Below are 72,089 nucleotides of genomic sequence, written 5' to 3'. Positions count from 1 at the left end.
GTCTGAGCCAAGCAGAGGTTTTGTACAGGAAGGATACCCTTTCCGTATAAAATACTATGCTTAAACAAGTAAAAAAAATCCCCTTCTTTGTATATGTGCTGCACAGTGCAATACACATGCAAAGTTGGGAAAGCATGGAGAAAGGAAAGCATTTCTCCTTTTAATGCATGTTTTTCAGCAGCATTACTTTTTGGTGCTTAACCTTTTCTGCCGATGTTTAAGAATAGGGTTTAGCATCAAAAAGCATGGGTGGTAGCTCGTAAATGCCCATGTAACACCCATGCAACATCCCTTTGACGTAGGGTAATGCATAGCAGTATTTTGCACTGCTATGCATTGCTTTTCATTGAAACCAACGCACATACCAATTTGCGTTGGTTTGTGAATCCTAGAAATGATTTAGTGTTGGTTTAGTGCTACAAAAGTAACGCTAAACCTTTGAGAATATGGGCCTACATTTGCAGAGACAAACAGTTTTACTGCGTGCAAACAATAATGTGCGGAAATGTAATCAACTAATGTATTGATGTGTTTTTATTATATTCAAATATTTGACAAGAAGTGGAAAGCAAACAAGTTGTGGGCGGAACTCACGGAGGTACAAAAACTCTGCGAGAGGGCCATGATACGGTGCTGGGGAGAAGTGTGGGGAGGCAGGAAAGGGGGTGGTCTGAAGTGTCTAGGATAATGCATATATGGTACTTTACAGTGCTTACCTATGTTTTATATGTAATTTTGTTGATAATGGAAAGATATGTTAAACATTTTTAAAAACTGTGAGATTACGCAGAGTTCTGCGAGCAGGTGGCATTCGTCATGTACTGCTTGTGCTAATTTTAAACACTGGGAACTTGTTCTACGCTGTAAATTCACCACGCAGCGCGCCAGAGGGCGTGGCTTCTTTCTGCATCCCGACCCACTGAATGGAATTATACCAAATTTGCCAGAAAGCCTGACATTGGTTCAGAAACATCTCTTTTTGTAATGTGGTGCAAATCCGTTCAGTAGTTTTGAAGTTATTAAAGGATAAAGAAATATAGATATCTAGGGACACAAATCCTCAGCAGTTCCAACAGATCTCTTGGTCATATCTGATTGGCTGCCAACACTTTAACCAGGAAGTGTTGGTAGCCATATTGGAACTGAGGACTGAGCCTGAGTCCCACACGAAACACAAAAAACAACAAAAGAGAGCAGGGTAGCAATACCGGTGGTCAAGGGCCCAATAGATAAAAAAATTGCCACAAATACACAGTGAATCCGCAAATCTGTGGTCGCCCGTGTTGGTTTTTTCTAAAGCCCCCCAGGTGGGCCAGGCCCGAAGGGATATTTTTCATCATATTATGGGGAAGGGGGCGCAGGTGACCCCAACCCCTGGCTGTAAGAATTAAGGGGGTACGGGGCAGCTTGGCCATCCTTCCCAGGCCATTTTCTGCCATGGGGACTCCATTCCCCAGGGACAAGCCTAAACAAATTCAAGAAGGCGTCATGCGGCCGCCCCCCACCTAGGCCCATTTCAGCCCCAGGCTCGCCACCTCCCAGCCAAATCAATTCAGTGGGAGGGGGCTGCACGACCCCTCTCCCTTTGATTTCTGATCTCTGTGGCCCCCCTTCTAGAGCCATCTATTGCCCTGGGGACCCCATCCCCCATACTAGAAGGAGGGCACACAACCCCATCCAAGGCTAATTTCAGCCCCGGGAGCCACCGTGCCCCAGCACCCAGCCATATCAATTAAGGGGGAGGGGACCCATGTGGCTCCGGGGAGCCATCTTCCAGTGACCAGCCTAATAAAATACAAGGAGGGGGGCACGTGGCCCCATCCCAGGATGTTTTCGGCCGTGGGACCCTACCCTTCGGAGCCCAGCAGTGCAAAAATATGGGAGGAGACCGCATGCCCCCCGAGCCATTAATGGCCCTGATGACCCCATCCACCAGAGCCAGCTCAGCTATATCCTAGAGGGCCCACCCCCAGGACATAGCAGTTTCCCTGCATGCACTGGTGCAGGCATGGAAACCCTGTTTGTTCTCGCTTAGCGAGAGCAATTTTAAAGTTCCCGCCAGTGGAGAGCAAACAGTACATTGGCTCCCAGCGGGCGGGAGAATGAGAAATTCTTCTTACCGCTGGTAGCGGTCTTTTCATCTGTTCCCCTGCCTGCTGTGAAACGCTCAGAGAAACTGATAAAATAATTGGTCCTGCCCACATTTTTTGCTGCTCCTGAGGGCGGGAACATTGCCGGCTCCCGCTGGAGCCGAGGAGCTGGCTGGGCTGTGGAGCCATTGGGGCTCCTGCCTACACCCGCCCACCAAAAACACAGTGGGTGCCCTTAGTGGGCTCCAGGGCACTCACCATTTAATGGCTGTGACCTAGGGAATGGGTCCCCTGGCCAATTTTGGCCAAGGAAGGGGGATGCATAGCCCCTCCCCCTGCAGACAATGGCCGGGCCCCTGGAGATGAGGTCCCTGGGGCCAAAATACGGCCCAGGGAGGGAGGCCATATACTCTCCTCCCTAAAATGAGGTGGGCCCTGAGGATGGCATCCCCGGGGCCAGGGGGGTGGGTTGCCACCTACCCACGTTGACTGCCTTTGGGGTCCCACCCCTGCCGCCCACCCTGCTGCAGCTTCACAAATGACCATAGCCGTTATAGTTAGAGTTATCTCAAGTAACTATAACTTGTGCCCTAAGTTAACTATAACTTGCTCTCTCGCCAAGCACTGCTAATTACACCACTGATAACATGACTCATGATATCTTCTATGACATCATTGCTAATATCGGTCCAGCACTTGATGTCAAATTATTGATGAGAAAACTGTGCATGGTGGGGCCTGGCCGTGCAAACAGATTAATGATCCTGGGGACCCCACTGCCCAGGGCCGGTTCCAACTGTGTCCTGTGGTGCCCACCCATGGGACATAGTGGCCTAGGTGCCCACACTGGTGCGGGCAGGGAAACCTGTCTTTGCTCTCACAAGCAATTTTAAAGCTCCCACCAAGCTACAGCAAACACTAAGTCTGCTCCCAGAGCACGGCAGCATCAAAAACACTCCAGCCTGCTGGGAGCAGACTTTTCATCTGTTACCCTGCACCCACTGAAGTGAACAGGGAAACAGATGAAAAAATTGCTCCTGCCCACAGGAAAGTGCATTTTTAAATGCTCCCTGCAGGCGGGAGCAATGCTGGCTCCCGCTGGTGGCAGGGCTGCAGGGGCAATGGGGCTGCCCCGCATACTGCAACAATGACTGTGTAGGGTTGGCTGTATGTGCGGGCTTGGCCACATGGCCTGCCCGCCAGCCAGACCCTGAGGACAACCCCCCGCTGCGCACGGCCGAAGGCTGTGCATGGCAGCAGTTGAATTAATGTATGGTAATTCAATATTACTTTACTTTACAAAAAAACATGGAAATTCACTTGAAAAAAACAAAAATTGCAAGGACTTTCTAGTTAGGAAATAGAATTGAAAAAACCTTGGAAATTGACTGAGAAAACAAAGGTAACAGGGTGGTATTATTAGGTTGACCATGTCATGAGTGATGTAATATGTGAGGTCATAAGCAGTGCATTGCAGGGGGCGCACTTTATGGTTAGCTCAGGCAACTATAACTGCTGAATTTCTGTGGTTTCTTGTATGTAAACTCTGAACCTAACTATAACTTACCTGTAGCCTTTGGTTTTTTCAGTGCATTTCTAAGGTTTTTAAATACTATTTCCCAACTATAATGTCTCTGTAGCCTTTGATTGTTTAGTGAATTTCACTTTTTTATATATTTCAATTGTGCTATAATTTGATGCATAAGTTCAGTTTACTAACATACATTTTCACAACTTTATAAATACATTTTATTTACACATTCATTCTTATATATTTTAAAATGAAAAATTAAACAATTAAGGTAAGGTAACCTATGTAGTCTTTCTATAAGTGCAATGAACCAAGTCCTTTTAAAGAAATTCATTTTATGGATCTGCGGATCCGTTCTCAACAAAAATCATGCATTCAATACTAAAATAACAACACATTTAATACAAACATATGCTATTGCAATTTCTATAAGTGGACCAATACCTGTTTGTGGGTGTGTTGTGGGTATGTGAGTGACTATGTGGGTGTGTGAGGGTGTGTGTCACTAGTTGTATGAGTGTGTACATGGGTATGTGAGTGTCTTTGTGGGTATGTGAGTGCCTGTGTGGGTCTGTGAGTGAGTGGTTGTGTGGATGTGTGTGAGCTGTGTGGGTTTATGATTGGGTGTGTGAGTGGCTGTGGGTCTGTGAGTAGGTGTGTGAATGGTTATGGAAGGTATGCAAGTGCATTTGTGAATAGTTGTATGGGTGGGTACATCAGTGGCTGTGTGGATCTGTGAGTAGGTGTATGAGTGGTTTTGTGGGTCTGTGACTGGGTCTGTGAAAGGCTGTATGGGTGTGTGAGTGATTATGTGGGTGTTTAAGTAGGTGTGTGTGTGGATTGGTGTGTGTGTCTATATGTGACTGTGAGTGGGTGTGTGAGTCTTTTGGTTGAGTGTGTAAGTGGGTGTGAGGGTGAGTGTGTGTAGTTGAGTGTCTTTGTGGGTCTGTGAGATGCTGTGTGAGTAACTGAGGGTCTGTGAGTGATTGTGTGAGTGGTTGCGTGGGTATGTAAGCGGGTGTGTGAGTGGTTGTGTGAGTGTGTGTTTGGTTGTGTGGGTAAGCAAGCTGGACAGACTAAAATGAAGACTATAACTAACATGGAACCTGTCCTGTATGTGTTTAAGAACCTACAACTAGAGAGAAGCCTAAAAGCATTTTGAATTAAATAGATACAATAATACGATGATGGAGGGGAACAGTCATAAGATTTATGACATTCCTGGAATAATTTCTGAGCTAACAGCCACTAAATTATCACTGAATGTGTTTTGGGATGATCTTGCTTATCAGACATATTATACATTTACAGAATAAAAGTCCATGCCAGAAATGAGCATTTGATGAGATATCAATTCATCGCTTGTTACATGTTCAGTAACACATGTCTTCAAACTGAAATGAAAAATGGGTCTCTGCGCTGGAACACATGATCCTTAATACATCCAACACTTGATAAGAAAGATAAAAAACATTCATTATAATGTGCAACATAATATGCAAGGAATATAAACAAGGGTTTTATACGCAGTGAAATATAAAAGGGAACTAGACACATTTTTTTCATTTTCTGTTTTTTGCTGCTGGACGCAAAAAGAGAATGAAAAATATATAGAAGGCAAAAAGTGTAACCAGTCCTGTTAAAAACTCTTTCTATTGAAAAAAAAAGTACAGTTACTTTCCTGCATAAGGATGCAATCCGGTCAGCTTCGTTTCTTTCCTGTGATAGTGTGGATGTGAGCTCTCCTCTGAATTCGAAGGTTGACCATTGTTTAGTCTTTGGTGATGGTTTCAACAGGGCCCAATGCTGGTGTGAAAGGAAAGAGGGTGTGGCGTAACGGTCAGAGCTGTGGACTTTGGAGCTGGGGAACCAGGTTCGAGTCTTGGTGTTGGCTGAACATCCTGTGATTCTGGGCAAATCACTTATCTCCCTGTGCCTACCAAAAATGAATGTGTCCTTGTGTAACGTAACTGGTGCTCAATACCTTCAGGTCAAGTTCATGCAATATAAAATTGAAAAGAAAAAAATAAGAAATCATGTAGCGGCAGCACTATATTGCAGCCAGCCAGCTAAACCCCTTCGCAGAGGTTTCCATTTGTGGAAAAAGGGTCAAGAGAGTTAACATGATTTCAATAATTTATTCGTATTTACAGACATCTCTGGAGAGAAACTTATGAAGTGTCGCCATAATTCATTGTGTGCAGGAGCGCACCCTGCGTGTTCAAGGCTGCTGGGCGGAGGAGTCCTCTGGCCAACAAGGTATGAAAGCCGTCCTCGTCCACACAACCTGTGCTGTACCCTGCAGTCTAAGGGCGCCACCAGAAAAGATCATACGTGGGCGACAGGATCCAACAAGCATTGGCACAGCCAATAGGTCTCGCCTTTGGGACCTTATAAGTGATTAGCCATGCAACAGTTGCATAACTAAATACTTATAAGGTCCCAAAAGCGAGACGTATTGGCCATGCCAAGCGGCTGTACAGCCGCGAAAGTGAAAGTAATCGCGGTAAAGCGCGAAGGGCGCGCGCCCGCGCACATGCACTGTAGCTCTAGGCTGTCCTGGTAGCACTTTTTGGAGCCCTCTCAATAAGTCTCGCCAGACCAGCGCATGCATTGGCTCAGGGGAGACCTAAAAAGGGCCTCAGCAACGCACATGTTGTTACGGGAGATGGAGCACCCCAATGGCAAACTATGATTTTACGTGTGGCTCTCAAAATCCCTGTCCCGGACGGCTGCCTGCTCTGCAACCCCAGTCCTAGCAGTGGGTGGGTGTCCTCCCTTGCTCATGTGAGGGCAGTGCGGTTGCGAAGGCCCCACTGAAGGAAATAAACGTGGCTGACTCCGGGTCCTGCCCAGATGGCATGCGTTCACAGAAGGGGTTGCAGCACAGGAAAGAAACCCGGTGCTTGAGGAAATGTGGGTGGTGCACACTGTTTTGGGGTCAGTTTGTTGCCCATGGACATCTCTCGGTGTAATTATCCTGGCTGCAGATATGCTGCTGAGTTTACAATTCCGATTTGAATGTTTATGACCCCTCTGTCTCAGGCCTGGTTCTAGCAGGTGGGCCAGGAGGGCACGGTCCACCCAAACATGACCATTGGCCCTCCCAGTCAAAAGCAGAAGAGGCCACCAGTAAGCACCCATTAAGTGCTTCCTCCATGCCGACAACCAGACTTGATTTTTTCTCACTTGCTTACTTTAATTATCAGTCAGGGGTCATCAAGGAAACCCAAGAATACATTTTAAAGAGCATTGTTTTAATAGAAGTTGTTTTAATTATGTGCTGGGAGGGGGGAAAATAACTACTTTAGATGATTTTCCCTATTTTTGTACTGGCTGAGACCTTAAAATACTGTTCATACATGTAAAAAAAACAACCCTGTGGCAACCCTAGCTCATGTCTGAGGCAAGCTGCAGTGGGAAGTGTGTGTTGGGGAGAAGGGACAGGAGTTTACCTTCCAATGATGCAGCAGGTGCAGTGGCACCGGGCCATGAACGGCCTTTTGCACCCCAATTATGACTGTTTCTGTGTGAGGGCTCCGAGAGTGTCGTGTAGTTTAGTCTGTGTAGGGTGCGTACAGTAATATACTGTAGAATGGGACATGCATTATATTATCAAGGAAAGTGGCAGTTAATGCCTCATTGGATGAGCAGCCATAATGCGGAATTACAATGCCTACCAGAAAATATGCATCTGCCTATTCTCTGCCAGATGCTGTGGTAAAGAAAATAACACTTTTATGGCAAGTAAAAATTGGCCTGGGCTGGATTTATTCTTACCAGTGTGGCAGGGTTACAAACGTGTACTTTTTATTTCTGATATTCTTGTTACAGTACATTGCATATTCCCAGGTTGTAGTTGGGGCTACTGGAATCATGCATTTTTGTAGCTATTTTGTTTTCCGCATAGTTATGGATTTGACACATTTGCCACATTATCAATTATCTGATGCATAATCTGCAGATTTAAAAAGAAATTCTAGCTCAAATGGATCAAAAGTTTTTACAAAATATTGCAACACATGTTGCCGCAGTGTTGAAAGCCCTTCACAAAGGATGACTGGTCACTTTCTGTTGCTTATTGGGTGGTATATTGTACTACTGAGGTGTAACCTATGCCTGGATAGTGATAACAAGCGTGAAGAAAAAGACAAAGTAATGAAGTATTACTATCACAAAACGTGCCTCATTACGCTGCATTATTTGGCTTTCCTTGCTGCATAATTTGGTCCTACCCTGCTGCATAATATCAGTGGTCCTGTTTATAGGGATCTTACTCTTCGCCTGTGCTACCAATGGTACTGATCAAAATTCAGTTCAATAAAGCGATACCAAGAGTTATGCAATGTGACATGATATACACATGGTGCCATTACGGCTCATTATCCAAACTGACCTCAGAACTAAATAATTAATTGCACAGGTATATTTTAAAATTCATATCACTAAAGTTTTGCCACAAAGTATGATTTTCAGATAAATGGATAGTCTCTGTGTACATCGCAGTGTATACTTTATGCATCTATTTTGAAACCAATTATGTACCAATTGTAAGACTGAATTTAAATCCTATTTGATCACATTTCCTAATCAGTGTTTGCTTACTTTTGACATTTCCCTAGGTTTGATAAGGTTCACTGTTACAGTGAGAGGTTGCACAGCTGATGATTCATACACCGAAGCTGCCAAGCGTGGGGTCCTCAGAACTTCAGGGCCCAAAGCTGCCTCACATACACATTCAGAACATAAGCGCTGTCGGCTCGCCTCAAGGAGCTACACTGGGCAGATGTTGCCATCATTTGGGAACTTGTGCATGAATATGTTGAGGCTTTCCCAGCACTTCATGAAATGTATGTTTCTGCAGCTGTAAGAGGGACTGCAACAGCAGCCGCTGAGAACACCTTTTCCAGCCACAGGGGGATGGGGGCTGTGGTGGGTGCTAGTGTCAAGCATCGCGGCTGCATTTGTGACAGGGGGCCGATATTGCAGCACTGCTGCAAAACCGCCCCTGTAAGAAAAGCAGTCCCCACGGGTCAAAAACCGGCCCCCACCCTTACGGTCCACCAGGAAAATGCCCAGTGCCAGCTACGGCCAGTTCGGCCCTGTTCCCGTTGCATAATCAGTGCAAATAGAATTTGACCATTTTAGCACATGAGATGGAGCTCCCAGCAAACCTATGCATGGATGAGTTTGTAAGGGAGTTTTTAATTAACAACAAGGCCTGTATTACAGACAGGGAGTACTCTCCCTGCTTGTGTTGCTGCACACTTTTAAACAGCGGCGCTGCGTGGAAACAGGGACAGTGCACCCTGCTACAATGAATACACTGCCCTCAAGACAGGGGCGTAACACAGGCCCCCGCAGCCCCCGCGGTGCGGGGGGCCCCCACGCTCCAGGGGCCCCCTCACTCTTAGCGAGGGAGACCAGTCTTCTAAATTAAATAGTGCTCCTGCGCGCACGGCCTCCCCAAGTCCCCATAAATTAAACTGTGCACACACGCCACGGTGACGGCGGACGGCCTCTAGGCCTGCGAGTCTTCCCTCTCTTTCTGTCTCGCTCCTCAGCTAGTGAAAACCGAGACTTCAAGAAACGGGTTGTTACATTCCGTCTATGCTATTTGCTTGTTTTGTCATCTTGTGCAGTTCCCTGTTGGAGCATGGAACACATGCCTGCGTGGTATGACTTGTGAGACAGAAGGAACAGAGTCAGCGGTATCCCTCTAGGACAGCACCGGATTATCAATTAACCCATTGAATTAATTGGTGACAGATTCAAATTCACCCTGTGTGTGCGCTCTTGAGTAGTACCCGCTGACACAATACCTCCCCAGATACTGGGGCAAAATGAGACATAAACAGCAAAAGGCGCACCACTTCCACAAATGTAAATAATATCAAATTAGTCCATGTACATGATATGTTTTCTTTTTCAAAAGTTCTTCTTTATTATTCATTTGTTAAAGTGACATTTAAGAACAGCCAAAGCAGCTGACGCGTTTCGTCCAACTTGGGACTTCTTCAGGGCTGCAAAATGTATATATAAAACAATATATAAATACCACGAATAACCACATCCAATATATACAAATCCAACAAACATAATCTTTGACACAAGACAAATTCAAAAGCGTGTTACAAAAAAGAAAAAAACGTTACTTTTAACAATACACAGAAGACATAAACAAGCTAAAAACAGGATTGTAGGTGAATTAACCGTTATTGTAAATTCATGTTCGTCATTTTTCAGATAAGAACAACCTATCAACATATTAACATGTTTCTGGTTAAGTAACAGTTTAAGATTGTACATTTTATGGAGTACAATTGGTTTCTTAACCCAAGTCTCATTCCTCAGCCAAATTTGCATTGACCGTAATTGATTTGGTCAGAAAGAATTATGAGTTTGTTCTCAACTGACTCAATAAAGTTTTAAAAGGAAAGCAACAAGCGAAAGAAGAGACCCAAGGGTGTACCCACCGTAAGAAACAGTAAATCTGTATATGTTTGTTTTCTTGAAATTTCTAGAACATCATTCAACGTCACTAGAAGAAGTCAAAGTGAGAGGGCATTACTCAGAGGAATTTCCTAATGATTGTAAATATCAATTTAACATAAATACGTCATATGTTGTGACAACCTAAGTCCTGACCGGAAGAAGTTTAACAAGGAGATAAGCGTAAGAAGAGGCGTATAAAATGGTTTCATAGTACGCATTACCAAGCGTGTTAGTCCTAAGCAAGTATTCCATATATACCCCTAAGAAGACGTTTTTTATATATAAAAAGGAAAAAGAAAGGGGAAACTCCCCCTGGGGGTATGTGTACTTACATTCATAAAATAGAGAATATGTCGATTAGGATACAGGTCTATGTCAGACAAATGGCAATCGCTGGTCCCGTCTTTTTTAATATAGCACCGGGTCAGAAGTTTATCCAATGATAAGGATAAGAGTCAAAGTCTTTAAAATGCCTAAAAGTAAGAACACAACAGTCTAATAATCCAAAAGGAATCAAAGTGTGTTAAGTTATTTAGACACACTCACTCATTCATTTATATGTTGGTAAACTCATATTTATAAACTAAAAGGAATGACCTAATAAATCAAATGAGGTATCTGATCAGCCTAGTTACAACCAAACTAACAGTATAAAATGGAATGGTTCCAATGTCACCATCCATAATGTTTTAAGATTAAAGGTTATGTTTATAAGTAGGTCCCAGTGCTAACATAGAGAATCTGGTTGATGTCGTTCTGACATAAAGACATGTTACTAGAATACCACCAGCCCTTAAGTGTTTGCTCAATAGAGATTTAAATTTGTTAAAGTAAAAGAGGCAAGTTAGGTCATCTCAAAACCAAGGAATGAGGCACAATCCAAAGTTCTTACAGAACCTACCCGATTCCGCATGTTCAAAATCCTGGACGGGACCCAATCCGTTAGCGGTCTGTAACAAGCAGGACTCACGCTCGCGTGTTTAAATAGTGTTTGACCCTATGTGAACTCAAAACACCTGAGTCCCGTGCCTCGTTTCCGGGGATTCACATCACAGCACAGTCGGTAAGAAACTGAGAGTAAACTCAGTTGCCATCTTAGAAGGGTAAAACGTATCGGTTAATCTCATGCGAAATAAAGCATACGATTGGATATTTTATAACTTGTAAGCACCAGCGATCAGCGATCGAAGAGCAATGTATGCACCGTATAACTAAGCAGGTGACAGTCCATTAGTGTTGTTTTGGCACAAACAAGTCACAACTCCGTGATAAATCAGAAGGCAAGCGACCCCGCGGCCATATTGGAATAGGCATACTTGAAAGTATCAGCTTTATGGGTAAACAAATTTGCAACCTATTATCTTAAATCCGATATGTGTGATAATTTAAAAAAGCAAGGATAAAAAACCAAACGGAATTAAATCAGTAACATGGAATTTCGGCTTTTTCATGGCACGGGCCTCGTATTTCAGCGAACGTCAAGGCCGGCTGCCATGTTGGGAAAGTAAAGTACGCCGTATTAGCTCAATGGAGCTGATCGTGTGTCTCAGAAAAACGGGAAAGGAGTGTACATAGGGATAAAAAGCCCAACAGATTTTAGATCGATAACATTTTAAGCTTATACAGGGCACGGGCATCTCATAACAGCAAGAATCAAAAATGGCGGCCATATTGGAAAAGTAGAGTACATCGTATTTGCTCAAAAGAGCAAATCATATGTCTCAGATCAGAAAAACCGATGTGCATACGGGATGTATTCCAAAGTATCAACTCATGTATGGAGTGTCGTGAGGGGTCGCTTTGGAGTATAAGCATCTAACAAATCGTGTGAAAGAACCGATGTTATACATTTTGTTTATGAGGATCAAACAGGGTAATAACTCTCATTAGTGATAAGTTACTATGTTACCGATCACCCAATAGGATTCAACGAGTCCAGTAACATAGCCTGACGCACCAAGAGGAGACAACATGGTTAATGTAATTGACATTAACGAGAAATTAATAAACAATAGCTGTAGAGAATAACAGGTTGCTCTGTTACAAATTCATACACAGGGAACAAAAGGTCCAACAAAGTTGTAAATAAATGACAAAACATTAGCTTTACCAAAGTAGTAGTAGGTAGTGCTGGTAAATGGATACAGGAGGCGTAGCAATTATCAGGGTGCTACGCTACAAATTCATACACAAGGACCCATGGATCCAACAAGATTGTACATAATAACAAAAACATTGGCATTACCAAGGTAGCAGTCAAGGAAAAATGAGGTTAGTAAGCAGTGATGGTGAAATAATACAGAAGATTCATATGATAACATACATGGTAACATACAATAAACCCGAATCAGTCTTTCATAAAGTCTATTCTAGAGAAAGTAATGCATTTCGGATTCAGTGTTATGCCCCATTTCCACACATCGAAGCCTACATATCTAACCTGCCTCATTTCGTCTTAATTCCAGCTCTCTATTTCCTCCTCTAGGAGATGGTGGTATATGGTCTATCCCAAAGAACCACAATTCATTGGGCTTGTGCCCTTTGTCCTGAATGTGTGTGGTAAGGGGATACTTGGAGTCACCCTTCACTGCCGCTCTCAGGTGTTCCTGTATCCTGACTTTAAGTTCCCTTTTAGTACTGCCTACATAGATGATGTCACACGGACAGCCCAATATGTATGTTACAAAATTTGATTTACACGTAATGGTATGTTTGATCTTGTGTGTTTTGTCAGTATTGTATCGGAACGTTCGTGTCCTATTTTTTCCCATTTTACACACATTGCATTTCATGCATGTGAAGAAACCCCCTTGACCCTCTGTCAGCCAATTTGGAGTTTTGGGGGACGTTACAAAACTAGGGCATAATAGATTCCTCAAATTGTGACCTCGTCTGTAGGTGACCCTGGGTGTCCTAGGAATTTCGTCCTTTAAGCCCGGTATTTCACAGAGCAATCGCCAGTGTTTTCTAAGGATATTATAAATCCGACCACTGTCTCTATTGTAGGTGGTAACAAGGGCAGTGGCGGATTGTTTCTTGTATCCTATTCGTGATGTATTTTTCTCCAGGGTGCTTTCTCTTTTTACCTTCAGGGCCCTCTTTTCGATCTTATTCATAAGTGGCACAGGGTAACCTCTATTAATGAATCTCTTTTTGGTTTCCGTCACATTTTGGATAAATCCCTCCTGAGTGCTACAAATCCTCCTCATTCTTATCATTTCCCCAAAGGGGATGTTGTTAACAACGTGTCGGGGGTGAGCACTGTCGTAGCGTAATACACTATTGCAGGCGGTGCTCTTGCGGTGGACTGTACTCTGTACTGAGTTATTATGTACAAAAAACTGGATGTCCAGGAAGTCAATCCTCTCCTTACTCCAGTTTATCGTAAATCTTATGTTGTACGGATTGTCATTGAGAAAATTAAAATAACTCATCAGGTCAGGGACAGGTCCATTCCAGATGATGATGACATCATCAATGTACCTGCCCCAGAAAAGTACATATTCCATCCATGTGGAGGCATGTCGGCCCCAGGCGTGCACCCGCTCAAACCAGCCCATAAATAGGCCGGCATAAGCGGGCGCAAACCTGGAACCCATGGCCGTACCCTGTGTCTGCTGGAACCATTCGTTGTCGTGGAGAAAGTAGTTTTTGGACAGGATGATGTCCGTCATCTCCATTAGCATCTCATTATGGGACAGATGGACAGCCGACCTTTGTCCCAAAAAGAATTCCAAGGCCCTGAAGCCAAATTCCTTTTTGATACTGGTATAGAGGCTGGACACGTCAAGGGTGGTGAACACTAAGGTATCCGTCCATTCTAAGCCCTCAAGTTTGGATAAGATGTCCTTACTGTCCCTCACATAAGCAGGTAGGTTTTGTACCAATGGCTGTAGAAAGCCATCCACATATTCCGATAATCTCTCTGTGGGGGAATTAATACCGGAAATGATTGGTTGACCAGGTGGGAAGGGGGCTCCCTTATGAACTTTGGGCAGAATGTAAATGCACGGGAAGGTGGGTTCCCCGACAGCAAGGTATTCATATTCCTTGCCATCAAGTAGCCCAGTCTCCCGCCATTCAACTAATTTGCCATTGATGTATTTACATAATGATTTCATCGGGTTATGAGTCAGCTTCGTATAGCAGGTTGTATCAGCTAGTTGCCTTTCAATCTCCCCCATGTAGTCCATTGTATTCATAACCACCACGTTTCCTCCTTTGTCTGCTTCGCGAATGACTAGTGCAGAATTGGATCTTAACTCCCTTAATGCGCGATTTTCGGCTATGGTAAGATTGTGTATCGTGTCATGGTTTCTAAAGTGCGTAGCCTGGAGCCTATATAGATCCTGGCTGACCTTTTCCCAAAAGATATCAATATTAGGGTGTGTGCCTGTTGGTATGAACTTGGATCTTTCCTTTAAACCACTATTTATATTCAGATCCTCATCAATATCCAATTCCAAACGTAGAGAGTTTGTGTCCATTTCGGTTTCAAACTGTATAGACAACATGGATTTGAGAGCGTTAAATTCTGCAACCGTTTGTTGTGAACCCACATGGTCTTGTTGGTTGTTAGTACACACAGGCCAGACTCTTGAGAAATGGTCTTTCAATTTTATTTGCCGCACAAATTTAAACAAGTCAACAAAAATATCAACATCATTGCCTGACTGAGTTGGACAGAACCCTAAACCCTTGCTAAGAACAGATATTTCACAGTCTGATAGATCTCTCTGGGATAAGTTCACAATCCTTAGTTCCTCCATTGTAATTTCCTCATTAGGGTCTAGTTCCTGTTCCCTCCCCTCCTGGATCTTGTTGACCTGTCTGAGGTCACATTTGTTGTATTTTTGTTTTTCTCGCTGTTTCTGCCATCGCCTACCGCCCCTTCTTGTCCTTGGTCCTTTGGTGCTGTCCTCCCCCCTACTCTCACCTTCTCCATTTCCAATAAAAAAGAAGAGGGTTGGGCGGTGACGCGTTTCGTCCAACTTGGGACTTCTTCAGGGCGTAAGAAACAGTAAATCTGTATATGTTTGTTTTCTTGAAATTTCTAGAACATCATTCAACGTCAATTCATAAAATAGAGAATATGTCGATTAGGATGCAGGTCTATGTCAGACAAATGGCAATCGCTGGTCCCGTCTTTTTTAATATTGCATTGGTCATGATTGACTATCACTCTAAGGGGCATATGCATCAACATTGGCATTTGCGATTCCTTATTAGCGAAAAATAAGGATTCGCTAATAAGGAATAGCAAAAGGCTATGCATGTAGGAATCGCTATTCAAATAGCGATTCCTTAACTTTTCTTAATTGCTACTAGCAAATTGCGAGTAGCAATTAAGGAATGCCATCCCAATAATTCCTATGGGCCTCCAGGCCCATAGGAATGAATCGGAGATTGCATGAGCAAATAGCGAGTACCAGTAGGTTCACGCAAATTGCTCATGCAATTTCAAGGGTGCAAGGGTGTCAAAATGACACCCTATTGCACCCCTGAAATTGATATGTGCACATATGTTGCACACACACATGCTCTAAGGGCATGTGTGTGCGCAACATGAAACTTTGAAAAATGCACAAAAGTGCATTTTTCAAACTTTTAGCAAATTACCATGCAGTTCATCTTCATGGTAATTTGCTCCCCCTATTAGCGAATTCGCTAATTTTTTAACTTTCATGCATAGCATTTAAGGAATCCCAAATTGAGATTCCTTAAATTAAGGAATCTCAATTTGGGATTCCTTAAATGCTATCGCTATTTAAGGAATCGCTATTTAAGGAATCCCTATTTAAAGAATCGGTATTTAAGGATTCCTTAAATAGCGATTTTTGCTTTTGGGTTGATGCATTGGGATTGGGTATTTTTAACTAGCTAACGGGAGTTATTAACGAATCGGTATTTTACCGACGGTTTTTTGGCTTGATGCATGAGGCTGTAAGTGGCCAGAAGTCAAGTTTGTGGCTAATGCCTCATCCCAAGTGATGATCACTTTCTTTAAGGAAATTTTTGCACATGAAGGTTATCCTGAAGAGATTGTGACTGATAATGGAGTAGAACTTACATCACATGAAATGGAATGTTTTTTTAAAATGTGTAATGTCAAACATTTAACTACTTCTTTATATGAGCCAAGGGAAAATGGTCAGGTAGAACGATTTAATCGTGTTCTTAAGGAAGCTGTTCATTTGGCTCATAGATCTAGTGAGCCTTGGTTAGAGATTGTTAGGAAGAGCTTGTGGATGTATCGTATTACACCACATTCAATTACGGGTGTGAGTCCCTTCAGATTGTTGAAAGGGAGAGAACCTTCATCTGATATTCATCTGATATTTGTCCATGGTGGATAAAGAAAATCAATAAAACCAATGACATTACTGATGTTAAGGAGGTTGCCAAACGGGTTGAGGTTAAACAACTGGCTATGAAAAAGAGGTTTGACTCTGGAATGAAGGTCAGAGTTCCTGATTTTGTGGTAGGGGAGTGGGTCAGGATCAGGAAACCTGGTTTCTTGGTTAAAGGCTATTCCAAATTTTATCATCCTATCAAGGTGGTGAAGGTTTGCAAGAATAGTGTCTTTACCCAGGATGGTAGAGTCTGGAATGTAAGAAGAGTTGCTAAATGTAATAATGTACATAGTGATAAATCTATCGTTTCTCAGAGGTCTTGTGATGTTTTAAATGAGGTTTCTTATCCTTCACTATCTATAGCAACCAGAGTTAAGAGCAATGTCAGGGAAAGGAAATTACCTCTAAAGTTGCTATGTTAATTTTCTTTTTATTTATGTAGGAAGGGAAATGTGTTACATTCCGTCTATGCTATTTGCTTGTTTTGTCATCTTGTGCAGTTCCCTGTTGGAGCATGGAACACATGCCTGCGTGGTATGACTTGTGTTCTATGTTCCAGAGGGGGCAGTTGAAGGAGATGCTTCACTTGTCAGGATGCGCTGTGTCTCTACTCTATGAACTCGAATAAACTTGGATAAATCATCTGCTCGCTTCAGCTCTGATACTTTACAAATTGGCGACGATCTACAAGAAATCCACCAGCTGCTACTACTTACGGAGACACAGGTGCGGTGGGATTTCTTCGAATTCACCTCTACGTCTCTCTCGGTCTACCGGCAACGTCCATGCTCCCAGGATTGTAGATTTCAGCTTCCTGCAGCTCCGGAACTTCCACGACATGTTGTGGCAAGGCTGCTGAATTTCAACTTTTTCACGATAAAGATCAAGCTTACAAACGGCTTCACGATCTTGTACGCATGCGCGCGTCCAAACGCGAAGCACAAGTAAGCGACGTCATTGGCTACGCGTGACGACATCACGCCGGCGGCCATCTTGTGTAAGTATTTACTGCACAAGTCTTCAATACTTGCAGAGGCTGACATTTCTGGTCGTTTGAAGAGCGGAGGACGTCCGAAAACTCGTTTATGCGCAACGCTGATTCTGGTATTTATACATACTGTGCGCAGAATTGTTTTTTTGATTCATTCATTTTTAAGATATCAACACAGCATGTGTATGTAACTGATACTTGGATTTTCACTCGTGTATGGAAAAATACATACCTTTAATTCACTCGTGTATGGAAAAATACATACCTTTAACTGCTGATATTTCAAGTGGTGGGGTTGAGTTACAAACACTTCATCTGGTAAATTACTATATTCACAGAATCACTCTATAAGCCTTAGTGCTGGTTTTTTTTGGGGTCAAATATTTAGTGGTTGATACCAGCACCCACTTTACCACAAAATGCAGTTTGATCCACCTTCCAAGTTCCTAAAAAACAAAGGAGAACCGCCTATTCCCTGGTCAAGGTGGAAAGAAGAGTTCTTCACTTTTTTAAAGGCCATCGATGGGGAACGCATGTCAGCGGAAAGGAAGAAAAATATTTTTTTACACTCTCTTGGTTCTGAAGGACAATTAGTGTACAGAACACTTCCTCCTGTTAGGTCCGGTGGGGATTACAATGTTTATGACGAGGCTATTTTACGCATAGAGGGAAGGTTTAAGCCTACTACTAGTGTTGCACTCAATAGATTTAAGTTCTATACGAGAGCCCAAGATGAAAATGAGAGTTTCGACGAATTCCTTACAGCCTTACGTGCTTTATCGCTACACTGTAATTTTGGCCTTATGACTGATGAAATGATCAGAGATCAAATCATAGTACATGTTAAGAGTAAAAAAGTTCAAGAACAGCTATGGATTTTGGGAGACCCTAACTTGGAGGTAGCGATTAGTACGGCGAAAGCATTGGAACAATCGGATAAGTGGATCAAAGCTCTTGACAAGGACACAAAACCCACTAGTTCAGGAGAAGTAAATGTGGTCAATCCCAGCACGTCAAAGGGATACACTACTGTAAAAGGAGACGTCAAATCAAAACAATTTTATTGTTATAGATGTGGGTGTCCTGAACACATAGCTTCATTTCCACAATGTCCGGCTGTAGGCAAAGAGTGTAACAAATGTGGACGTTCTGGTCATTTTTCTAAAATGTGTAGAAATGTTGTCAAATTCAAACCTGATACTAGGAAAAATCTTTCAACTTCTTCTAATGGAGGAAAGGGAAAGATTTCTTATGTTGCATGTGATGACTCTGCTAATGATCACTCTTTTGGAGGTACAGAGTCTGGTGTTGTAGTCTCTATCCAAGACTATTTTGATATTTCAGAGACTGACAAGATTGGCTCGCCCAAATGTGTGGTTAATGTGATGGGAAGAGAATTGGAACTCATGGCAGACACTGGATCTCCTTGGACGATCATTAACAAGGAGTATTGTTCACAACGTTTGGGAGAACTGGTTAATTTCACTTCACTATGTAAGCCGGATATTGTTGCTTTTAATTTTGATGGCTCAAAAATTGATTTTATTGGTTTCAGAGAGGTAAGTATTGAGTTTAAAGGTAATTCTGCTACCATTAAATTGTATGTAGCAATTAAAGGAGTCAACGTATTAGGCTGGCGTGACCAAGCTAAACTAGGCATTATGTTGAACCCTAGGTCCAAATAACCAGTTTCTGTACTTGCGTTGTCTTTGTCTGGTATAGATTTCTCACACCTATTCCCTCATGTGTTCTCTGATAACTTGGGAAAACTTAAAGGGTTCAGCCACAGAATAAAAGTCAAGGTTGGTTCGGTACCTGTAAAACAAAAGTTAAGAGGGGTCCCTATTAGCATCAGAACAGAATTAAGGGACATGTTGGACACCATGATTAAGGATGGTGTGATTGAAGAGATTGAGTCGTCAGAATGGGTTTCTCCCATTGTTTTAGCTCTTAAGGCTGATAAGAGTATTAGGCTATGTGTGGATTTGAGGGCACTTAATTCCAATTTGGTCGTTGATTGCCATCCCCTCCCAAATATCAATGAGATGCTGTGTATGTTGGATGGTGCTTCTGTGTTTTCCACTCTTGATCTTCGATCGGCCTACCATCAAATTGAACTTACTGATGACTCAAAACATTACACAGCTTTTATAACACCTCATGGTCTTTTTCAATTTAAGAGAATGCCTTTTGGCCTTGCTTCGGCCGCATCTGTGTTCCAAAGAGCTATGTATCATATTTTTAAAGATCTGGGCTCATTTGTCAAATGTTTCCAGGATGATATTCTTGTGTTTTCTAAAAATAAGGACGAACATTCTCATCATCTTAAGGAGGTGTGTACAAAGTTAAGTGATTTTGGTCTAACACTGAAAGCTAGCAAATGCAAATTCTTTTGTGATTCTGTGGAATACTTAGGACACACACTTTCGGGGGAGGGTGTGGTTCCTAAGAAGACCTTGGTGGACGCCATTGTCAATGCACCGGCTCCGGATAATAGGGAAAAACTCTTTTCTTTCACTGGGCTGTGTGAGTATTACAGTAAATTTATACAAAATTTTGCCACAAAAATGGAACCTCTCAGAGAGCTAATGAGAAAATCCTCTGAATTTGTCTGGACAGGTAAACAGGAAGCAGCATTTAGGCAAATCAAGGAGGAAATTATCAATGCTCCTACTTTGAAGTCGTTTTGTCTCAATAAGAGGTGCATTATTACTGTTGATGCTAGCCTGTACGGTTTGGGCGGTGTCCTTAGCCAATGTGCTGGCAAGGATGAGTGGTGTGTTGCGTTTGCATCGCGGACACTCTCAGAAACAGAAAGAAGATATGCTGTAATTGAAAGGGAGTTATTAGCATGTATTTGGGCGGTTGAGCATTTTCGTAATTATGTTTGGGGAAGTAGGTTTACACTTAGAACTGATCACAAACCTCTTGTTGGGATTTTATCCCCTGGGGGTGGTTGGAATTCTACAGCCCGCATAGCTCGCCTTACTTCTCGTCTCCAAGAGTATGATTTTGAAGTGACATATGTACCTGGTAAGAACAATGTCACTGCTGATTTTCTGTCAAGATTACCATGCAATGATGTGAATGTCCCTTCTGTTGAACAAGACATGGATATTGTTGCTACTATCAAAGATTTTGTCTCTGATGAATTTTTGAAACTATCTGAGGATGATTGGATGGTGGAAATGAGTAATGATTCATTATGCCAAAAAATCCTTGATTGTGTCAAAAATGGTTGGCCTAAAGAGAAATTTGCTTCTCCTGATCTTGCTCCTTTTTGTCGCATATCTTCTGATATAGAGGAAAGTGATGGCTTGCTTTTCAAAGGGGGCAAGGTTATTCCTCCTGGTTCTATGCAGAAGAAAATCCTGTTACTTACCCATCAGACTCATTTAGGTATGTCCTCTATGAAGCGTCTTATCAGGGCAAATTTTTGGTGGCCAGGTCTTGATAAAATGGTGGATAAGTCTGTCAGGGAGTGTCAGGAATGCATCAACAGTGATAGAATGCTTCATACTTTGTCTGCTCCTCTCAAACCTATCTCGTGGCCGGATTTTCCTTGGCAAAAAGCAGCGTTTGACATTTCTGGGCCCTTTAGAGACTTACCTTCAAATGCTCGTTTTGCATTGGTCATGATTGACTATCACTCTAAGGGGCATATGCATCAACATTGGCATTTGCGATTCCTTATTAGCGAAAAATAAGGATTCGCTAATAAGGAATAGCAAAAGGCTATGCATGTAGGAATCGCTATTCAAATAGCGATTCCTTAACTTTTCTTAATTGCTACTAGCAAATTGCGAGTAGCAATTAAGGAATGCCATCCCAATAATTCCTATGGGCCTCCAGGCCCATAGGAATGAATCGGAGATTGCATGAGCAAATAGCGAGTACCAGTAGGTTCACGCAAATTGCTCATGCAATTTCAAGGGTGCAAGGGTGTCAAAATGACACCCTATTGCACCCCTGAAATTGATATGTGCACATATGTTGCACACACACATGCTCTAAGGGCATGTGTGTGCGCAACATGAAACTTTGAAAAATGCACAAAAGTGCATTTTTCAAACTTTTAGCAAATTACCATGCAGTTCATCTTCATGGTAATTTGCTCCCCCTATTAGCGAATTCGCTAATTTTTTAACTTTCATGCATTGCATTTAAGGAATCCCAAATTGAGATTCCTTAAATTAAGGAATCTCAATTTGGGATTCCTTAAATGCTATCGCTATTTAAGGAATCGCTATTTAAGGAATCCCTATTTAAAGAATCGGTATTTAAGGATTCCTTAAATAGCGATTTTTGCTTTTGGGTTGATGCATTGGGATTGGGTATTTTTAACTAGCTAACGGGAGTTATTAACGAATCGGTATTTTACCGACGGTTTTTGGGCTTGATGCATGAGGCTGTAAGTGGCCAGAAGTCAAGTTTGTGGCTAATGCCTCATCCCAAGTGATGATCACTTTCTTTAAGGAAATTTTTGCACATGAAGGTTATCCTGAAGAGATTGTGACTGATAATGGAGTAGAACTTACATCACATGAAATGGAATGTTTTTTTAAAATGTGTAATGTCAAACATTTAACTACTTCTTTATATGAGCCAAGGGAAAATGGTAAGGTAGAACGATTTAATCGTGTTCTTAAGGAAGCTGTTCATTTGGCTCATAGATCTAGTGAGCCTTGGTTAGAGATTGTTAGGAAGAGCTTGTGGATGTATCGTATTACACCACATTCAATTACGGGTGTGAGTCCCTTCAGATTGTTGAAAGGGAGAGAACCTTCATCTGATATTTGTCCATGGTGGATAAAGAAAATCAATAAAACCAATGACATTACTGATGTTAAGGAGGTTGCCAAACGGGTTGAGGTTAAACAACTGGCTATGAAAAAGAGGTTTGACTCTGGAATGAAGGTCAGAGTTCCTGATTTTGTGGTAGGGGAGTGGGTCAGTGTCAGGAAACCTGGTTTCTTGGTTAAAGGCTATTCCAAATTTTATCATCCTATCAAGGTGGTGAAGGTTTGCAAGAATAGTGTCTTTACCCAGGATGGTAGAGTCTGGAATGTAAGAAGAGTTGCTAAATGTAATAATGTACATAGTGATAAATCTATCGTTTCTCAGAGGTCTTGTGATGTTTTAAATGAGGTTTCTTATCCTTCACTATCTATAGCAACCAGAGTTAAGAGCAATGTCAGGGAAAGGAATTTACCTCTAAAGTTGCTATGTTAATTTTCTTTTTATTTATGTAGGAAGGGAAATGTGTTACATTCCGTCTATGCTATTTGCTTGTTTTGTCATCTTGTGCAGTTCCCTGTTGGAGCATGGAACACATGCCTGCGTGGTATGACTTGTGTTCTATGTTCTAGAGGGGGCAGTTGAAGGAGATGCTTCACTTGTCAGGATGCGCTGTGTCTCTACTCTATGAACTCGAATAAACTTGGATAAATCATCTGCTCGCTTCAGCTCTGATACTTTACACGGGTACTACCCTCTCTTTCCTCCTTTCGTTTATTTGCTCCCCTGTGAAATGGATCCAAAAAAGAAAAACATTTTTGCTGGAAACGTTGTCTTTTTCTGACACAAGTGCAGCCTCAGGGTGGAGAGAAATAAAACATTCCAATTGTGAAAAATAAATAACTAATTAAAGCAAGACCGAGTGGTTTCAAGGTGGCCAGATTGATTTATTTACACCTAAACACATTAGCGCCACTTTACAGTTTTGCCAGGGAAGTGATACTTTTGTTTTCTCCTCTCCCTTTGAACAACATTGTTTTCCCTGTGTGGGAAAGTGCACCTTGCCTGGAGGTACTGAAATACCTGCTTGATGGGTGAATTGGAAAACAAAGGGGCATATTAGCGATGCTTTGCGATAAATATCGCAAAGCGCGCTTAGCGTCAATTTGTTTACCGCTGGCTATCGCTGGTTTTTATCGCGGAGATGGCGCGTTATTAGCAACACGTAGGCGATAAAAAAAAAAACAGCGATAGCGGCAAAAAGACTGATCATCGCTGGACATCCAGTGATGAAATTCCTGCGATAGTGAAATCCTTGGTAATAGGCTAAGGTGGTCTCAGCCTGACAATCCACCTCCCCTTGAAAAGATGTCTAAGTCAGGTTTCAATCAGCCATTAGGAACCAGCGATAATCGCGGTTAGTGCGACTTTTTTTTATCGCAACGCGGGCATTGATAATAGGGGGAAGTTGTGATAACGACTGTTTCCATTTAGTTTTAGTGAGGAACACCTACTTTGCATGTCATTAGCGATAAATATCGCTGACAAGCAAAGTTGCAAAAAAAACGGACGCTATTTCCAGTAAACTGTCGCTAACAGCTTGCTAATAAGGCGATAAAAATATCGCCGCTTTAGCGGCAAAAAGTGCCTCTAAAGCGGCAATATTGCCCTTGATAATATGCCCCAAAATGTGTACAGTGACTGTGTGTTACCGAATGTGGTCTTTTTAAACCATACTGCTTATGTTTTGAAAAGATATCAGCAATGGGTCCTGAAACAGGACCCTTCCGGGCCCTGTAGTCATGGCCTTACCTTTTCATGCAAAAGCACTCACTAATTCCAGAATAATGAGTGTAAAAGGAAAAAGGTAACCATATTGTTCCTGCTTACATTTGACATGCTTTACTTAATCTTGCATTCCCTATGAGTGTTTGCTTTTTCTAGGATGTTAATTTTTTTTAATGCAAAAACAACAATTGATGGACAGAATGCAGAACAATGTCATACATTCACCCCAGTACAGAGATCTGGGCCTAAATCCATTGTTTTTTTGCTCATCATGCTGTTCCAGTTTGAACCCAGCCATATGCAAATGAGTCTTGACCCTGTGCCTCATGGGAACAGTCCAGCCCGAACAGCCAAGCCAGGTCCTCCCTGGACTGGAAACAAGCATCCTAGGACCGGTTTCGGGGTTTCACCCCTCTTCAGCCAGGATAGCTTGATTCCTGTGGCATGGAGAGCAAGGGACCCACGTCTGGGCAAACCCTTCCCACTCGGGGTGACAAATGCAAAATCAACAATTGAAGGACAGAATGCAGAACAATGTCATACATTCACCCCAGTACAGAGATCTGGGCCTAAATCCATCGTTTTTTTGCTCAACATGCCGTTCCAGTTTGAACCCAGCCATATGCAAATCAGTCTTGACCCTGTGCCTCATGGGAACAGTCCAGCCCGAACTGCCAAGCCAGGTCCTCCCTGGACTGGAAACAAGCATCCTAGGACCGGTTTCGGGGTTTCACCCCTCTTCAGCCAGGATAGCTTGATTCCAGTGGCATGGAGAGCAAGGGAGCCACGTCTGGGCATACCCTTCCCACTCGGGGTGACAAATGCAAAAACAATAATTGATGGACAGAATGCAGAAATTGACTGAGAAAACAAAGGTAACAGGGTGGTATTATTAGGTTGACCATGTCATGAGTGATGTAATATGTGAGGTCATAAGCAGTGCATTGCAGGGGGCGCACTTTATGGTTAGCTCAGGCAACTATAACTGCTGAATTTCTGTGGTTTCTTGTGTGTAAACTCTGAACCTAACTATAACTTACCTGTAGCCTTTGGTTTTTTCAGTGCATTTCTAAGGTTTTTAAATACTATTTCCCAACTATAATGTCTCTGTAACCTTCGATTGTTTAGTGAATTTCACTTTTTTATATATTTCAATTGTGCTATAATTTGATGCATAAGTTCAGTTTACTAACATACATTTTCACAACTTTATAAATACATTTTATTTACACATTCATTCTTATATATTTTAAAATGAAACATTAAACAATTAAGGTAAGGTAACCTATGTAGTCTTTCTATAAGTGCAATGAACCAAGTCCTTTTAAAGAAATTCATTTTATGGATCTGCGGATCCGTTCTCAACAAAAATCATGCATTCAATACTAAAATAACAACACATTTAATACAAACATATGCTATTGCAATTTCTATAAGTGGACCAATACCTGTTTGTGGGTGTGTTGTGGGTATGTGAGTGACTATGTGGGTGTGTGAGGGTGGGTGTCACTAGTTGTATGAGTGTGTACATGGGTATGTGAGTGTCTTTGTGGGTATGTGAGTGCCTGTGTGGGTCTGTGAGTAAGTGGTTGTGTGGATGTGTGTGAGTAGCTGTGTGGGTTTATGATTGGGTGTGTGAGTGGCTGTGGGTCTGTGAGTAGGTGTGTGAATGGTTATGGAAGGTATGCAAGTGCATTTGTGAATAGTTGTATGGGTGGGTACATCAGGGGCTGTGTGGATCTGTGAGTAGGTGTATGAGTGGTTTTGTGGGTCTGTGACTGGGTCTGTGAAAGGCTGTATGGGTGTGTGAGTGATTATGTGGGTGTTTAAGTAGGTGTGTGTGTGGGTTGGTGTGTGTGTCTATATGGGACTGTGAGTGGGTGTGTGAGTCTTTTGGTTGAGTGTGTAAGTGGGTGTGAGGGTGAGTGTGTGTAGTTGAGTGTCTTTGTGGGTCTGTGAGCAGCTGTGTGAGTAACTGAGGGTCTGTGAGTGATTGTGTGAGTGGTTGTTTGGGTATGTAAGCGGGTGTGTGAGTGGTTGTGTGAGTGTGTGTTTGGTTGTGTGGGTAAACAAGCTGGACAGACTAAAATGAAGACTATAACTAAAATGGAACCTGTCCTGTATGTGTATAAGAACCTACAACTAGAGAGAAGCTTAAAAGCATTTTGAATTAAATAGATACAATAATACAATGATGGAGGGAAACAGTCATAAGATTTATGACATTCCTGGAATAATTTCTGAGCTAACAGCCACTAAATTATCACTGAAGGGGTTTTGGGATGATCTTGCTTATCAGACATATTATATACATTTACAGAATAAAAGTCCATGCCAGAAATGAGCATTTGATGAGATATCAATTCATCGCTTGTTACATGTTCAGTAACACACGTCTTCAAACTGAAATGAAAAAGGGGTCTCTGCGCTGGAACACATGATCCTTAATACATCCAACACTTGATAAGAAAGATAAAAAACATTCATTATAATGTGCAACATAATATGCAAGGAATATAAACAAGGGTTTTATACGCAGTGAAATATAAAAGGGAACTAGACACATTTTTTTCATTTTCTGTTTATTGCTGCTGGACGCAAAAAGAGAATGAAAAATATATAGAAGGCAAAAAGTGTAACCAGTCCTGTTAAAAACACTTTCTATTGAAAAAAAAGTACAGTTACTTTCCTGCATAAGGATGTAATCCGGTCAGCTTCGTTTCTTTCCTGTGATAGTGTGGATGTGAGCTCGCCTCTGAATTCGAAGGTTGACCATTGTTTTGTCTTTGGTGATGGTTTCAACAGGGTCCAATGCTGGTGTGAAAGGAAAGAGGGTGTGGCGTAACGTTCAGAGCTGTGGACTTTGGAACTGGGGAACCAGGTTCGAGTCTTGGCGTTGGCTGAACATCCTGTGATTCTGGGCAAATCACTTATCTCCCTGTGCCTACCAAAAATGAATGTGTCCTTGTGTAACGTAACTGGTGCTCAATACCTTCAGGTCAAGTTCATGCAAAATAAAATTGAAAAGAAAAAAATAAGAAATCATGTAGCGGCAGCACTATATTGCAGCCAGCCAGCTAAACCCCTTCGCAGAGGTTTCCATTTGTGTAAAAAGGGTCAAGAGAGTTAACATGATTTCAATATTTTATTCGTATTTACAGACATCTCTGGAGAGAAACTTATGAAGTGTCGCCATAATTCATTGTGTGCAGGAGTGCACCCTGCGTGTTCAAGGCTGCTCTCAGAATTTAATGGGCAGAGGAGTCCTCTGGCCAACAAGGTATGAAAGCCGTCCTCGTCCACACAACCTGTGCTGTACCCTGCAGTCTAAGGGCGCCACCAGAAAAGATCATACGTGGGCGACAGGATCCAACAAGCATTGGCATAGCCAATAGGTCTCGCCTTTGGGACCTTATAAGTGTTTAGCCATGCAACAGTTGCATAACTAAATACTTATAAGGTCCCAAAAGCGAGACGTATTGGCTATGCCAAGCGGCTGTGCGGCCGCGAAAGTGAAAGTAATCGCGGTGAAGCGCGGCGGGCGCGCGCCCGCGCTCATGCACTGTAGCTCTAGGCTGTCCTGGTAGCACTTTTTGGAGCCCTCTCAATAAGTCTCGCCAGACCAGCGCATGCGCTGGGTCAGGGGAGACCTAAAAAGGGCCTCAGCAACGCACATGTTGTTACGGGAGATGGAGCACCCCAATGGCAAACTATGATTTTACGTGTGGCTCTCAAAATCCCTGTCCCGGACCGCTGCCTGCTCTGCAACCCCAGTCCTAGCAGTGGGTGGGTGTCCTCCCTTGCTCATGTGAGGGCAGTGCGGTTGCGAAGGCTCCACTGAAGGAAATAAACGTGGCTGACTCCGGGTCCTGCCCAGATGGCATGCGTTCACAGAAGGGGTTGCAGCACAGGAAAGAAATCCGGTGCTTGAGGAAATGTGGGTGGTGCACACTGTTTTGGGGTCAGTTTGTTGCCTATGGACATCTCTCGGTGTAACTATCCTGGCTGCAGATATGCTGCTGCGTTTAGAATTCCGATTTAAATGTTTATGACCCCTCTGTCTCAGGCCTGGTTCTAGCAGGTGGGCCAGGAGGGCAAGGTCCACCCAAACATGACCATTGGCCCTCCCAGTCAAAAGCAGAAGAGGCCACCAGTAAGCACCCATTAAGTGCTTCCTCCATGCCGGCAACCAGACTTGATTTTTTCTCACTTGCTTACTTTAATTATCAGTCAGGGGTCATCAAGGAAACCCAAGAATACATTTTAAAGAGCATTGTTTTAATAGAAGTTGTTTTAATTATGTGCTGGGAGGGGGGAAAATAACTACTTTAGATGATTTTCCCTATTTTTGTACTGGCTGAGACCTTAAAATACTGTTCATACATGTAAAAAAAACAACCCTGTGGCAACCCTAGCTCATGTCTGAGGCAAGCTGCAGTGGGAAGTGTGTGTTGGGGAGAAGGGACAGGAGTTTACCTTCCAATGATGCAGCAGGTGCAGTGGCACCGGGCCATGAACGGCCTTTTGCACCCCAATTATGACTGTTTCTGTGTGAGGGCTCCGAGAGTGTCGTGTAGTTTAGTCTGTGTAGGGTGCGTACAGTAATATACTGTAGAATGGGACATGCATTATATTATCAAGGAAAGTGGCAGTTAATGCCTCATTGGATGAGCAGCCATAATGCGGAATTACAATGCCTACCAGAAAATATGCATCTGCCTATTCTCTGCCAGATGCTGTGGTAAAGAAAATAACACTTTTATGGCAAGTAAAAATTGGCCTGGGCTGGATTTATTCTTACCAGTGTGGCAGGGTTACAAACGTGTACTTTTTATTTCTGATATTCTTGTTACAGTACATTGCATATTCCCAGGTTGTAGTTGGGGCTACTGGAATCATGCATTTTTGTAGCTATTTTGTTTTCCGCATAGTTATGGATTTGACACATTTGCCACATTATCAATTATCTGATGCATAATCTGCAGATTTAAAAAGAAATTCTAGCTCAAATGGATCAAAAGTTTTTACAAAATATTGCAACACATGTTGCCGCAGTGTTGAAGGCCCTTCACAAAGGATGACTGGTCACTTTCTGTTGCTTATTGCTATACTTGGGTGGTATATTGTACTACTGAGGTGTAACCTATGCCTGGATAGTGATAACAAGCGTGAAGAAAAAGACAAAGTAATGAAGTATTACTATCACAAAACGTACCTCATTACGCTGCATTATTTGGCTTTCCTTGCTGCATAATTTGGTCCTACCCTGCTGCATAATATCAGTGGTCCTGTTTATAGGGATCTTACTCTTCGCCTGTGCCACCAATGGTACTGATCAAAATTCAGTTCAATAAAGAGATACCAAGAGTTATGCAATGTGACATGATATACACATGGTGCCATTACGGCTCATTATCCAAACTGACCTCAGAACTAAATAATTAATTCCACAGGTATATTTTAAAATTCATATCACTAAAGTTTTGCCACAAAGTATGATTTTCAGATAAATGGATAGTCTCTGTGTACATCGCAGTATATACTTTATGCATCTATTTTGAAACCAATTGTAAGACTGAATTTAAATTCTATTTGATCACATTTCCTAATCAGTGTTTGCTTACTTTTGACATTTCCCTAGGTTTGATAAGGTTCACTGTTACAGTGAGAGGTCGCACAGCTGATGATTCATACACCGGAGCTGCCGAGCGTGGGGTCCTCAGAACTTCAGGGCCCAAAGCTCCGTCACATACACATTCAGAACATAAGCGCTGTCTGCTCGCCTCAAGGAGCTACACTGGGCAGATGTTGCCATCATTTGGGAACTTGTGCATGAGTATGCTGAAGCTTTCCCAGCACTTCATGAAATGTATGTTTCCGCAGCTGTAAGAGTGACTGCAACAGCAGCCGCTGAGAACACCTTTTCAACACCATCTCCTGTCCTCTCACCTTTGCCGCCCACAGCCAGACTGAGACCAGAAACCAGCCCTGGCAAGACTGGCCGGGGGCGCGGGGTGGTGGGGGGAGTGAGTGCTACCGAAAAGCTCCAGCCACAGAGGGTATGGGGGGGGGCTGTGGTGGGTGCTAGTGTCAAGCATCGCGGCTGCATTTGTTACAGGGGGGCGATATTGCAGCACTGCTGCAACCCCCCCCCCTTCAAACCCCCCCCCCCTGTAAGAAAAGCAGTCCCCAGGGGTCAAAAACCGTCCCCCACCCTTCCGGCCCACCAGGACAATGCCCAGTGCCTGCTAAGGCCAGTTCGGCCCTGTTCCCGTTGCATAATCAGTGGAAATAGAATTTGACCATTTTAGCACATGAGATGGAGCTCCCGGCAAACCTGTGCATGGAGGAGTTTGTAAGGGAGTTTTTAATTAACAACAAGGCCTGTGTTACAGACAGGGAGAACTGTCCCTGCTTGTGTTGCTGCACAGTTTTAAACAGCGGCGCTGCGTGGAAACAGAGACAGTGCACCCTGCTACAATGAATGCACTGCCCTCAAGACGGCTCGGAACCCGCGCCTGCCCTGGGGGAGGCGTTTTCAATGAAATACGGAGCAGATGTTTATAAGTATAGGAATCACGTGTTTCACAATGCAGCCGGCATGCTGCCTGTAACTGAAAGAGGAGAGAGCGATCCCCTTGCGGGCAGGCGCAGTCAGTGACTGCACCTGCCTGCAGGGCGATGTCTGGGGGGTCCATGGTAGCCCCTCGGCACCCTCCAGAAGTCTGACTTGAGGAGGCACACAGACCTTTTTGTGGTCTATTGTCAGCAGGCATCCTGAAAGTCTATTTGCCGCTGGACCCGCATCCATGATATGGGCTGGGCGCAGAGGCAAAGTCATTCCTTCATTTGCATGGGGCCACACTCCCATGAAAATGAGGGCATGCGCTCTGAAGATTGCGCTGGCTCTACATGTGCGCCAGCGCTGTCAGTATTACAGAAGGAGCGGCACAAGCGGCCCCCCTCTGTAACGCCATAGTGCACAAAGCTGCCCGCTGCACCCCAGGGCTCTCTGTGGGATACACCCCAGGAGGTTACCCCATTGACTGCAACTACCAGTTTTACAATGACCCGGCGTGAGCACCGCTCTCGGGTATCAAGAGCGCAGCTTTTATTGCTTCCAAATGCGTTGCTGTTTTCTAAACCTTATCAATGAAAGCAAATGAATGACATAAAAATAAAAGGTTACAAAGATCACAGTGTGCAAAAAATGTGTTGGACAAATTACAAGGAGTAAACAGCCAGTCTTCCTGGTGCAAAGATGCGAAGGCCTGGGTGTGGTTACAAGGACCTTCTCAAACGTGACCTACTGTTATAATCTGCTCGGTATCCAGGCGCTGTTATTGAAGCCCGGCCTGCAGGCAATGGTGAGGGTTGGGCCTGACGAGTAGAAGCATTAGCTTTATGTAGAGATATCTAGTGCTGATGTCACAGGTTGGTCACCTAGCTACGAGTAGAATGCAAATGAGGGAAGATTCTAGTGGGGAGCGGTTAGTACAAGGAAGACTGAGTTGTTGAAGCTGTATTTGCTGGGATGCTGTGATATGAATAAATCTACACTAAATACAAGAAACCTGTGAAGGCTCTTCTTTTCATGGCGACGAGGGTGGGATGCTGTTTCTGCTTCCTTGCGCAGACCACTCGTCGCCATGAAAAGAAGAGCCTTCACAGGTTTCTTGTATTTAGTGTAGATTTATTCATATCACAGCATCCCAGCAAATACAGCTTCAACAACTCAGTCTTCCTTGTACTAACCGCTCCCCACTAGAATCTTCCCTCATTTGCATTCTACTCGTAGCTAGGTGACCAACCTGTGACATCAGCACTAGATATCTCTACAAAAAGCTAATGCTTCTACTCGTCGACAACATTGGATCTCACACCTTTTCAAGTTAAAAGTGTGAGATCCAATGTTGTCGACTTAGAAGATGGTACAACTTGGAGTTTAGGAAATATTTGTAAAGTGTGTCAACCATAAAGATGCCAAAAGGATACCAGTAAGATGATTAGTCATGTCATGTTAATTGTAATGTATTTTAGATATGTATATGGGAATTTTAGTAAAGAACTTAAGTAGTGTATTGTGTGCCACCTAAAGATAGAATTCTGTTTGACAAATGTTGTGTATAATCATTACTTATCTATTTATGTGTTTCAATATTATTTGTTGCAAAAAAGGGAGATATGTAGAGATATCTAGTGCTGATGTCACAGGTTGGTCACCTAGCTACGAGTAGAATGCAAATGAGGGAAGATTCTAGTGGGGAGCGGTTAGTACAAGGAAGACTGAGTTGTTGAAGCTGTATTTGCTGGGATGCTGTGATATGAATAAATCTACACTAAATACAAGAAACCTGTGAAGGCTCTTCTTTTCACTTTTACTTCCAAAGAATTCTCCACATGCTCTGTATGACTGTTTGCAAGAAAATATAAAGTTACTCTATGCGCTTGCAGGCTCCCTCCAGAATTGGCAACATTGGGCACGCATTGGCCCACCCAACTGCACCCTAGTCCCACGCAGATAAGAAACCCTGGAACAGGGCCTGCTCGATCTTCTGGCAGGAGTTGGAGCTGACCAGGAATGACCTGAAGCTCCTCTAATGTGTGAAAGCGACCACTGAACACAGGAGTAAGTCCCGAGACTCGCCTGAGTGCTGTGACATGCCCAGAGTCACACACGGTCTCAGAGGGGAGCTGGGACCTGAAAGGCGGCGACATCTACCTTGCAGCCCCCGCACAACATATATAACACAGAAACCCAAGAAGAAACATCCTGCACTGCAGGAGCACAGACTGGCATCAGCCCGAGCCCCATACAATGTGCTGCATTCCTCAATACCGCTGCCTACAGAGGTGTTGTAAAAATGCTCAAAGTCCAACCCACCCTGCTTTTGTTACTATCCTTTGCCCGGATTGAAATGGAACGCCTATGCTGATAGGCTGCACCTTTTGAAAGCCTGACGATAACTTTTTTGAAAACATTCATGGATTTTTGCTTACAACACCCCAAAGGAAAACACGAGGAAGGGTGTGGGAGATTGGAGCAGAGGGCACAGTGGACGGGGCAGGAGTGAGGAGTGAGGGGCGGTGTGGGCAGGGTGGCATAAATACAGGCGTGACTCGCCTCCGCTTGCAGAGGTCGGTGCCAGGCAGTCGGGTGAGTACCTGACCCTTTCAATGCAGCCTTCTCTTTAAGCCTCACATGGGGAGAACAGAGGGGTGTGTGTGCCCCTGTGGACACATTCCGGGTCGGGCAGAAGGGGCAGGACTCTCCCTCCCTGGGGTCTGAGGTCTGCTGAGAATAGAGCTGTCAGCCCCGGGAGGCAAGACGAGATGGGGACAAACACTCAACTCAAAGTTACAGGGCGAAAGGTATTGTCTCCGACCCTTTTATTTCTTCAGATTCTGTCTGTGCTGGAGGGAGAGTCCCTTCTCTCTTCTCCTCAGGCTTTGGCTGTGCTGATGAGAGAGTCCCTCCTTTCATCTCTTCTTGCTGCGATTGTGCTGAAGAGAGAGTCCCTTCCTGCATTGCCTAAGGCTCCGGCTGTGATAAATAGAGAGTCCCTCCTTTCATCTCCTCAGGATCTGTCTGTGCTGAAGAGAGAGTCCCTTCTCTCATCTCCTCAGGCCTCGGCTGTGCTGGTGAGAGAGTCACTTCTTTCATCTCCTCAGGCTGAGACTGTGCTGTAGAGAGAGTCTCTCCTTACATCTCCTCAGGCTCTGGCTGTGCTAGTGAGAGAGTCCCTTCTCTCATCTCCTCAGGCTGTGGCTGTGCTGGAGAGAGAGTCCCTCCTTACATCTCCTCGGGTTCTGGCTGTGCTGGAGAGAGAGTCCCTCCTTACATCTCCTCAGGCTCTGGCTGTGCTAGTGAGCGAGTCCCTTCTCTCATCTCCTTATGTGCCCGTTGTGTTGAAGAGGGAGTCCCTACTTTCATCTCCTCAGGCTCTGGCTGTGCTGGAGAGAGAGTTCCTTCTCTCCTCTCCTCATCCTCAGGCTGTGCTGGTGAGAAAGTTACTTCTCTCATCTCCTGAGGCTGTGGCTGTGCTGTAGAGAGAGTCCCTCCTTACATCTACTCAGGTTCTGGCTGTGCTGGTGAGAAAGTCCCTTCTCCCATCTCCTCAGGCTGTGGCTGTGCTGGAGATAGAGTTCCTCCTTTCATCTCCTCAGGCTCTGGCTGTGCTGGTGAGAAAGTCCCTTCTCTCATCTCCTCAGGCTGTGGCTGTGCTGAAGAGAGAGTCCCTTCTCTCATCTCCTCTGGCTCTGGTTGTGCTGTAGAGAGAGTCCCTCTTTTCATCTCCTCAGCCTCCACCTGTGCTGAAGAGAGAGTCCCTCCTTTCATCTCCTCAGGTTCTGGCTGTGCTGGAGAGAGAGTCCCTCCTTACATCTCCTCGGGTTCTGGCTGTGCTGGAGAGAGAGTCCCTCCTTACATCTCCTCAGGTTCTGGCTGTGCTGCAGAGAGAGTCCCTTCTCTCATCTCCTCAGGCTCTGGCTGTGCTGCAGAGAGAGTCCCTCCTTACATCTCCTCAGGTTCTGGCTGTGCTGCAGAGAGAGTCCCTTCTCTCATCTCCTCTGGCTCTGGTTGTGCTGTAGAGAGAGTCCATCTTTTCATCTCCTCAGCCTCCGCCTGTGCTGAAGAGAGAGTCCCTCCTTTCATCTCCTCAGGTTCTGGCTGTGCTGGAGAGAGAGTCCCTCCTTACATCTCCTCGGGTTCTGGCTGTGCTGGAGAGAGAGTCCCTCCTTACATCTCCTCTGGCTCTGGTTGTGCTGTAGAGAGAGTCCATCTTTTCATCTCCTCAGCCTCCGCCTGTGCTGCAGAGAGAGTCCCTCCTTTCATCTCCTCGGGTTCTGGCTGTGCTGCAGAGAGAGTCCCTCCTTACATCTCCTCAGGTTCTGGCTGTGCTGCAGAGAGAGTCCCTTCTCTCATCTCCTCAGGCTCTGGCTGTGCTGCAGAGAGAGTCCCTCCTTACATCTCCTCAGGTTCTGGCTGTGCTGCAGAGAGAGTCCCTTCTCTCATCTCCTCTGGCTCTGGTTGTGCTGTAGAGAGAGTCCATCTTTTCATCTCCTCAGCCTCCGCCTGTGCTGAAGAGAGAGTCCCTCCTTTCATCTCCTCAGGTTCTGGCTGTGCTGGAGAGAGAGTCCCTCCTTACATCTCCTCGGGTTCTGGCTGTGCTGGAGAGAGAGTCCCTCCTTACATCTCCTCAGGCTCTGGCTGTGCTGGTGAGAGAGTCCCTCCTTTCATCTCCTCAGGTTCTGGCTGTGCTGCAGAGAGAGTCCCTTCTCTCATCTCCTCTGGCTCTGGTTGTGCTGTAGAGAGAGTCCCTCTTTTCATCTCCTCAGCCTCCGCCTGTGCTGCAGAGAGAGTCCCTCCTTTCATCTCCTCAGGTTCTGGCTGTGCTGCAGAGAGAGTCCCTTCTCTCATCTCCTGTGGTTCTGTCTGTGTTGAAGGAAGAAAGTCTCTTCTCTCCTTCCTTGTCTTACGCCTGTGCTGATGAGAAAGTAACATTCACTTAACAAGGAGCACTTACCTCGGGAGAATGGTGGTCGTTCACTAACCATTTGTGTAAGGAGAGGCGAATCGGAGCATTCAGATGCGGGAAGGGGATGCTACAATGGGATCTCACCGTGCCTTATTGTCAGGGCAGACACATATGGATTGCTATTTATGTAACAGTTTTGTAAAAAGCTGGCTTAGGATAGGCAGCCATTTTGTAGAACTGTGTTGAAGGATCCCCAGAAGTATCCAGTCCCTTCCTGGACGGTGTTGTATCTGTATCTGTGGGGGATTGGAGAACGCATGTGAATTTTCAGATCTGGGCTACGGTGCACCCCTTTGTCCAATCCACCAGGCACCCAGATTCAGAAACGACCCCTGATAATAAAACAAGCATTGCCCGTGCCAAGCTCAAATCCATGCAGTCTTTCATACCTTGCAAAATACTTATACAGCAGCCTTTACAAATTCAAAGCTGGCCTGATTGGCAAATGTGGCCCACTTTTTTGCCTAACTGGTTTGCTAATAAGAGACACGTATATTTTGGTTCCCGGACCTATTTCCTGTTCCAGCCCGACGCTGGCATTATGGGCAGGGGTTTTGAGGGGAGAGAGGAAGGGTGATGAGAAGAGACTTAAGAAAAGGGTGAGGGTATCAGGGAGTGTGATCGACATGCAGGTGTGAGAGGACTCAAGGCGGTAAGGCGTGGGAGCAGGAACTCTTCAGGAATTATTCGGAAATCCAGACGGATGCCCTGTCATGATGTGCTGCTTGAAGAGATAACCAGTTAAAGTCGAAAAGGTCCATTCCAGAAGAGACTAGTTAAGATTATTATGTCCTTGTTTGATGACATGCTCTGGTAATGCCAGGTGAAATAGACCTCAGTGGCAAAAACGTCAGATATTGGACTTTTGTGACCAAATGGGGAACAACCGGTCACTTCTTAAAATAATGGGGCACCAGGGAATTTTGAGGTTTGAACTAGAACGTTACAAAATATGGTGAAATGGTGGTCGCAACAAACAAGTGGATGTGTTTGCTGTTGAAGAGGGGTTAGTATTTCTCTGGTGCATACCAGCTCAGTGAGTCATTACCTGGGACAGGTGTGCTGGAGTCCTCTTCAAGACAATCTTTCTTTTCCCAACAGGATGGAATGTCTTGCAGTTCTCCTGTTCGCAGTCAGCATCTTCAGGGGAATATGGGCAGACCCTGTATGCGAACCTACACCAGCAAGTAAGAGAGTGATTACTTTTAGTACATTTAAATTACGAAAATCGCCATTAAAGTAAGGGTTTACAGATGAAACTACAAATTATGTTTGTGCTTGCTATGAACCAGGTGATTAGGACTTCAAAAATATTTTATTTCGTGCATAAATAGAAAATTAAATATCATACTGAAATTCTGACAAATGTGCTAATTCACCAGAGAGCAAATATTATATGTTAACTTGGAAGTCATGTGTTCAATGCCATTTGTGGTATCAAAGCCTGCAATTCCGGAAATCACTAGGTTTGCGACTCTAAAGTGGCATTTTGAAATGTATTAAACCCATTTATTGATGTAGTAACAGGTTAACAAATCATAAAATGGGTTTAGGAACCTGTAACAAATCACTATTTGGAAGGGGCACATTGGGGCATCCTATTCAAATAGCAATTCTTTAAGGTATGTATCAATGTTTTGCAACTGCAATCCGGTCACATAAATTAAATTTTCACCGAAACCTCAAAGAAGTTGGTAACACAATTGCAAAAGGGCACTGGTGCCTTTGGAACCTCTTCCTCTTTGAAAATGTTTTTAAAAGTTGCTTGTCTCCTTTGAAAATGTTTTAATAAAAAGTTTGATGGGGAATAAGCAGTGGTCCATGAGACAGCTACCAAATCTCAAACAAACAAATTAAAAAAGCTTTCTTTTTAAATGAACCACTGTTTCCCTTAAGGAAAAGGGCTGCATTAAAAAAACTGACTTTATTTAAAAATGAGATGACATACATGGTGAACTGCTGACCCCAAAAAAGGGAAACAGCATTTATAACGCTGTTAACACAACGTGCATCCACTACAAAGCGGTCGTTTCAACGATCACGTTGTTTCTACACGATCCATTAAATCGCAAGTCGTATCAATGACTTTCTGTAGGAGGCATGCAATACCAGGGAATGTGTTGGATATTAAATCCGACACCTTCCCTGCTGTTGCGCTAACTGGAGTAGGAATAGTAATTAATACTATTCTTAAGTCCAGTGTGCCCCCTACAGCAAGTCATTGAAATGACTTGCTATGTAATGGATCACGTAGAAACAACGCGGTCGTTGTAACGACCGCATTGTGATGGAATGCGTAGTGAAAGCATTCGTAAAGGGCCATATTCCCAAAAAGGCCACTGTCCCTGTGATGGCCTCCAATCTTAGAGAGTCACAATTTTAGACCTCCTGAATACTGATGCAGTAGGTCAGATTGTGAGTTTCTTTAACTGACCTATTCGTACACAGGTCTGAGTTCGCAAAATTTCTTTCCATTCGCAAAAGGTCATGTGCAATTTGGGACCAGTTTTTGCGAATGAAAACTTAGTTTTTAAATAGCAAACCTCTATTCTTAAATTCATTGATTGGTGCTTGTGGTATTTTTGTTTTATGGTTTGTTCCTGTAGCAAACTGATTTCTTTTATAATTTTATAGATATTTTATGTTTTCTCGCTGTAAAACTCATTTTCGTGCCAAATTGTTTTTGTTCAAATTATTTATGATATCTTCTCGGATGAAAGTTCTTTAAGGGCACTGTCACCAGCTCACAACTTTTCACAGATTGCATTTAAGACATGGGCCCTCAGAAGTGGGTAATTTCATAGCGTTGATAGTTACTGCAAAAACAGTCCCTTCCCGCCATCACTGACATCTTCCTTGTGAAATTTGACTCTTGCCCTCAGTGTGGACTTTTCTTAGTGGTTCAAGTGATGTATCTTTTTATCACTTTTTCATTTTAGGAATGGTTCTCTCTCAAAATGATCTGAAATAGACAAAGAGACACATACTACAATAGAGACTCTTAGGATGCCCTTTTAATGCACGTCCTGGGGTTTGCTGATAAAAGGAGCAACATTATTTTGCTTTACTACGACTTTATGGGGTTTTTTTGGACATTGAGCAGGCGTGGAGTCTTTAAATCCAACCCCAAGAGTATTCGGCATCTTTAATCCATACTTTCAGAGGCAATGCCAACTAACCCCTTAAAGAACAACACGCCACAGCTGCTTTGTTCAGCTGTCCTATTTTGCCCTTTTCAGTTGTCCACTGAAATCTACTTTTTGTGTATTGATTTTTTTTTATCAATAGACGACAAGTGTGATTATCCTTGAATAATCGTGGTGCTCATAGGAAATGCTCCTTTCTTTTTCATATTGGTGTTGTGGTTCAGGATACGTGTAATGATATGAATTAACCAACAGATAGGTTTTAATTGACTATTGTTTATCTGCAGATGAGTTTATTTGGGGGCTGTGACTCTCCCTGACAGACACGCTCCCCTATACATTAAAGTTTCAATGTGTGGCATGCCACACTTTACCTATCCTTGGCACCCAATATTCTTTGCCCAGAACAGCATAGGCACAGCCCAAACCCAGCCTCTTGCTGGATGAACTGTCCCTGAGCCAAATTGAGGGCCTTTCCAACCTCCGCCTCGGTGGCCCTGCTGCGGCCCGGAGGCATATTTACAAGGAGCTAGCGCTGCCGCAGCATCCTTTTATTTTTACATGGTGGTAGCGCAATCAGTGCTCCATATTTACAAACTGACTCATTGGGCCCAACGCGTCAGTTTGCAGAGGCCTGCGTCACATTATACCTGCGCCAGGGATAATGTATGCAGGGTGGCGCTCCCACATTAAAAACCACATGGAACTGGCGCGGTGAAATGTACAACTTTTCTCTGCACCGCTCTACGACTTGAGTATGTCAAAATCCCTGGACCTTCTCAAACCAGGCGTAAGGATTGAAGCAGGGCTTTTAACATGAGCCTCGACTCTGTAGTCTGACACATTGCTGGAGTTGTGTCAGTCTTATGACCAACTCCAGCAATGCATCACTTTAGCACCAAAAGATATGTCATAATTTCTGATCCATCCATGAATCCTTGCACCATGGAACACTGTGTTGTAAATACAGCGCATCCATAGCGTTGTTAGGGTATTTGCGGCATGTGCAAGAAATCTGACCCATCGATGCTGATGCGCCAGTTCTTGTAAATATGCCTCCCAGAGCCCAGTGGGCCTGAGCGCAAGCTAAATCCAAGGCTTGGCGCTGAGACTGTGATAACCTTCCTGCACTCTGTGTGTGTGGGATCCACTCCATTTGCACCCGAGGTCAAAGCTCATCCTGGCATCCCTCATCTGAGAGACTGCTCTCTCTTGGGCCTGTACCATTGACCCACTGTGGTTGGACCAAGGGGGGACCTGCAGAATTTGTGTTCAATACCTCAGGCGATCCTCCCTTTAACCCAGTCCTGGTTTTCCTGAACAATTCTCCACTGCAGTCTCTTGACGGTGACAAATGGGTCAAGAGATGTAGCACGTTAGGACTTGGGCTGCTACACATGGTCAGTTGACTGGTCCAAAACCCCTTTTCCACCGGAGTTGAGATTTCTCCTGCAACGGTTAGAATCTCGAGATATTAATGTGGAATACTTTACTCAAAAGCACCCACAAAACCTCACCTGCTTCTCAGTTCCCCAGTTGAGTTACTTCAGCCCTATGGGCAACTCCAGTGCTACCATGGTGGGGAAACTCCACCCAATAAGTGCCCTAAACTCTGTCCTTCTTGGGTGCGCCTGGTTGAGAATGGCTCGCACACTAGCCGTTGCTTCTCCTTGACCTCAAGAGCAGCTCTTCTAAATTATACCTCACACTAGCCCGCGGGCACAGTGCGCAGGGCAGATGGCTTGCTACAACCTTAGTAAGATCGAAAACGTGCGAGCTTTGCCTTTGGTGAAGACACATCCCCATCTGTAGAGACATGGCTGAGGGAAATGGTCACATGGCAGACTCTGAACGAATCATACACTGGCTCAATGACCAACTGGGAATATGGATGGACCTATGAGGTGACTTCCTGGATGACACGCACTAGATGAATTATGGGTATGGGACCTGAGGAATGTCAGGATGGTTGGACCCATAGCTAGGTACATACTGACCAGGGAATTGTCTGCCGTCCCTCACCATGGACTACTAACATCAGCGCGAGGCTACCTACGCCTCCCGAAGGCAGGACACAATTATGGTAGCCACACGTCATGGCACTGGTCCCTATGAGCATCTTTGCCTTAGAAAGAGAAGGGTATGAACTTCGGTACTATGCATCGCGTTTCAGGAGACCGGGCTCCTCTCGCTGTGTCTCTATGGGGGAACACCCCCTTCCCTTTAGCCATCAGTATTTCTTGTTCTCTTTGGGTACATAGGTTCCTGCCACCTCTGCTGTGGTCGCCGCTCTATCTCCGGACACATGCCCCTGGTGAGGCTGCCACAGGCACACATTCCTTTGTCTCACCTCTGGCATGACATGTTAGGAGCAGGTAAAGTGCTGCTCTTCTGCACCTTTCAAGGTTGTACTACCCGGTCTTGTAAGAAGAGCAGTAAACCATGGAAACGAGTGAGTAGTGGTGCTCAGACCCAGGCTGTGGTCGTTTTCTCCCACTTATTGGGTGTAGCTCTGAGTTTGAAACAGTCTGTGCAGCCACATGGACGGCTACTTCTATTTCCGCTATAAAAGGAGGGACAGCTCACTAAAGGTCATTATTTTCATAATAGTCAGGATCAATAATGATAATGGCACGTAGAATTAGATGGAATGGCCAATGACATCCCTCTGTGTGTGTTTCTGGGTGCTCACTATGGAGAAGTGCCCTTGTGGTTTCCTTTTTGTTCTACAGGTTTCTGTTTGTTCATACTGACGCTCACGGTCCGTGTATGTCTGCCAGGAGAAGCGCTGAGAGCTTTGTTAAAGACATGGACAGGCTCAGGGCCAATAATGGGGGGTACAGACTTCTGATCCAAAGTGTGCCTTTCTGCCTCTCCTTCTTTAACTCTGAACATACTACAGACAGTGGTTGGGATGTACTAGAGGCATTATAGCCATTGTGCCTTGGGCTATAACACTTGTTACAGGCCCTCACCAGTACTATAGTTCACCACCCCCTGCGGCTTGAGCCTGTAACTGGGGTTCAAGGCTTTAACAACCAGTACAGCCCTCGGTAGCAGGCTATAAGGCTATATTAATGTGCAGTCAGAGTTATTTGAAGCAGTACCAAGCAACCATCTGGGCTGTCCTAACTCTACAGAACAGTAAGGAAAAGAAAGATAAATAAAAGAATATCATTTGTTTAGCTCTTTGTCCATCTTCTGCTGCACTACTGGCCTCTTCAGCGCCGGGACACCTCTGTCGCGCTTTACAAGTGTCCGTATTATTATTATTATTTAGAGTGTTAAAACGAAGGGCAGTTATGTGATAATGGCCCCAATAGCTGAGGTATCCAGCACCCTCTGGGGCCAAGATATTACCATAAACAGTTCTTAATGATTTCACGTTAAAGTCTAAGGCTGGTGTTATCCAGGGGGCGGTTCGGGGGTCTGTGGGGGGTGTGTAAGCCTTAGGCTTTGACAAAGGGGAGTCCCAGGTATTGAACCAAAGTCTCACCGGAAATACTGCGAGAATGTATTCTGCCTGTCTGGCCTTCCCTCTGCCCCTACACCTGGCTGGTGGTTCCTGCAGGCAGCAGCAGGCTGTACCCTTGGGCTCTCAAGCTCCAAACTCACAATCCCACCACACAGCCTGGGAATGGGAAACCAGTTGAAAAATAAATGTTACTAGCCTGTCCTTACAGAGTGCCTCGTGCCACATTTCTGCCATACCTATGTGAACAACAGGTGTGACTATTGGCCAACTCAACCAACACCGGAAAGATGGAAGGCTAGGTTGGCCTTATCGGGAATCTCTCAGGCTGAAGATCACTGAAGATGTCAGCAGCGATCTTTACCTCACTGAGCCATGCCGCAAAGAATGCTGGAAGGTGACTCGGTGAATGATGCCCAGTGCACCGGAGCGGGTTCTTGACTCCTACTCTAATGGGACACTTAAGGTCCTTTATGGGGACCAGCATGAGTCTGACCAAGATGGCAAAGATAGTTTTCTGAGTGTCAGGATGCTCTGGAAGATGGGACATCACCAATGGCTGACTCAACCTCTGATCGTGGACAAGGTTTAGGGGTGTAATTGACTACAAGTGATCCAGGAGGATCCACCAGATGAGGTGGCACCAATCAGGAACAGGGGCTCCCTGCTTTAGGGTTCACATGACACAAAAATACCAGGCTCTTTCTCCCAACTGGTGCTGCAAATCTTGCTCCAGAAGAACAACATGCATACATAGTGCTGGGTACAGAGGGCAGGTACTTATTGATTTGTTTATAACATTCTACAGATCACCTATGCCAGATTACAGCAAAATTCTGACCAAGCGGTGAAATCCTGAGAAACATGGGATTGGAATGCAGCTAGATCCGTCATGTGGAGCCTCAGTCAGACATTCATCGGTCTGTCCCACGAGGGTGTGGGACTTAAATGAACGCCTCTTTGAAAAGTTTGTTTTTCAGGAGTTTCCTTGCTTCAGCTGATAAGCTTCCTTTGGGCCTCCAGGGCTGAGACTGTTCCAAAGTGCAGGGCTCTTGTCCACCCTGATCTTCCACTCTCTTTCAGTCCCTTAATGTTGTGGGATGAAATCTGCCAGAAGGACGTTCCTGCCTGGAGAATAGTGGCCACCCATCGTCTGGAGGTCGCCAGGGCCTTTGGCTCATTCGGCTCAGGGCAGAAGTTTTGTACTTGGTTCTGAGTCCATCTAGGCACCAAAGGTGAGCTTTCATGCTGGCCCCAGTTCCAAGGTGCAGACGCTTTCCGGCTGTCCAGCTTTGCACTGTTTCCAGTCTGGCTTCAGTTTCTATAGGGGGCTCGGTCTATACGTCCTGACGTTGTCCAGTCGAGCCATTACCTAGTAATGTTGAAAAGCCAGTGCCATATTTAAAGACAGACAGACCTGGAAGCATTTTATCGGCATTCTCATATACTATTGAACAGAGAGAAGACACGGAGTAAAACAAAGACCTGATGGGTAGTTGTTTACACATCCCAACTAGGATATCCCTTTCCTAAGGGTGTTTTTGCAGAGAGGAACAGCACTGCTGTTCTACGCATGGCACTATGTGTTTTTCAGGTGATGCTGCTGGGCAAGTTTAGCTCACCAAGATGAGGATTCTTGAGCACGTAAGTTCCCCATTTTCAGTTCATCCATTCCACATTTTTTTTTGCTTTCCATGCTGGGAATTTTAGTCCTGGTTGTGTAAAGCAACAGACCACAAGTCCCAGAATGCAAAGCGAAAACCTGGACCGGATGAGCTTCTCAAGCATGGATTTGGGAAACTGGAGAGCTCTGGGATTGTACTTCCTTGCCAGGCATGTACAGGCCCTCCACAATGTTGGGCTGGTGATCGTTATGTGGTTTTAATCAGGGACAATGTGGGGGTACAAGCGGGTAGATGGCATCGACCCACTATTTTCACAGGATTAGACGTCGTTCATCTTGCCAAGAAGTTGTACCCCATGAAATATGTGGAATTTGTCCCGATGTAATTTTCAGACACCGGGACACTTTCAGCAGCGCCGGCACTTTGTCTGATTAACATTCCCAGCAGCAACGTGCAGGCGGGGGAGGGGGGACTTTTTTATTTTCACCTCCAGCTGGGCAAAGGGTAAAGGTCGAAGGTAATGGGCCATCAGGCCTCCTTTTGCTCCAATATGATCCTGGCTGGGCGCTGTCTGGAGCTTCACACTTAGATGCAAACGCAATGGAGGGGAAGCAAAGGCGCACGGCGTGTTATGACTACATAGGTACTTAAGAGAGGCGTGCTTTTGACTGTGTTCAACCCCGTATATGAAATATATGCAAACACTGTAAGAATGTCAGATGTGTTGGCCTGTCCCAGTGTTTACCCAAATAAAAATGTAAATACCACTATTTTATTTCTTTTATAGCGCTACTCATCCCAATGCAGGGTGCAAGAGCGCTTTATGTAACATACACATCATACATGGACAATAATTTATGTAAGTGTGTAAATCAATTTACAAGATGCGTTACATAAAACAGTGAGGGTTACAAGGTGTAGGAGTCACGTCTTTCATGGCTCACTGTGGTCTATTAAAAGGATTACTATTTATGAACTGCAAGTAACACAAGGATCTGGGTTCAAAGCAGTAGCCACTGATTTAGCTGCATATAATACAAATATGTAATCTGCATGTTACATGATGTCCTTTGCACATTAACCCTCTATGCTACTTTGATTCAAATCTGGGACTAGACGAAACACAGGTCTCTCCCGCAAAAGTGTTAACCTCCACAGTTATCTTACCACCATTATTATTATTCCCTGAGGTTTACTGGGCACACAAAGATCCCTGCGACAGGTGCCTTAACCCCATAAAATATTTTAGAATGCAGACTTTGTAACCAATTAAGCAGAACAGATCTACTTCCATGGGTCTCCTTGTTGACAATTACTTTGTGGCAGAGTTTTAAAAAAGTTATTAGTTGAGGCCCAGATTTTGTGTCGGGATTGCACCACTTTTTTGGCAGAACCCCGATTTAAAATCTCATTTGTTAAATCTCCGATTGCACTAAAATGTACTAATAACAGACCTGCTAAACGTATGTGTGAGGACTTTATATCTGTTGTCACTTCTTGTGATGTCACTTCCTGTGCTGCAACGTGTGATGTCACGTGCCGTGACGTTATGTGCTGTGATGTCACATGCCATGATGTCGTTTTCATATTGCCTAACTTGGTTAGTACCCCACTACTTTTTTTAGGACTTGTGCCCTGGTTTAAATGTTTGTTAGGGTGTGCATATACAGGCTAAAGATGATTTATGAGTGCGCACGAGCATGTCAGAAACTTTGGTGGGGTGAGAGGCAAAACATTTTCTGGGGCCCTTAACGGGTTCCCTTCCAAGTCGCAGCGCATAATTTTATGGAACACGTACGTAGGGAAAGCAAAGGATGACTTGGCATTAACAGCAGTGTGAACGAGCTGAGCAATTAAAATGTTTGCCATGGAAATCGTGCAAAAAGCATTCGGTAAAATTTAGAAAAAGTTTATTTAAAAAAGTGCATTTCTTTAACATGCGGGAGCGTTTCCTTAATACCATCAACATATAACACTGCATGGAGAGGCATTTATTAAAAGTGGTAGTTTTAAACATCACCTTAGAAAAATTCATGCCCCCACCCCGACGATAATGCCATTATTGAAAAATAAAGCAAGCCTGTTATCTGGTGCACCATTTATTGGATAGACTCTTGTTATCGAGGGAGCAACCATGTAGTCTATTAAAGCAAACACAAGAGGGTTTTCTATAACGCATAGCCTTAGCTCGACTATTTTAAAGCGTTTTATTATGCAAGAGGGTAAAAAAGAAGGGCCAGTGAAATAAAATATTTACCTAAAATCACCTGCCTGACAGTGGTGTAACAATAGCCCCCGCAGCGCAGGGGGGCCGAGCTCCAGCGGGCCCCGTCTGACATTGTGCACAGACTGCAGGTTCCTGGCCTGAGAGCTCCCGACCAGGACTGGACTGGCCATAGGGGGCACCGGGCATTTCCTCGGTGGGCCGCCAAGTCGGGGGCCAGTTATAGGCCCCTGGGAGGGCGTTTTTGTTACCGGGTGTCGGTAATATCGCCCCCCTGTAACAAAATCGTCCGAAACCGGCCCTAGAAAGCAGCATGGCCGCATCCCACCCCATCACCCCCAGGGGGGGCCAATCTAGCAGTTTGTCAGGGCCAGTTTCGGTTCCCAATCCAGCCCTGCTCCCAACTGAATCCAGAGCGCAGGGGGCCACCTCCATGTATTTTGCAGGGGGACCCCCTCAAGTTTTGTTACTCCACTGCTGCTTGGATTGATCCCCAGTGGCACACTGTCCAATTCAGTCACCAGGTACGTATCTCGTTCTTATGCATGGGCATTCACAGAAATTCTGGCAGCGGGGCGGCAAAATTTTAACATCATGTAGTACTTATCTGTACCACACTGAAGGTTATTGTTTTCAATTGTGTGGTCACTTCCCCTAAGTATGCAACCCCTGTTGTACGGTATCGCCTACCAAATATATATAGCAGGCCTTTCTTCCTTTGAGTGGCAATTTCCAAAGCCGCCCCCACTTGTATGAAAGCTCACAATGTAAGACATTATCCTGCAGGTGTAAGGCGCTAGTCCCATGGTTTGGTGCCCCTTCCCCTGTGTTTCATGGACTCTACCCAACGGTGCATGGCAGTCCCCTTAACTCGCCTCCCATATCCAGCCGAATGGGCACCCCCCATCCCCAACCCTGACACTGTCTTCAAGGCCCTACTGCTACCAAATTCCGAATCATATCTCACAGCTAGGTGTGTGGGAACGACTCATTTTTAGGTCTCGCCTGGCGTAGGCTGCGCGCATGCGCAGTCTCGCTGGCGAGATTTAATGAGATGTGGTATTTTCTGTAAGGGGCATTAAGCCCCGCCCCTCTTTTCCATTGGCTGGCGTCACCGTTTATGCTAAACGGTGGCCAGCCATTGGAAAAGAGGTGTCGTGACGTATTTGCTCGGTTTTCTGAGCCGTCCCATTTGGACGGCCTCGCCTGCTTTGCGTTCGTCGCAAAAGGTTTCTTATCTTTATGGGGCCAAACATATGGCCCCATAAAGACAAGAAACCTTTTGGCAGAAGCCGAGCAAATACGTCATGCCGAGCGCTTGTAGGATGTGAGCATGCGCAGAGCCTTTCGGTACTAGCGTCGCCTCTTGTTTAACCATCTCGCGACCTCTCTTAGAGAGTCCCGCACGCGCCCCCTCTCCCACACACACACCACCTCCCATAGCAGAGGCTGGAATCTCAGGAGGGTCTCTTCCGACACAAACCAAGTGAGTTCATTCACAGGGTGAGGGTTTGTATTCTGGGGCAGGCGGGTGAGGGTGCTAGGAGCTCCGTGAGGTCAAAGCGCCACTTGACCACAGGGGGGGTCTCTACCAGAGCTCTCAACACAACACGCAGAGCCTTTCGGTCCTAGTATTGCCTCTTGTTTAACCGGCTCGCGACCTCTCTTAGAGAGTCCCGCGCGCGCCCCCTCCCCCACTTACACACCACCTCCCATAGCAGAGGCTGGAATCTCAGGTAAAAGCGCTACTTGACCACCGGGGGGGGGGTGTCTCTACCAGAGCTTTCAACACAACAGATGGAAGCCGGCCTGCCCACCCTTCCTACAGGAACACAGTCCGTCCACCTCCCGCTCACAACAAACCTTGTCGCTACCTGCTCACAGCTAGAGGGAGCCTGCCCATCACACCCTGTCCACCCCACTAAGGAAGCCTGCCTACCACCCACTCGCATCTGGAACCAGCCTACCACCCATCCCCATGCACATGGAGTTAGCCTGCCTACCCATCCCCTCACACCTGGAATCAGCCTGCCCACCCCTCACACCACCTGTGATTTTATACGTTGGTTCACCACAAACTGCGGCCATGCTCTGAGCTTCCCCTGGAGCGGGAGGTGGGCGGACCCCGGGGGCCTGGGGGGGGTGGTCTGAGAGGGAGCACTGGCAGTAGGACTGAGGGGTCTCAGTGGATGCAAAGGGTCTCAGGGCCTCGTGAGCCAGAGAAGGGTCGTCAATGAAGGCAGTACCGCCAGTCCACCCCACTCCCCCTTTATAGGGCATGGTAGGTCGAGTAACCCCCTCATGTCGGGCACACAGTTCCAATCTGAAGGTCGAGGGGCACTGGGCTGCCCACCGTACCCCACTACCATTCCTGGCCTGCTGCTTCCTCTCTGCCCAGTCAGCTCGCCCCCCCCACCACCCCACACATATCCCCACCCCCAGCCAGCCTCGGGTACTCGCTACTTTCAGAAATGTTGAAAGGAGTGACGTGGGCATCCAGCGCCAGCGACCCCTGTAAGTTCAGTGAAACAATAAAGTGCAACTGGTTGCACAATAGCACACAGAGGGTCCGCAGCGAGCGAAGCAGGCAGAATTGCAAAGTACGCGGCTTGCACAACACAGCGGGGGGGCTACATCTAAAGAGAGGAGAGGTTCCCCCCCTCAATAAAATGCTTGAGCTTGGCGAGTGCCATGACAACACCGCCCCCCACCACAAAAGAAAGGTGAACAACAGGAAATACCGACCAGGCCACAGCCCACTCACTGGGGAACATTCCTAACAGCAGCCCCAACCAGCCCCGCTTTCAGATTCAACAAAACTATTTCGAAGAAATATATTCGTATGGAAATATTACACACATTTCTATTTCTTATTAAAAAAAAAGAGAAAAAACGACAATTTCTGTAACCTAAACAACAATGCACAGCTGTGTCCTTCCGCCACTACTATGTGTAGATTATACAATTTCAATGTTTCAAATTCTCCCTACCCAGACCCAAAACAATCCCAACTCAAAGTCCGACATACGTTTAAAACCTTCTACTAAAAATAGTAAACAAGCATTTGCAATGCGATAGGTCTCGCATTTACGCGAGTTTGAGCTATTGACATTGCAAATGATAATGGCATTTATTTTTGTTTTCAAAACCTAAATAAAAGGCATAGTCATTTACAATGTCAATAGCTCAAACTCGCGTAAATGCGAGACCTATTGCATTGCAAATGCTTGTTAGTATTTACTGTCACTGGGTTTCTGCTCTCTGGTGGGTGGGGAGGGGGACTTTGTGTCTTACCTGCAGTTCAGCGTATTTTTCCACTGTCTGGGGCAGGACAGCTGCTCCTCTCCTTTCCCACAAGAGGGCCTGTTCAATATCCCACTGGGGGCTGGCAATGTCTGTTTACCCTTGGGGGGTGGGGCCCATCCTCTTGTCCCTGAGGTGGGGGAAGGTGCTGCGGATTATGGCTCCCCTACTTCCCCTGTCTAAGCCTCCCCCCCTGCAGCACGTTTAAGCTCGGTGGTGGTGGGCAGTGCTGGTCCCTGGGAGGGGCAGCTCTCCCTCCAGTTGGGCGGTTCCTGTCAGAAGGCCTGCCTACCTCACAAGTCTCTTGCCCGGCTGTCTGGGGTGCGACTGGTGCCCTTTTTCCTCACTGTTGCCACCCCCTCTCGTGACCTCCCACCAGTGTCTAGCACTGTCCGCACGTGCCCCGCACTCCAAGCGCGCGCCCATGCTGTCAATCACTACCTGAAGCTGCTGTCTGGGTGAGCGGCAAAGCTTATTCATTATTCAGGAGAGGCAGAGTCGTGATGGGCGGGGCCAGGCGCCTTTGTATCTTCATGGTGGTTTCAATATAAAGAAGGGTCCGGGGCTCGGGTTGAGAAGGGGTGGCTTCCCAGCAAGAGATTGAAACACACTGCAGAAATGGAAGTGAGGATGATGCATGGCATTGAGGGAGATATCGCAGTCTGACAAGGAGGACTTGTCTTTTGTGTTGTCCTCTATTCTGCACGCGATCAGTCGAGTTTCTTTTGGATAATCCTTGAATTGTAGTGGTGAAATGTCACTATTATTGGGCAAGTGAAAAAACCAGGGGGGAGAGTGCCCCCCTTTGCCCCCACCCTCCGTGGACGCCCATGTTCTTATGTTTTACATCAGAGATTAGTGCTTTGTAATTTATGATCGGCGCATTAAATTACAGTGTGAGTGGCAGGCAGAAGCCACATGAATGCCCGGCTCGTTTTGGGCCAGAGGGTCCAATGGGAACCTAGAGCTGAGTCAGAGCCAGGCATCTGGCTCAAATTTCAGTGGCCCGCTCACCTCTAGTATGTGCGGGGCCTGGCCAGGCCAAGTCCTAGAGGGAATGCCAGGGAGGGCCACCCAAAGGAACCCCTGGCCCTCCGATGGTCTATTCCCAAGCAAAGAGTGTCTATTTGTGCCCTTAAACTCTGCCCAATCGCATGACTTGAATGATGTTGACCTAAAAGTTCTTGCATGTATAGGTGTGAAAGTCAGCAGGCATGGATGCTGATGTTCTCTACCATACACAAACGAACACCAGGTTACAGCTTATCTAGCAAAAACCAAAGGAAATGATGGACAGTGTTGAACATTGCAAGCACTCACCCCCAGTCAACTGATCTGGGTTTAATCCATCACCGTTCTTTAGCCCACTCTGCCACCCCAGTTCAGACATGGCCATATGCAAATCAGTCTGACCCTGTGCCTCATGGGAACAGTCCAGCCCGAACTGCCAAGCCATGCCTTCCCTGGACCGGAAACAAGCTTCCTAGGACCGGTTTCTGGCATTTCAGCCATATTTTACATGGATCTAATCTCAAACTGCGATACAATAAACATATACATCGCCATGTAGAATGAGAATCACAGTGCAACATGCACTGTTGATGTTACTGGCAATTGTGTTGTGTCAAACACAACACAATTTATTGTTTATTGTATCGCAGTTTGAGATTAGATCCATGTAAAATATGTAGCATTGAACAAAACATGCCTATTAATTTGATTGTTAATAAGTGTATATACTGTTCTTTTCACATATCCCTCAATTTCACACTAATTCACTGACCCTTCCTTCCCCTTCCCCCCTTTTGGGCACATCTACTTTGTCTCGTGGAATGCTTTGTGCTTACAGTGTGAATTGAATACATGAAAATTGAAGTTCAGTGTGATTAAATAACACTTGAACTCTTTCTCCAGATTTTCTGCCTATTTATTTGTTGATGTTTGATCTTTATTGTTCATGTTGTGCTGGGACCATTTTTGCTCTATACTGTCCTACACCCAGGTCCCAGTGATTTTGGGTATACCCTTCATTTAACTAGAAGCAAAGGGGACATTTCTTGAGCCGCTGCCCGTCACAAGATGAAGAACTGCTATCCCAGATGAAGAAGGTGCATGAGAGAAAGCGATGAGCTCATTCATTTGGGAGTAATTAGCAGGCTGGGGGGCACTACTTATTTATTAAAGAGAGCACCTAAGTTAGTACAAACTTCTGCTTTGGGTTAAGTAGCTTCTGGAAAGTGATTGGCTAGCAGCACGGTTGAAGTCATTCACCTGCAGCCAATCAGATGCTATATGTTGACTGACATGATAAGGACAACATCTGTGTTATGTTTTTTGAGATGGTATCTGTAGGAAGCTCGCTTTTTATGTAGTGAACCAATGTAAGGGCACACCATGCAAAAAGTCAAGGTGACCGTTATTGACTTACAGGGCTTACTTTAATAATCCCAAGTGCTCTAGGTAGTCGGGTCTGGTGGCTCAGTGGACTAATGCATCCAGTGCAAAGCCCTGTGTTTGACCTCATGGTTACAGGTTCAAATCCCAGCGGGTCCACTCAGCCTTTCATCCATTTGTGGTTGATAAAATGAGTACCGTTGGGTAGCAATATACATCTGTTATTTCAACGCCAAGATGCCCCGTTGCTGGGGTGAATGTGAGCTTTACAAATATTTATGTTATGTAGTGTAGTCGAGCAGCCTAGGTTTATCAGAGGGGAGTGTTAAACATTTGTTGTACACACAGCACTCAATAAATGAGACACACATTCAAGAAGAAATTCAAGACCAATTTATAAAATTAACAGATTTTTATTGGAATTTAGACACCAAGGGGCATCTTTATAATAACTGACGCATCCCTGCATATCAGCAGGGATGCGCCAGTTATTTTGCGCCCCAGCTCCGCCATCATGGATGCGCCGCATTTATAATGCGGCGCACCATGGGGCAAAAACGGCACAGATGCGTAACGCATTGCTGGAGTTGCGTCGCAAGCGCGACGCAGCTCCAGCAATGCTCTGGGGGGCCCTATCTGCACAATGCTGCATCAATCCTTACGCCTGCTTCAAGCAGGCGCAGGGTTTTGACGCAGCATGGGCTCAAAAGTGACTGAGTGAAACCTTGTAGATTTCACTCAGCCACTTTTAGGAGGCGTTCCTGCGCCGGAACGCCCCCACCTGCCCTGGAACGCCTACATGTGGCGCAGGGCTTTACAACGTGACGCATCTCCCAGATGCGTCACGTTGTAAATACCCCGCACCATGGCGCAGGATTTGCGCCGCTGCTGCATCACAAAAGTGACGCAACGGCGGCGTAAATGAGGCGCAAGTCAAACATAAATCTGCCCCCAAACTCTTTGGAATCAGGTAAGTACTTTTGGAGTTATCAATTTGACAAGAAAACAGTAAAAATGCTCGAATAACGTTTTTTGTGGTATGAGCATCTAACGTGGGACTGTTATCCTATGGATGGAAAAACATACACAGCAAACATACTAGCAGTCGGTGTTTGGATGTGCCCTCTAGGACTTAGGGCGATTAGGGACCAAGGTCCAAAGAATCACCAGCAGTTTGGGTTTAACTGCCCAGCGGTGTTTGGGTGCAAGGTGCTGATCGGGATGGTAGCCTTGAGTGCGACACCGGTAAAGTCAATGGTACCTGAAGCAGAGAGGCTGCACGGGGGAACCTGGGGATAAGTCCGGGAGAACCCAAAGGGGCGTTTAGGTCATACAGACCCCTAGGTAAAGGTGACACAATCAGGAGTCGTGAACCCCGGCTGTGGGGCTCGGTTGCAGACGTGTTTCCCTGGCTGGCCAGGCTCTCACTGTTTTCGGGTCACCTACAGAGGGGAGAAAAGACAAGACATCAGGGCCGCTCTCGTCATGGGTCTCATTGGTCCTGAAGTCCCTCGTCCTGCAGGTCAGTTTCCCCGGCAGTGGCGTCCAGGCTGGACACAAACAAACCTTGAATGATGCAAGTGCCAAGGGCCTTAGAGTATTGATACAGGGGGGCTCCTGGAGGGTCTAGTGTCTCGAACCTCGACAGAGATGAGTCTGAGCTTCTAGAGCTACGAAGACTTCCTCCTGAAGTGTTGCTCCCTCGGTGGGCCCGATGGCCCATTAAGGTGTAGTGGGCAAGTTCGGTCGGTGCCTGTGGATGCAGGGGCATGGCTCCTACAACCCAAGGAAGATGCTAGATGGTTGGCAAAGCGCTTGACAGTCCTCCAAGTGTTGAGGAAGATGCACAGCTTTTGGACGGTTTGGGTCTTTGCAATTGTCAAGGTGCCAGCAGCCAGGCATGGCTTTGTGCCAAGTTTGGGATAGATCCTCAGTCCTCATGGTGATGGCTCTTCTTTGTCCTCCTTCTGGTCCCAGGTAGACAAATATGTCTCTGGTGTCTGGGGGCCCTTAAATACTCAAGGAAGGAACATTTAGGGGAGTATATGGCAGTAGTCAATGGGCTACCTACCACTAGGGTGACTACACCCCCTACATTACCACTTCCTGTTGGGAGTGGGCATAACCCTGACCCAGAATTTTAAATTTTCACCAAAACAAGACGGTGAAACCCTTCTCCTTAGGGGTGTGACTAGCCTGTAAGTGAAACATGCCTCCTGAATATCTAATTTCCCCACCTGCTCTGGTGCCAATGGGCCTCAGGGGATGGCATTCTCCAGGTCTAGGGGTAAGTCGTGGTAGCATATCAAAGGTGGCAGAGGCTTTGAAGCCTCTGGCCTTGATATCCTATATTCACAAGCCATCCTTCTGGAGGAGGAGTGATCCCCTTCCGCCGGGCAGGCATTGTTCCTGGCCTCAGAATGCAGGCTCTCACCTGCAGGTGGTCAGAAACTTGTCTGTGGTGGCAGGAAGGACGATACCAGTCAGCCAATACACTAAGAGACTAGTAGGCACCTCTATGGTGCCCTCAGGGTGCATGTCTTCATAAATCTGGTACTGGCATCAGTATGGATTTATTAAGACAAGATGTTTGATACCAAACATCAGTATTTTCACTGAAGCCATTATGTAGCTGGGTAGCTCGTAATGACCAGTGCCCAGTACATACCTTTAAAAAGGCTTCCTGATCACTTGCCATGCCTAGCAGTAGAGCTAGACATCACAGAGGCATATCTGCTCAAGCAGATGTACCCTCACCTGTAATATAATTCACCTTGCCTTAGGGCTCTAAGGCCTGATGTAGGGTTGACTTACATATTGTACATGTAGTGTACTTGGGCATTGTCGTGTTTTCAGAATGACTTGCACCATTTCACGCATTCTGCAATGGCAGTCTGCTAGCAGATTGTGTGTGTGTCCTTTGGGTGGCATAATACATGCTGCAGCCATAAGAGACCCTCTTTAGTACCCGAAGTCCTTGCCAATTGGGCTATAATTAAGCATTTGTCTTGTTTGTAGGGAAGGAGCATAGGTGGTGGGGCGTGAATAGCAGTGAGCCAGTACACTACCAATCAACAGCATCAGTACCACTGAGGAAAATGTGGGGGTGACCATGTCAAAAAATGGCCCTTTCTTACAGTATTCACCTCAGGGGGCGGGATTCTATAAGGGAGAGGGGAAAACCCCAACCAAAACCTCGCCAGCCCTGAATGACACAGCCCCTGTCAGCCCTGAATTGGGGAGGGCCAGAAGGCGAACCTCTGGTTGAGCATCCAAGGGGGAGCCCTCAGTGTATCCAGGTAATCCATCCACAAGCCAGGACAGAGCATGGTATAAGTAGGGGCAATAGTTTAGGCTCCTTGGTGGTAGGATTGATGCACATGCCGGAAGAAGTTGTAGTGTTGTAACTTAATGCAATATTATACAAGCATTAATTTAAGAAAAGAGAAATGTGTCCACTTCATATAGTGCACATGTTATTTTTTATTAAAGTTAAGCATCTGTGGTTTCATGTTCTAATTCAATTTTTTACAATCAGCTGTGTCCAAATATTGCAAGATCAGGAAATTTTTAAAAAAGAATCAGCCTAAAAAACATACTACAACTACTTGTGACATTTGCACCATCCTTATTTCCAAAATTGTTTTTACCTAGGTTCCCGGGCTCTAACATAGATTAGATACTTTGCCACGCATTGTGCTATAAGTGTCTCATTTCTATATGGGTGTTAAGATGGTGTAGGAAGGTGGAATCTGACTATATGGTTGCCCCCACTTTTTTCCTGGTGTTTGAATGGTTTATGACTAGTCTGGCAGGGATCCTGCTATCCAGGACCCCAGCCTATCTGCTCACACCCTTAAATGATTGGTGTGTATATTAGATGCACTAGTGATCGGATACTGTGGTACCTTATGAGCCCCTAGTATATTGTACCTTAGGTATCTAGGGCATTGGTATTTCACAGTTCTACCAGGGGCTGAAGCATGTCTTATGCCACCCCTGGGAAGCATTCTCAATCTGGCACCACAGGCCTGCTACTGCAGCCTGTGTGAGGTAGTGTTAGCACTCCTCACTGAGATATAGGTTTCTATATCTCACCATACACACACATATAAACCTATCAGCCACCCCTTTGGCAGGCCCTATCAATCCTGAGGGCAGGGTGCATGGTTTACAATGTGCGGGGGTGCCTCTGCCTGAGCAGGGCCCCTCTGCAGCTACCAGAGTCTATTCTCTATGGCTGTTTGTGGATGTGGTTAAACCATATACTCTAGTGCATTAAAATGCTAACTTTGGAGTGACTGCATCAAAACATGTCGTGTTAGGTGTCAAACAACTTGGAATCATACCCCCACATCAGTCCATGATGTGGGAGCATGATCCCACCCTTCTAGAGGGGACGACATGTAAAACGATAGAAATCTTATAGAGCCCTGGCATCACCAAATGGATGCCACCAGCACAGACACTGGGCTGCCCTCCTGCTGCTGACTGAAACTCGCAGTGGAGGAGACCCAACAAAAGGCATCCTGTCACAGGGAGGTGTCACCACCTTCCAGACAGGATTTAGTGTATTGGAGCTGGGTGGGTGCACTCCTAGAGTGCTTTGAAGTCCTGCACTGGGGAAGCAGTAGGCTCCTCTGTGCATATGCCAGCTCAAACCGGTTCAGGGGCTGCCTGCCCCTGCTCTGGCGCGAAACTGGACAAAGGGAAGTGGGTGTAACCACCCCCTCCCCTGACCCTCCTAGAGGAGTGGTCATAGAGCTAGTCCCTCCCCTATCTTCACTATAAGATAGCAAGCATTGCCTTTACAAATCAGATAACCCTGGACAACGCTCTACAAAGAAGAATCCTGGCCCTTCGACATTCCACTTCCTTTGGAAGACAGAAGAATCTCCCTTGGAGTCAAGGAGTGACTCCCCTGCTTGGCAGGCACCAACAACCTTAATCAATGGGTGCAAATGCTCCCACTCCCGCTGGAGTTCGAAGTCCCTGCTGCCTCAGAAGTGGATTTCCTGACTTCTCAATGGCCATTGTGAGTCCCCAGTGAAGCTGTGGTGAGTGGACCCCACGAGTGACGAGGAAGAGCAGTACCCGGGGACCGTGCACTATTGTCAAGTGTAAACCCTAAATAACGTTCTATGAACTTGTGCATTGGACCATTTGTGGCCCAAGCCCCCAGCAGGTCTTGCACCAAACATCAGCGGCCTACCCCATCCTGAGTGACCGTGGGCTCCTGTGAAGCATTTCCTGAGGTGGCATCTTCACAATCACTTGCCCATTGGCTAGTGGGTCCCCCGAAGACTTTTTAAATGACTGGTTGCTCCAGGCCTGCCCTCACTTACTCTTGCTGGGTGAGTCCATCAGACCTTGCTGGTCTGCACCATCGACTTTCTTCAGTCTACATGAGACTTGCAGTTGCCAAGGATTGTTGGCTCCAATCCAGTTGCCGACACCGCCATCAGCTGCAGACATTGTGGGACACTCAAAATCCAGCTGCTGGTCATCTTCAATCTCTACTGGACCTTGTGAGCAAAGAGTCAAAACACCATCGACAACCTGAATCGACGCGACATCTGTGGTCATCCATCTTGCTGGCCACCAGTCACTGGCAAGTGACTTTGAACACTGTCCCTTCAATTTTCAGGTCTCCTTCATCTTGAATCCACCTTCGGATTCCACCGGACACTTCTTCAGTCGACGCAAGCAGCAAGTCTTCTTTGGTCTCCACCAAAAGACACCTATGCACCCGGCTTCCCTGGGTGAGGTAACTCGTGCACTCCGGTGCCCAAGTGTGTGTTGGCCTCGAAGTACTTACCTTGTAAGTGGCTTGCTTGTAGTCTTCCTCGAAGTACCATAGAACTTTAAAAATCTAACCGTGACTTGCACCATTATAACCAATAGGAAACCCGCGGCTGTATTCACACACTGCACGCGTCTCCCGTGAGCCTGTTACTTACCTGCTAACACTGCAGTAGTGAAGGCCCAGCGATTCCCCAGGCCCTAGGCCTTGTTATTTTGCAAGTCGACATCCTTATACCACTTCCTTAGTATATGGTCTGGTACGTCCCTAGGGCTCCAGCCATATTTGTGCTTAATTTATTGAGAAACGTTGACATTTGAATGTGTACCTGGTTTCTAATCTCATAAAGAGATTAGTAGAGTGTGTCTAGTAATAAATACATATATATTTGATATATATACCTGTGTGGTGTCCTTTCATTTGGTAATTCAAGAGATTATAAGGTAAAACAAGCTGCTTTACATTCCTCTGAGACTTAGCCTGAAGGCTGCTCTCCACAGCTACCACTAGGATAGCTTTCTTTAAAAGGTTGTCTTAAACCTATCTACCATAAGAGTCGAATTGGACTGGTGCAAGGTGGCCACTATAACTAGTGACCAGCATATGCCAGGCCAACTTCTCACAGATGGTGTTGCCTTTGACCAACTAGCCCTTTGCATCTATGTTCCTTGCTGTCTGCTCCACATGGTGTTCCATGGCAATGGAACACACTTTCTTACTTTTCTCAGAGGCTTTTTGTAGGTGGGTAAGCTTTTCTGTCTATTCCATGTGGGCGCCTATTCAATGTTCACAGACATCCCCTTGTCATGGGTATATTAAGGGTCACACGTAAAGCTCCTACAAAAATGATCCAGCTAGCCAATCAAGGCCTAGTTATAGGTCAAAATATTGTGGGTCTTTCATTTTTTTGATCTGCGAGGGGAGTTAGAATGCAACATAACATAACACAACATAACATGAGTAAATAAGATAACAGAGCATAATATAACACATAACATAAAATCCTCTTGTCCACCTAGTGAGAGGATAGCTGTTCTTTAATTGTGCATGTGTTTCTTGTATTGTGCTAAAATATTATAAGTTCGATTCCCAGATCAGATCTGTGTTGCTGACAGTACTGCTTGGGTGGTGATATTAATGAACTGGGTTTACTATGGTTACTGCTAATTTTAATTTATGATATTTAGTATTATTTGTTTAGTGTGAGCCTTATCACTAGGTGCTCATAAAGCGTTCCACATAAAAGCAAGAGAAGCTTTGCAGCGTGTTTGTTTCTCTCATTTAAGCATTGTGAGACTGTTCCTCAACTACGCTTTGCATTCTCACCCAGTGATTGATATTCAATATTTGTTAGGTGCGACTACTCACCCACGAGGGTCTCAAGGTTGCTTTGGGGAGGTGGGGGGAGCAGGTCCGAGTGGGCGCTGAGGTTCAGTCGAAGAGCCAGGTCTTGAGATCCTTTCTGAATTGGGTCAGCCTGAGGTGGAGAGGCAGGTTTTGGCAGCGAGATAGGAAAAGAATCTTCCTCCAGTCCTGGTCTTGCGGATCCGAGGGATGGTGGCAAGGGCCAGTTCGGTGGAGCGGAGGTGTCTAGTGGGTACGTGGAATGAGAGGCGGTGGTTCAGGTATGCTGGTCCGGCGCCATGAAGGGCTTTGTAGGCATGTGTGAGGAGCTTGAACGTGATTCTTCTGCTGACTGGGAGCCAGTGGAGTTCTCGGAGGTTTTGGAGATATGACTGCAGTGGGGGATGTTAAGGACCAGTCTGGGTGCGGAGTTCTGAATGTTCTGTAGCTTCCTGAGGAGTTTCTGGGTGACGCCTGCGTAGAGTGCATTGGCATAGTCGAATCTGCTGCTAATTAGTGTATGGGCAACTGTCTTTCTGGCCTCAGTGGTGATCCATCTGAAGGTCTTTCGAAGCAGGCAAAGAGTGTGGGAGCATGATGAGGAGACGGCATTAATCTGGCAGTTCATCGTGAGTCAAGGAGTCCAGTATAATGCTGAGGTTTTGTGTGTGGTCTGTGGGTGTGAGTGGGGTTTCATAATGCGGCGGGCCACCAGGAGTTTTCCCAAGCGGAGGTGTTGGCTCCCAGGATGAGAACTTCAGTCTTGTCTGAGTTGAGCTTGATGCAGCTGTCTCTCATCCAGGTAGCGACGGCCTTCATCCCATCGTGGAAGTTGTTTCTAGCGACTGTGGGTTCGTTAGTGAGGGGGAGGATCAGCTGGTTGTCGTCAGCATAGGAGACGGTGTTGAGTATGTGGTTCCTGGCTATGGCTGCGAGCCAGGCCATGTAGATGTTGAAGAGGGTGGGGCTCAGAGGGGAGCCTTGGGGACTCCGCAGCTGTTCCCCATGGGTTCTGAGAGCAACGGTGGTAGTCTGACTCACTGTGTTCTACCTGTGAGGAAGGAACAGATTCAGTCCTGGGCTTTGTTGCACATTCCGGTTTCGTGGACTCTCGTGCTTAGGGTGCGGTGGGAGATGGAGTCGAAGGCCGCCGAGAGGTCCAGGAAGATGAGGGCCGCTGTCTCTCCCTGGTCGAGGAGGGAGCGTATGTCATTGGTGGCGGTGAGGAGGGCGGTCTCGGTGCTGTGGTTGCTTCGGAGGCCGCATTGAGAGAAGTCCAGGACGTGGTTGGCTTTGATGAACTCGGAGATTTGGGTGTTGATGGCCTTCTTGATGACTTTGGCTGGGAAGGGGAGTAGGGAGATGGGTCTGAAATTCTTCAGGTATGTCGGCTCAGCGGACGGTATCTTCAGCAGGGGGTTGATCTTTGCATGTTTCCAGTTCTTGAAGAAGGTAGAGGTCTCGATGGAGCAGATCATGGTGGGGGGTAATTCAGGGGTGATGGAGGTGGCGGTTCTGTGGAAGATGTGGTGTGAGCAGGGGTTCGAGAGTGCTCAGGAGTAAATGCTCTTCATGGCCTTGAGAGTGTCGTCCGTGGTGAGCGGGCCAGTTGAGCAGGATCTGTTGGGGGGGTGTTGTCATCGTGTATGGTGGTGGCAGGAGTGATGGGTGGGTCTTGGGTGTCAAAGCTGTTGTAGATCTGCTCGACCCTGTGGTGGAAGTAGGTGCCGAGTTTGTTGCAGAGGACTTCTGTGGTCGCGCTGTTGGGTTTGGCGAACTCCTTGATGATGGCGAAGAGTTGTTTGCTGTTGTGTGTGTTGCTGTTGATTCTGGTTTGGAGGGCCATTTTCTTCGTAGTTTTGAGGAGGAGGTGGTGTGCGGTGATGGTGGCTTTGAAGGCTGCGTGGGCTTCCGGGGTTTTGCTGTTCCTCCATCTCTTCTCGAGCTGTCTACAGGTGTGCCTGGACTCGTGGAGGGCGGCAGAGAACCAACTGGCTTTCTTGGAGTGTTGCTTGCTGGGTGCTTTCTTGAGGGGCGCCAGCGCATCGGAACATTTGGAGATACAAAGGTGGAGTTTGCATGATGCGGTATTGGAGTTTGTGGATGCCGGCGGTGTGGTTGGGCTGACAGAGGCGGTAAGATGTTCTTCGGTGACCTTGTTCCAGTTATGGCAGTGGGTGCAGTGGTGTATGGTGGGTTTGGTGAAAGCGAAGTGAATGCAGCGGTGGTCGGTCCAGAGGAGTTCGGAGGTGTGGCTGTAGATTATGTTTTCGCTGGCAGAGGAGATGGGGTCGAGGGTGTGTCCTGGTGTGTGGGTCGGAGAGGTGACTAGCTGCTTGAGTCCGATGCTGGAGAGGTTCTCCAGAAGGGATGGAGTGTTCTGGTCATTGGGATTGTCCAGGTGGAAGTTGAGTAGGATGTAATCGGTAGATGTGAGAGCCTAGGGAGCGATGAAGTTGATGATGGTGTCTGTGAAGGGTGGGTGCAGGCCAGGACGTTTATAGACGAGGTTGCTGTGGAGATTGGTGTCGGGGTTGGTCTGGACCTGGAAATGGAGATGTTCCATGGTTGGTGTTGAGTCGTCCAAGTGGGTGGTCAGTTGGAGGGAGTTCTTGTGGACGATGGCGATGCCTCCTCCTGGTCAGTTGGTACGGTTCTTGCGGGTGATCTTGCAAACATCGGGCATGGCGGTGACGGTATCCGGGCCCGAGCTGTGGTTCGTCCAGGTTTCCGTCAGGAAGGCAATGTCAGGGGAGATAGAGTCGAGGAGGTCCCAGATTTCCGTGGTGTGTTTGTGGAAGGAGCGCATATTGAAAAGGATGCAGCTGAGCCGGCCAGGTGTGCTGTGGGTTGGCCTGACGGCGGAAGGAGCTGGAGTGCGGAGGTGGGTGAAGGTCCAATTACAGTTACGGCCGGAGAAAGGTCCTTGGATGTCGTTCAGCAACACAAGGTGGCATGTGGCGTGGGGTCCACTTTAGAGGGCAAGGAGGGTGATGGCGTCGTATTGGTGAAAGGTCCGAGAACCAGGGTCAATAGCTCTAGGCGCGGTCCGGGCGCAGATGGGTTTGCCTTTGGCATGCATTTGGTGCACCTGCTGCGCGGCCACCATTAAGTAGTGTGTGGTGGAGGGCTGGACAGCTGGGAGACTGGAAGCAGGAAGCGGGGATTGCGGTGCTGGAAGGGGGTTGGCCGCGGTGGTCAAGCAGCTGCAGGGACACAGCACAAAAGAGTGAAGAAAAGTGAAGAAAAGTAAGCAAAAAAGGGTGCAAAAGAGAAAAAAGTAAAAGAAAGAGAGTACATAGAAGGCAGAGGGGAAAAAGAGGCAGAAAGCAAAAGGACAGAAGGCAGACCAGCAGCAGAGCAAAAGATGCTTCCCAACAGGGATGAAGCTCAGCCCTGAGCTGGCGGGTAGAGGAGGGCGTCAAACACCAACCAACAAGGGTTAGTGGACCTGCAAGTGGCTGCTGCTACCAGGCGAAGCTGCTCATGGAGGGAAGCAGTTCACTGACAAGGTCAGTGAAATTGCTCCTTTCCTGGCGCAGCGGCCGCCATTAAGTAGTGTGAGGGGGAGGACTGGACAGCTGGGAGGTGGGAAGCGGAAAACGCGGCACTGGAATGGGATGGGCCGCAGGGGTCAAACAGCGGCTGGGGCAGGGGCAAAAGAGTGAAAAAAAGTGAAGAAAAGTAAGCAAAAAAGGATGGAAAAGAGTCAAAAGGAGTGCAAAGAAGGCAGAGGGGAAAAAGAGGAATAAAGCACAAGGACAGAAGGCAGACCAGCAGCAGAGCAAAAGATCCTCCCCACTAGCCCACCAGGGATGAGTCGCAGGTGGGAGCCTGTGGGTGGAGGAGGGCCTCGCACATCAACTAACAAGGGTGAGTGGACCTGCAAGGGCAGCAGCTACCAGGCAGGGCTGTGGAGGGAGGGAAGCAGTTCACTGACAATGTGATATTCTGGTCTGGACCCAGTCTCTGTGGGTGGTGATTCCATACCGCTGTTTGATGGGATGGGATTTCACATTTAGGACTAGGATTTGTGTGGTCTTAAGCTAGTCAAAAGTTGGTTTAAGGATCTGTTTAAGGATCTGTTGTGCTTGCACGGTGTTTTGTGCTTGGACGAGCCAGTGCTTGGATCCCACGCTTAAAGCACTGGACCCTTGAAGCATGCAATGAACTCAGAGTTCTAAATGCATAAATAAAAGCATGAGAACTGTGATCCTGGACACAAAGGAGGCGCAGTCAGCGAGCATGTGGGCGGAGCCAGGGAGACGGCTAAAAAGAGCAGAATATTCTTGAACTTTGTTGTTGATCTTTCACCTACAGGTTACAGCACATAAAATGTAATGCACATATCTTAAATGAAAACTAAATACAACTTACATTTATTTGTGGGAAAAGCATTTTTCAGATAGGCCGTTGGTTAATGGGATCACTTCAGATGTAACCAGATGGTCACTGATCTGAATCCTGCTCAGTACCCAGGGGAAATAGTGACTTCTAGTTATAGTGCTAAAAAGTCCATGCCTGTCACAGAAAGCACTATGACTCATAATAACATAAGTTGCACACAGTGTAAATAGGCTGGGAAAGATTTGTTTAAATGTCTACAGTGCCTTTAAAAGTTATAAGTAATAAGGGTAATAAGTAATAAGCTCTTTATATCTATTGTAAACCTTTCCTTATAGGTTTCCATTACAGGGACAAATGCCAGATCCTATCTTACTGGCTCTCAAGCAGCCTTTAGATTTTCCAATTAACCAACTGCACACATTTACATCTCCTTCAGGCAGCAGCTGCCATGGAGAGAAGCTGCATTTCCCTCTACCTAATTCAGGGCAGAGCAGCCTCTTTCAATCTAGACAAATCACCCATTCAGGAAGGTGTTCCTTTCTTAAAATAAAAAAGGATGGGAACTGTGTCAATCAAATGAATAAAGCTCCTGCCCATTTCGATCCCTGAATTAACTTTGTTCTGGTGATGTCATGACCCCGAGACATTTTGTAAAGTTGTAGGGTACTGTTGCCTCCAAAAGTGATGTGTCTTGGTCTCCACTTGAAATCTGTATAACAAACTCGGTAGCCTTCATAAGGAGATCTGGGCTTATACTCCATACATGCCAACATTTTAGAACAGGAAAGTGGGAGACTTTGTTAAACAAGCATTGGCATAGCCAATAGGTCTCGCTTTTGGGACCGTATAAGTGGTTAGCCAGAGGTTTTGGTTTGGCCTTTCTTTTAAGCTATGCTGTAGAGCAGTGTGGCGGCTGTGCAGCATGTTGTAAAGTTATAATGAACAAGACTGGCCACATTATTTTATCGGCACATGCATGCAACACCACATGAAATGATGCAGGCACCTTTTTTTTACTTTTGTGATCCATAAAAGAATGCAATCGTTCTTGCATTTACTTGAGTTAGAGCTATTGGCATTGTAAATGATAATGCCTTTTACCCATGTGCTGTAGAGGGTGTGTAGTGGGATTATGTGAGTTGGATTGGAATTGTTAGTTTTGGAATTGTGTGGCGTGGAATTTTGTGGTGTGGAGTGGATTTATGTAGTGGAATTATGTGGCATGGTATACAGTTGAAAAATATGGATAGTAATTATGTGGTATTGAGCATATTGAAATTATGTGGAGTGGGTGTGATGGCATGTTATTATGTGGAATGGTATTTTGGGGTGTGGAATAGAATGTAGTGGAGTATAATTATGTGGTGTACTGTTGAATTTTGTAGCATGATGTGGAATTATGTGGTTTGAATTGGATGTATGTGGTGTTCTGAAATTGTGTTGAGTTGAATTATGCGGTTTATTGCTGAATTATGTAGTGTGGAATGTAAATGAGTGGAGTTGAATTGTGTGGTGTGGAACTGTGTGACGTTGAGTGAAAGAGCAATGTGAAAGAGAAATAAGGGAAGGAAGGGAAGAAAGGAGGAAGGAATTAAGAGAAGTAAGGGAAAGAGGGAGGAAAGCTGAGAGGATGTGAGAGAGGAATTGAGGGAGGGAAGGGAGGACGGAGTGAGGGAGAGAGAGGAAAAAAGGACAGGAGAGAAAGCAAGAAGAAAAAAAGAAAGGACTTAGTGAAAGGCGGAAGGGCAAGATATGAGTGACTGGAATAAGTGAAGTTGAAATAAGGGTTGAGGAAATAAGGTTAGGTATACGATTAAGGAGAGAAGAGAGGGATTAAGATGGGGAAGAAGGAGGAAAGAAGGTAATGAAGAAAGATAGAGAGGCAGAAAGAATTCTAGGCAGAAGGGACTGTGGAAGTAAATAGGAAGGAAGGGTTTGAGGGAAGGAGGAATCGTGGAAGTGGGAAGAGATGGTTGAAGTAATGAAAAGTGGGAATAGGAGGGAGGGTTAGGAACGAACGAAGGTAAGGAAGGAAGTAAGGAAAGAAGTAAGGGGGGTTACGGAGGCCAATAAGGAAGGGAGGAACAAGAGGATAAGGAAAAGGGAGAAAGAAACTGAGAAATTAGCTACTTGATATGCAAACGACAGTCTCTTAGAGGATTAATGTTTCTGGCTGCCCGGCATTAATGTTTTTGGTAATATAATTAATGAAATATATTATGAAAGCAAACTAGAGGGAGTGCCACCCCACAGCAGTTTTAAATATGTCCCCTAAAATTATACTATGCCCTTTATGTAGCGCTTACATTGCTGAAGAAGTAATCAATACAAAGCAAGGTGACAATAACAGCAGTTTGGTTTTCTAATCACTCGTCTATACATAATATAGTACTTTATATCTCAGAAAAGTGTCCATCCTTAGTAATGAGCCAATATAGACTGGCATTACCGGTGAGGTGGAATGTGATAAGAAAATAATGTATGACAGCTCTAATTGAGCGAATTTTGCTTCCGACATGAAGAAATGTGCAAAAAGAAGACATGCCCTGGTATACCATAGGTCCATTTCTAGTTTGATCTGCCTTGTACAGTTTTGTCTTAGCCTTCTGACGCATCTCAAAATGAGCAGAAATATATCTAACGATGAGAAGAGTGAGCCGCCTGTCTGAAGGTAGATTCTGATACACTTTCTATTTTTCAACCGATATGTGAGCAACTCACATTTGAAATTCTGCCAACGGAAAGCGACCTTTTTTTTTATTGCGAAAGTTTGATACATATTTTAAAACATGCTGCAGTGGTGATAAATGGACATAAAATAAGCAGAGGACCATGCCATCTGGTAAAAAATAAAAAGAAAAGAAGTAGCACAGGAGTGGCGAGCATGTGGCGCAGCGGCCAGAGTTGCTGACTTGAGAGCTTTGGATCCCGGTTCGATTCTCGGTGGCGCAACATTCTGTGATTCTGGGCATTCAGAAAACTGGATCAAGCCACAGAGAGACTGTCCCTAAAAACAAACTCATCCCGAAGCCCGTATCTACCGCATAATCGGTTTATTTAAAGGGAGGTAAAATACGCTCAAAGCAAACAAACCTGATGAAAATAATTATTAAACCGAAAAGCTGATGCACAGCTAAGGTAACATATCACCAAATTTGAATCCCGTTGGAGCTGGGAAACTAAATAAAAACATACTCTGTGTGTTATGTGAGCAACTCACATTTGAAATTCTGCCAACGGAAAGCAACCTTTTATTTTATTGCGAAAGTTTGATACATATTTTATAACATGTTGCAGTGTTGATAAATGGACATAAAATAAGCAGAGGACCATGCCATCTGGTAAAAAATAGAAAGAAAAGAAGTAGCACAAGAGTGGCGAGCATGTGGCGCAGCGGCCAGAGTTGCTCACTTGAGAGCTTCGGATCCCGGTTCGATTCTCGGTGGCGCAACATTCTGTGATTCTGGGCATTCAGAAAACTGGATCAAGCCACAGAGAGACTGTCCCTAAAAACAAACTCATCCCGAAGCCCGTATCTACCGCATAATCGGTTTATTTAAAGGGAGGTAAAATACGCTCAAAGCAAACAAACCTGATGAAAATAATTATTAAACCGAAAAGCTGATGCACAGCTAAGGTAACATATCACCAAATTTGAATCCCGTTGGAGCTGGGAAACTAAATAAAAACATACTCTGTGTGTTATGTGAGCAACTCACATTTGAAATTCTGCCAACGGAAAGCAACCTTTTATTTTATTGCGAAAGTTTGATACATATTTTATAACATGTTGCAGTGTTGATAAATGGACATAAAATAAGCAGAGGACCATGCCATCTGGTAAAAAATAGAAAGAAAAGAAGTAGCACAAGAGTGGCGAGCATGTGGCGCAGCGGCCAGAGTTGCTCACTTGAGAGCTTCGGATCCCGGTTCGATTCTCGGTGGCGCAACATTCTGTGATTCTGGGCATTCAGAAAACTGGATCAAGCCACAGAGAGACTGTCCCTAAAAACAAACTCATCCCGAAGCCCGTATCTACCGCATAATCGGTTTATTTAAAGGGAGGTAAAATACGCTCAAAGCAAACAAACCTGATGAAAATAATTATTAAACCGAAAAGCTGATGCACAGCTAAGGTAACATATCACCAAATTTGAATCCCGTTGGAGCTGGGAAACTAAATATAAACATACTCTGAGAAAGGTCTCACCATTCCTCAATAAGCACTCAATTGTTTTTGTTACGGAAAATGTCTCCACCTCCAGGTTTCGCAACAGACAGTGCAAGAGAGGGGGCAAATAGTTTAAGGTGAAACAGATCTATTTCAAACTTAACATTACAGGTTTGAAACGTAGTGAGACGGAGTTCCGCTTGTGTCTACAAGGCAGCAGGAAAACAGAACAAGATGGATGTTAAATAGAGGCAGTTAGACTTGGACGAACCAGGGTATTAGTGCTTCCTGAAAGTTTATCAGTCTTGCAACACCATGTCTCTTGGCAAAAGGCTAGGCATGGCCTTTGAGCTACAGGCGCCTGACTGGGGAGTTTCGCATAAATGGCCATGACATTCTTTGTGGAGGGCATCATATCTGCGAAAAAACTGAAAATTATTGGCCAGGGAACGTAGTGACTCCTCCAGAAGTCAGAACAAAGCGAGATCAGCAATTGTAACTTTAAAGTAAGGACAAAGGGAGCTTAGTTCCTTGAGTATTCCTTTAAAGTTCTGCGTCATCAAATCCCTTGACACCAATGGCCCTGAACTGTTTGATAGCGCTGTGATGTTACCAGGCGCGCAACACCCATTGGACACAAAGGGCTTCAGCCCCCCCCCCGTCGTGTCTGGCAGCCCGGGATGAGACAGGTTCCGGGCACACACAGAGCCGCACCCGAGCACTTCACAGGTCTTTAAAAGACCATTTGCATGTTAATGAGGCCTCGCTGTTGTTTCACCCCTTCTAAGAGCCCCTGCAGCTCCACTTGCCTATTGCTTAAAGATTCAGCCCCCCACGAAATGTTTTCTTAGCCCCCCCCCCCCGAAATTTGGCTCTAGTTGCGCCTCTGGATGTTACCAATGACCTCTAGGTACTAAAAGTCAGGTCCGCCCAAGTAGTTAACTCTCCTTCCAGCAGATGAGCCCAGCGGAGATCACCAGAGAACAGGAGAGAATGTGCTGCCGGAAAGAAAAATGCTCTTTGATGTCACAGCTCAGCCTATAAATAATGAATTACAAATATGCCAGGAGCTGAAAGAGTAAACAATACCTTGGGCTGTGTGGGAGGAGCAGAAGCAACACGCGGCCGCAGATGGGCGAAAGCAACATGGGATCCGTGGATGGGATGGGAGGAGCAGAAAAAGCAAATGGGTGAGAGAGTGAAGTGAACATGATCGCGATAGGCCCGCCCAAGTAGTTAACTCTCTTTCCAGCAGATCTCACCAGAGAACAGGAGAGAATGTGCAGCCGGAAAGAAAAAAGCGGCATTTGTAAACAAGACAAGCCCGGCGGAGCGTGGCGCGCGTGCACTTGGCGGGGGCGGGGGAGCGCATTCCAGGCAGGGGAGCGGACCCTTTTAAGTGCGATGCCAAACGGATTGCATGGCGGCACGATGCGCGTGATTGTGCGCGTGCTCGCCATGCAATCTGCTTTTCGGAGCACTTTTAAATGCCTCTTACTATAGTCTCGCTTTGCGATCGCTTACGCGATAGCAAGGCGACACCTAAAAATCAGGGAAATTTATTTTTCTCATTCACTTGTATTGAAGCAGAGGACATTTTAGGCTGGAAGAAACTAAATAAAGCCACTTTTGGCTTCAAAAATTAAAATTGTGAGTCTCCTGCCTGAATCGGGTCAGTTGGCATGCATGTTGTGCCCAAACGCAGCTTCAAAGGGGAACTTGTTTCACCATAATCCAGCTTCTTTTCTGAAATAAAAAATTGATGTGTGCAAATGGAGATGGGCGATTCACACAGAAGCACATTTTAATACAGCTGAAGGGGTTGTACTCCTACAATTGAAGCATCCCAAGGCATACATTCTGTAGACCACTGACACCTCAAAACAAAATGGCGGCCTCTGAGGTAAAACCCCAGCCCATACTCAACAGCTGTCATCAACAGGAAATGTAATGCTTGTATTGTTAACAATCCTACAAATAAAAAAGCAGCTGTTGCCATTTCTTTAGCCCATACACTCTGTGGAGCCTTGTCGATTGTACTGCTCTTGTTGACATTTCCGGTGCTCCTGCATTGGAAATTGACATTTGATGTCGTCAGTTTGCCCAGCTAATTAGGGCACAGCTTCTTAAGAGTCAGATCAAATTGCTTTCTGATGTGACTATCTGAGAAAGAAAATTTAATGTATTCATAGTCATTGGGACATTAAAATATAGTAATATTTGGGACTAATCGTTCTGTGCAGGAGGCCAATGAAGGCACTTGGACAACACATTAACAGGGTGTTTGTGTATTGTTCTGGAAATATGTCACAGGTGAAAGGCAACACTCAGGGCCTGTTTTAGAGTAGTGTGTGCCAGAAAATTCTCAGTATTATAAAGGAAGTGTTAAATCCACTGCGGAGCCGCCCATGATAATAAAACTATCTGACTTGGATTGTAGATTAACCACAAATATATTGACTTTTACAACATTGTAAAGGCAAGGATGCATAGTGGAGCACAGATTTACTATTCTAACACCACATTGATGACATTGTGCAAACAGATATTTTGCAGTTGATGTTACTGCATGTTGATATTTTTGAGTCGATTACTTGGTAGAACGCCATGCATCGAGCTGGGTTTTCGACGTATCTTCTACTTACCCATTTGCGTTTCTTTTTTAGCTGAAGATTTGGCACTGAAAGGAACAGCTACACAAAGCAGTCAGTATCCATACCTCGGGCTGCCGTCATACCCACTCAACACCAAACGCAATGGGAACTACTTTGAAAAGTACTGCTCCGCCACCAACGGGGACATGAATCCATGGTGGAAAGTGGACTTAGGACAAAGTCAGCCAATTGGATCTATTGTGGTGGTGAACAGAGCCGACTGCTGCCCTGAGCGACTCAGAGGTGCTGAAGTTCGGGTCGGAGACAATGTGAACAACAACAACCCTGTGTAAGTTCTGCTAATTGTGCACTTGACTGCAATGAACCAAGGGGACCCTTATATTGGAGAAGCTTTTCTTACAGGGTTTAGGATAACCTAGTTCATCAGCAGGTACTCAATATACTTCTCCTCTTTCATTGTCTGATCTGTGAGGCAACTCTTAATAGATCTTACGTCATCTTTGGCTTCGCACCGTATGTACAATACTCATGGGTGGTCTTACATGAAAACAGGTCTGCCTAACTCTGTTGTTCTGGTTGTCTCTCTCGTTCTACAGGTGTGGCACCATCACTAATCTTGGCGCCGGATCTGTTACTACGCTTTGCTGCAAAGGGATGGTGGGCCGCTACGTCAGTGTCGTCATCACAGGCCGCCGGGAATATCTCACCCTATGCGGAGTGGAAGTATACGGTGTTGTGCCTCAGAAGCAGCCAAGTGTGTGCTGGTAGTGAGGAGGAGTGCTCACTCACAACCATAGTCACATGTCCAATATGGGACTTGTTTTACATTTTCCTCAGATGGTTCTGTTACTTTGCTGTCACGTCTTTTGTATCAAATACCTGTAATTCTAGGCGCTATAAAAGTTCTCTAACGCAGCATGCTCTATTGATTCATTGGACATTTAAAAAGTGTATGGTGCCTGGAAGGCAATTATCTTTGCTCAACATGTTAGAAAAATGACAGGTTTGGGGTTTTTTGGGGAGAAAAGAGGTGTTTTGCCCATTTTTGTAGCGTTCTACAACAATGCCACATATGCTTATCGCAGAAAGACTAAATCCCTGAAAGTGGCCCTGTGCACAGAGGTTAGTAACAAGGGTGGTGGGGCAGAGTGTGGGGAAGAAGAAAAAAAAACGTACTTACTTTGAGATGCAACCTGACGTCCTCCTCCACCGGTCATCTCTCTTCCATCCATGCTCTAACACGGACCCAGACAACTCGCCTAACCAATCCTGGTGCTGCTCTCACCAGCATGGAAGCAGCACCAGGATTGGTGGGAGCGGCCTCACTCAGCGCTCTCAAGAGCACTGGAGGCCTGCGCTTTCTCTAACCCAGCTGTCTAAATCAGCTAGGTTGAAGAAGGTTAAAATGCGCATGTCTGGCTGGCCGTTGCAAAGAGACGTGCGCATTTTAAAGCGCTCAGCTCCCTGCTGCCACTCGGCAGCACTGGCCCTGCCCCGTCCTGAAACTCAGTTTGGGATGGGTCGGTTGCTCAAAAATAAAATGGTAATAATTAAACTTTATGACCATTTTATTTTTCAGCTCTGGCCTGGGGCCTTTCTTTGTGGCGCGACGCTCCTCTGCTCAAACGGAGGAGCCGCCCCTGGAGTACACCCATTCCAGAGACCCTAAGAGTCAAGTGAGACTAAACCAGAACAGAGCCCTGCCTGTTCCCAGCTCAGGTGAGGATCCGGTATTCAGACCATTTCTATTAGGCAGATTTACCAACATTTCGTAAAATCGACTCTACTCAAGACGGGTAGAATAACATAATAGCTCCAAGGCCAACGAGGTCTGCCTGATATGTGGATGGAGCTTCCTTTTCAGATGCAAACACATAGGATTTCCATAGGGATTCAAGGAAATCTAGGATTGCACTCTATCAACAACTAAAGAACACCCTTCGCGCAGTTGCCTACTGTGCCATTTACAAATAAAGGTTTGCATTGGCCCAGTTTTGCAGCTACTTGAGTCCCTTCTCGGTTTTTCCCTCAGTAAATTTTCGAGGTTGCGTATAGCGGCATGGATCATCTCCTGTCTTGCTATCAACTTCTTCTACTTGAGACCCAGGTATTCGGGATCCACA

The 72,089-nt window shown here is 45.5% G+C and overlaps 1 protein-coding gene across 2 annotated transcripts; it reads left to right on the top strand.

Annotated features, from left to right (window-relative positions):
* Positions 1–33,010: 33,010 nt before the first annotated feature.
* Positions 33,011–70,882, top strand: LOC146830437 (fucolectin-5-like). 2 transcript variants are annotated; one of them, XM_085604676.1, is made up of 4 exons: positions 33,011–33,142; positions 36,624–36,709; positions 70,018–70,294; positions 70,563–70,882. In XM_085604676.1, the coding sequence occupies exons 2-4, from the start codon at positions 36,625–36,627 to the stop codon at positions 70,732–70,734; spliced, it is 534 nt and encodes a 177-aa protein (XP_085460802.1). In that variant the 5' UTR covers positions 33,011–33,142; position 36,624; the 3' UTR covers positions 70,735–70,882. The 2 variants fall into 2 exon arrangements, with proteins under 2 accessions (XP_085460802.1, XP_085460803.1); XM_085604677.1 differs by having other exon boundaries at positions 33,118–33,357.
* Positions 70,883–72,089: the final 1,207 nt, after the last annotated feature.

This window comes from Triturus cristatus, chromosome 5_1 (assembly GCF_964204655.1).
Source record: "Triturus cristatus chromosome 5_1, aTriCri1.1, whole genome shotgun sequence".
Classification (NCBI taxonomy): domain Eukaryota; kingdom Metazoa; phylum Chordata; class Amphibia; order Caudata; family Salamandridae; genus Triturus; species Triturus cristatus.
This window is presented reverse-complemented; position numbering and strand designations above follow the sequence as displayed.

Bases quoted from the DNA above. Each gene is read 5' to 3' on its own strand.
- LOC146830437 (XM_085604676.1), top strand. From the start codon at position 36,625: ATGGAATGTCTTGCAGTTCTCCTGTTCGCAGTCAGCATCTTCAGGGGA. The intron at 36,710-70,017 runs GTAAGAGAGTGA...TTTCTTTTTTAG, and splicing joins ATGCGAACCTACACCAGCAA to CTGAAGATTTGGCACTGAAA. The intron at 70,295-70,562 runs GTAAGTTCTGCT...CTCGTTCTACAG, and splicing joins GTGAACAACAACAACCCTGT to GTGTGGCACCATCACTAATC.